This window comes from Stenella coeruleoalba, assembly GCF_951394435.1.
Source record: "Stenella coeruleoalba genome assembly, chromosome: 19".
In the NCBI taxonomy this organism is placed as follows: Eukaryota; Metazoa; Chordata; class Mammalia; order Artiodactyla; family Delphinidae; genus Stenella; species Stenella coeruleoalba.
The window spans coordinates 37,400,263-37,453,563 of record NC_137165.1 but is presented as its reverse complement, the minus strand read 5'-3'; the positions used below and the strand labels follow the sequence as shown (position 1 = coordinate 37,453,563).

The 53,301-nt window shown below is 47.4% G+C and overlaps 1 protein-coding gene across 3 annotated transcripts; it reads right to left on the bottom strand.

Moving 5' to 3' along the window:
* Positions 1–417: 417 nt before the first annotated feature.
* FAM117A (family with sequence similarity 117 member A) lies at positions 418–43,655 on the bottom strand. Of its 3 annotated transcripts, XM_079903968.1 has the most exons (8): positions 43,368–43,655; positions 17,840–18,009; positions 9,312–9,407; positions 7,919–8,029; positions 7,364–7,498; positions 5,986–6,187; positions 4,460–4,610; positions 418–1,649 (listed from the first exon to the last, which is right to left on the bottom strand). In XM_079903968.1, exons 1-8 carry the CDS (start codon positions 43,561–43,563, stop codon positions 1,349–1,351), a joined length of 1,362 nt encoding a protein of 453 aa, XP_079760094.1. In that variant the 5' UTR covers positions 43,564–43,655; the 3' UTR covers positions 418–1,348. The 3 variants fall into 3 exon arrangements, with proteins under 3 accessions (XP_079760094.1, XP_079760095.1, XP_079760096.1); XM_079903969.1 differs by lacking the exon at positions 9,312–9,407; XM_079903970.1 differs by lacking the exons at positions 17,840–18,009; positions 43,368–43,655 and adding an exon at positions 9,974–10,010.
* Positions 43,656–53,301: the final 9,646 nt, after the last annotated feature.

Sequence of the window (53,301 nt, the reverse complement as noted above, 5' to 3'; positions counted from 1 at the left end):
GAGATTCGATCTGAATGCCATTCCCTCATCTTGTTTTCCTTGCTGATGCAAGGAGCACCCACAATGTCAAACTGTCTCCCCTTGGTCACCCTTATGTCCCTGCTAAAATCCACTCTCCCTTAGGGTGTTTTTCCAGACTCACCCAAGAAAGGATGACTTCCCCACTGACTCCTTCACCCCACCTCCACCACACTCTTCATTCTGGACAGACTCTCCCTGGCCCTACTGTTTCTATGTCCAAGTAGAGAATGCAAGCCTGCTGTCCTGAGGACACAGACTCTGGATCCATCCCCCCAACATTATGTATTAAGTAAAGGCTCCTCTTAAAGACGAGGATGAAGTGATTAATATGATACCCTCAATCTCCATCCCGCTCCCTCCCCCCAAAAATATTTAACAGAACCTCAAGCTGCTGGGAATACTTATTTATTTGGTCTATTAACACCAAGATCTGCAAAAAACAAACAAAAAAACACAACTTCTAAACACAGGATAATAAAACTTGAACATTAACATTCTTCTTCGATTTTGTGTAAGCTCTGCAGTATGGAAAATATACAAACTTCAAACAGCTGCAAAAATAGTGTCTTTGGGAGAAAATAGAGTTTCTACATCGATACAAGAAAAATAGGCATTTTTCTAATCCAACCCAGTCCTGGGGCAGGTGGAGGGTGGAGAGTCACCACTTGCCACCCGGAGGAATGCCAGCTCTCCCTCTCCCCTACTACCCACCTGGGGCTGGGCAGGCTGGGCTGCTGCTTAAGACAATCTTAGGGTGAAAGCGAGATGAAAATGCCACTTAGGAAAACGCTTGGTTCCCCCTCTGCCAGCAGCTGGATTGGTCAAGTGTTATGGCCCTTTCGGGCTGCTTTGGTCAGCTCCTCCAATGAGAGGGAGGTAGGGGGATGGGACTGAGAGGATCGGGAATCTATTCGGGTCTCCTCGTCTGTGTCTGGGGAGGAGAGGTAAGGAAATCTGTGGTGTCCGCTCTCCTTTAATCATGGCCAGCTTGCTCCATGATAAAGACAAGGGCCCCATACACAGTCCTCCGGACTCACACCCAGGGGTGGGGGACCCAAGACCTTCTGGGTGAGTTTTCCACCAAGTGAGAGAGGTGACAAGAACACGGGTGTGACTCGTGAGCTGCCCAGCTGCTAGTGGAGGAGGCAGGTCCCCTCACATTCGAAGGGGCAGGGGTCCATCGGGAAGAGGACCCAGGGCTTTGACACAATACATGAAAGTGCTCAAAGGCCAGGAGGAAAGGGCTCCTTCATCCCCCGTCTCAGGGAGCTCGGGAGGGGCCTGCCACCAAGGCACTGGTCTCCATGGTGAAGTGGGGGTGGGGCCCTCAGACCACCAGGGAGCTCTGGAAAAGCACGGGCTCTTCTGACGGCGGGGGGCGCTGCCAAGGCTCGAATGGCAGCGAGGAGGCCTTGGGGGCCTCTGGATCCTTCCGAGGCGGTGGCCTGGGGCTGGCCGGGGGAAGGGGGGACCCTGGGCTTGAGGGGCAGTTACGGAAGATGAAGCCCATGCTGGGGAAGAGGGGCTTCATCAAGCTGACGGGGCAGAAAGCCGAGCCGGTTGGGTTGAAATGGACTTTGTTCTTGTCAGGACAGGAAGTCAGGAAGGCCAGGTCAGGACCTGGGGACCTGGAGGATGGAGAGAGAAACACAGACATACATGTGTGCGTGCACACGAACAGCTGGTGAGAAGGGGCGAGAGGTGTCCCAGCGTCAGGGGAGCAAGGGAGCTAGGGCTCTGTTCAAACATGGTGGTGACTTGACCAAAACAACGACAGGCTGCTGAGCAACCGCCAGCGCTCAGCAGGCCCCTCAGCTCTCCATGTTCTAGAAATATGGCTAAGCAACAGGAAATCTACTTGAGCTAAAAACAGGAGGGATTAAAGCTAGACGGGAAGGAGAACTTCCTGACAGTGTGATTCTAGAAGAGGAGACCGAGAGATCTTTTAATTTGAGAGATTTCATCACTGAACAGTGTTTTAGGGGCAGACCACTTGCCTGAAAGCAGAGATCCAAGCAGAGTGACTTAGACTTTTTATAGCCTAAAGCAGGGTTTCTCATCCTCAGCACTACTGGCATTTGGGCCTGGATAATGCTTGGTTGTGGGGGCTATCGTGTGCATCATAGGATGTTTAACAGCATCCCTGGCCCCTACCCACCATACGCCAGTAGCACCCCACTCCAAATTGTGACAACCATTGCCAGATGTCCCCTGGGGGGAAAAGTATCCCCCATTGAAATCTACTGACCTCAAGAATCTAATTCTTGAGCAGATTTGAAAGGTGTGATTTTCAAAACCCTTGCTGGGAGGAAAGGACAGCAGCTAGACCTTCTCAGGAGATCTAGGTTCTAATTCACCATGTGCTCCTGGCCTAACCTGCCTCACCTCTAACATGGCAAGAATCCCTATCCTTCTGCTCATGTAGGGGAAATGAAAGGATTAAAAGAGGTCAGGTCAGACAGTTCTAGAGTAAGGAATCCTTATGATAAAAAAGGAAGAAGAATGTCTGGCCATGCTTCAAGGGTGAAGAGCCCTGAGAAGCTGCTGGTTATGAGGATTCCGGGCAAGGAGACAAAATTGTGGGAAGACAGTCAAGCTCTGCACCAATGCTTCCCATCGCCTAACTTTTCCTTGAAGTGTAATGTATACATACAGAAGAATGCACTTAGTGTACAGCTTGACAAATTGATTACTATTTTAATTGTAGAATTCTAATCATTCCAAACCCAGGAAGAAGAGCGAGGCACGCAGAGGAGGGCGGATGTTGGCCCGGCGTGAGTGATGGGAGGAGAGGTAGAGGGAAGCTAAGGCCTGTGTGCAGGGTGTGTTTGGAAGCCTGGGGTCCCAGAGGACTCCTCAGCAGCAAGGTGCCCCCTGACTGAGAAGGGCTTAAAAGAATCCCACTTTAGGAAGAGGTGGGGGATGGGCAGGAGAGGGAATGCTCTCAGTGTGTGCATGCATGCACGAGGAGGGTGACCCAGGGGAGACCAAGTAACACTCGAAGGACGTGAGGGCAACCAGCGTGACCCTGAATGGCTTGATTTCCTCCCTGGGAATCTCACACGATGGGCAGCCAGGAAGAGGAAAATGTGGCAGAGGAACCACTAAACATAAGAACTTCCCAGTAGGAAAGTTCATACGATAAAGAGACACCAATGAGCTGCGAATTTCTATCCCCGGATATCTAAGAAAGTAACTGATGGATCGCCACCTCTCTCAAAGGGTTAACATAGGGGCAGGAAGCTGGATGAGATGACGTTAAACCTCTTCTGTCCTTATGAGCCTACAAAAGAATAAAGACAAGCAGCAGCCTAATGGCCACAAGCAATTCCAGGTTGTAATTACTCAGCTATACTGTGGACTGGGGAAGGGTACACGAGCCCAGAGGCTGCTTGAGCTACGAGATCTGGCCTCTTCCCCACACACGACCCCAGAGGATCGAGGGTTCTTGGAGGGATGCCAGGCAACAGTGATGATGGGAGCAAACCCTCAGTGCCCCTGGTTTTCTCCATAATTCCCCCTCTGGGTTATATAAGTGCCTCCTGCTGCTACCATGGGCTGTCCTCTCCCTTATCTGAGATACAGACGGAGCCATCAAGGCCCCACACCCTGTCCGAGCTAAATCTCCACTCACACACCATAACTAAACTTCCTCACTGCCATCGAATCCACAGCTTCCAATGTGAATCGGCCCCGATGAATATTACAGCGGCAGTGGGAATATGGTGAACTCTCTTCTTAGCTCCTGCTAAGGGGGACCGTGGGACATTTGGAAAGTTCTGGCTCTTGATTCTCTCTGCTAACGGGAGGGAACTGTACTAAAGAAATCAACTTAAGAATGACTTCTGAATTGTCCAGTCTGGTTTGGGAATATTCCATAGTCCTTACTTGCAAGGACTGGAAATTTCTGTCTGGGAGTTCATGACACTTGAACCACTGCAGCTGCAGGGTGAAGAAGCAATCAGAAAGCTTTTTAGGCTCCCCCTGCCACACCGGTGGGCATGAGGCGCTTCTAAGCTCTGCCTGAAGAGAATTACTAGTATGTTCTCTCTCTGATTATGGTCTAGCAAATTCTCACACCTTCCCCGGGGATGGAAAAAAATAGAAGAAGCAAAGGATTTAGGTTTCAGATCTCTTTCCTTTCCAGCTCCTGCTGCGCTTGTGGCTGGCATGTGGGCAGAGAGCAGGTTTCTATGGAGATCATGATAAGCAAAGACTTAGGTGCTCAGAGGAGGTAACGTCAACAAGTTTGGTCATGGAAAGACTGCAATACTGATCATCTACAGCTGACAATGTCTCCAGGACAATAGGGAGTCAGACTAAAGAGAGGCCTATCAGGTGGGATGCCACAGGGCTCAGCCCGCATCCCTGTCCCTCCCTCGCACATCCTGACCCCCACCGACTGGCTGAGGAACTCACGACCGGCTGAGGTACTCACGTGGCCTCTTCAAACACCCGCACTCTCTCACAGCCTTCCGGGGGTTCCCGTTTGAAGACGTAGCTGTGATTGGGCCGAGGGGAGGAGGCAAAGGCAAGGACTGGAGATGGGCTGCCCTCTTCAAGGAAGGCTGGGTGGCCTGGAGGGGAAGCTGCAAACAGAGTAAGGCTGAGTCCCATGGTGCTAAAGGAAGGTCTCCGCTTTCCCGGACTCAGACCTTGGTGTAAAGGGGCAGGACTGGGAGATATGGTACGGTGGCTGGCAGTGGTTATGTTAATCCAGGTTGTTTGCCTACACTCTACCTTAAAACATCTTTGAGGCAGCCTTACAAGAATACAAACCTTGTATATGTGTGGCTGATTCACTTTGCTGTACAGCAGAAACTAACACAACATTGTAAAGCAATTATACTCCAATTAAAAAAAATTAAATACCATAAAAAGAGGCCCAATAAAATAATGATGATAAATAAAATTAAAAAAAAAAGAAAATAAAACCAGAATTGTAAGGGGGAAAAAAAATACAGACCTTGTTATACAGGATAAAAAATCACAGTTGAACTGAGGGAAAAGTTGGGTCTAATACCAATTCCATATTCCCCGGAGGTAGACTGTGACTGGAACTCCAAGTCTCAGACTTGAAAGAATCCTAACATCTCTATCTCTGCCTTCTTCCAAGACTGCACCGCCCTGCCTGCCAACATACCACAGCTTCTTCCCTTCCATGTCTTGAATATCTATCCCTTCTTCCAGGAAGAGCTCTTGTACTGACTCAGACAAGCAAACTTTACTCAACCCAACTTGTGGGATAAGATTCCTCTCACTTTCCACACAGCAAATGTACTTTGCCGAGGTTGCAAATATTGACTTTATCTATCTCACATTTATTCTTTATTTTCTATGCTCTGTTTACCTCGGTATTGTTAGATCATGCCTTTGACCAGCCTACCTCATGGGGTTGCTGTGAGGATCAAGTTAGGTGATGCAGGCAACAGTGCTTTAGAATGTCAGGATCATTATGACAGGGAGGAGGGACTCTTATCTTGTCCTCTCAGTGACGCAGCCACGGCAGAATAGAAAGTGGAGATTTGGAGTCAGAAAGCTTGGGTTTCGATCTGGGTCAAACTGTGTGACCCTGGGCAAAAGACCACATTCTTTTATTTACAGCGTTCACACCCGCCTTGAGGTGTATTGCTGGTGACGGGTCCAGTGGACACCTGAACGGGCTCATGGGCTCTCCACAACGGCATGCTGAACCTCAGCCAAACATGGGGGTGGGAGGGATTGCTTCTTTGGATTACAGTGAGGATTAAACAAAACTGTAAGTGCAGAACCTTCATATAAATTATAAATTAGAATCTGTATCAAGGACCACTATAACGTATGGAATATAGATGACTCCCAAAGATATTCTAGTTGGTTAGTAAGTAAAAAATGCGTGGCCAGAAATTGATGAGAATTGGAAAAAGGCATGGAGATGACCCCATACCCCATGTGGGCCCCGCAGCCTGGGCCTCCCCAGCTCACCTTTGTCACTGGGGATGGACGTCAGCTCCTCAGCTGCACCCTGGTGTTCCTCACGGCTAGTCTGGCCAGAAGGCTGGGGGGATGCCAGGGGCATGGAGGGAGAGCTGGCAAGGTTTCCAGGCTCCAGGAGGAGGAGGGGATGATCACAGCTGCCACTCTGGGGGGGAGCTGGGGCACGGTGCCCGTCAGGGATTTCAAGGATCTGCCGAGGAAGAGTGGGGGTCAGGCCTGTCTCTGCAGGCTGGCAGGGCTGCGGTAACCCTTAGGGTCATCCCCTTGCCATTGTCCTTGTCCTCGACTCACAACACACAGTGACAGCAGGACACCATTTCCTCATGTCACTGACTTTCCCAACAGCCCCCAATCTAAGAGACACCTCCTCCTGCTTCTCCCAGAGTGCTTCATTCTTTCCCCTCATAGATAGAACTTTATGACTACATATTTATTTTATGGTTTCATCAAGGTGTTGCCCCACAAGGCTGTAAGCCTCACGAGGGCAGGGGCCTCCTGTGTGTCAGGCTCTGGGAACACAAAGGTGAATAACACATGGGGGCACAAGAGGGGGCAAACCACCAGGACACTGTAACAGCTATAGGCCGTTGCAGGACAAATGTGCAGATTACTTCCATGTATTAAATACACCCCCCTCGTTTTTTTTAACATTCAATGGTACTTGTGTCCACAGATCACCAGTCTGTGTGCATGTGTAAAATCCTACATATATGCACATTAAAAATCAACCAGCAAGTAAATCATAAACTGAGGAGTGTGCCCATTAGAATTATATTAATGTTGCCCAACTGGCATTCCGCAATTGTCCTGTGTCAGTATAAAAATGTGCCTGAGACTGCAGAAAAGGGAGCAAATAATTCTGCCTGGGAGTGGAGCGGGGGAGAAGGCTGCACAAAGGCAACTGGGCATGAAGGATGAACGCATGTCACCAGGTAGAGATGGAGGGAAGGGAAGCATAACTCTAGTACTGGGGCCACTTGAACTGAGGCACAGCTGGGTGACGCTGACAGTGACAGTGATGAGTATGCCAGGAACACTGAGCTGGTGCTTTGGCTGAAGAGTGATGCCTAGTCCCTTCCTCCCAGCCAGGTGCCTTCCTCCCTGCTGACCCCTGGCCCCTTCTCTTTCCATTCAATGCCCCAATGTCTTCCCCAACTTCACCCACCCGGCTCTGCTGTTCTTGTGGTCAAGTCCATCTGAGTCTAATAAACTCAATTTGTGTTCCTCCCATGGGGTGGTTTGGGCATGTTTCTCTGTTGACATGTGCACAGCCTGTGAGCCCCCAGACAGCACGAGTCCCAACTCCCTGTGTCCAGACTCAGCAAGATGCTGCCTATGTGTGCATCCGGGTGCGGCCCCCACTCACCCGCAGCAGCTCCTCCTCACCCTGCTCTTTCACAAACACCTCCTCCAGCTCTTGGTTGAGCCCTTCCAGGCTCCGGTGCAGGCAGGGGCTCAGTCGCAGGACAGCGGACCCTGAGGGGAAGCTGGGAGGGGACGCCTGAGGAGGAGGTAAATGAAGCCATCACTGAACCCCACCAAGCCCCGTGCAGTTATCAGTTCTGACCAGGGGGTAACAGTCATGCCTACACAGCAGAACCAAGTGAGTAGAGGAGAATTCAGGGACAGTTACCAATTGCAATAGGTCCATTCAGTGGGGTTTTCTCCAGAAGGCAGAGCTTTGAGGGGTCCAGAGTGTGCTTTTAGAGTCTGCATCATGGCCTCAATTGTGCGGGGGGTGGGGATGGAGGACAGAGACATGCAGCACAGAAAGAAACCCTTTCCAAAGTTGCACCAAAACTTCACCCGGCACCCACGTGGCCACAGGCCCTGCAGTGCAGGAGGGCTCACAGGACCCGCCCACCCCACGGGGCCCACCACAGAGGATGACAGAGGGGTGAAGGCTGGGGAAGAGACGTACCCTCAGTGTTCCCCGCACAGCATGGTCCCCTTGGAGGGGGGAGCCCCGCTCCTTCTCTTTCCCACTGCGGCTAAGCTTTGTCCTCTGCAGCTGTTGCTTCAACTTGGTAATCTGGCGGCAGGGAGAGGGGGAGAGGACAGGCAGGTGAAGCAAAGCAAAAGTGCACTGGGTCCTCCCTCCCAGGCGTGGCTCTTGCCAGAAGCCCGTGAAAATACGTAAAAGGAAGATGGAAGTTAATCTTCCTTTTACGTATTCCATCTCAAAATACCTCAGTGGTGTTCAAAACTGTGATGATAGGCTCATCAGGCAAGCTGGACACCATAGTAACCAGATTATCGAATTTTTTGAATTACCATGTATTCCACAGATGGCTCACGTTCCGAAAAATTAAAAATATACAACACTGAAACCATTTTTGTCTTTCACAGATTCCAAAGGCATGCAATACTACTCTATTAATAGAAATGGAAAATGATGTTTTTGAATTCACTCCTCAAAATACATTCACAGCTATCTCAAAGGCCCTGGGACCAAGAAGGATGGAAGGATTTCCCCCCATTTTAAAGTAGACTGCACCGAGCAAGGAGCAGCCTCTCCAGAAGGAATATCAGCTTCTGTCCCAACTTCACATCCTGTAACAATTATGGAGTATCATCAACAATTTTAAATATTGTCCCAGTCGCATTTGTAATTCTGGACCTACTGGTCCTTAGTGTAAATACTCTGATAATTACAAATTGTAAATACTTTGTATTTCCCACTAGCCTTAAATACTTCATAGTCTCTCTCTGTTCTTACAACCGAGAGGGCAGAAGCTACTGCCCTGTAAAGGGTGACCCCTGGTGAGTTGGCCCTCCTGGGGGCTCCCCACAGCATGCCAGGCGGAACTGGGTTGGGAGCCCTGGAATCCAGTCTATGGCATTCTCTTCTCACCCTCAACCCCTGTGGCCCTCATGAGAGGGAGGGAGGGCCAGGAAGAAGTGTTTGAGGACACATCATTATTTATCTCTTCTTTTAAAAATAAGGCTGGATGAGTAGTTAAGTAGTAAATGAGGTTGGGGGCTTCCAACTCCCAGAAACTCGCTCTCTTTCTCCAGTCTCTGAAACGCTTATCTGGATCCAACCTCAAAGTGAAGTGAGAACAATGGCCACCCCCACCCTGAGCTAGGCTGCTGGAGGGCCAAGCCCCTGCCTGCAGGAGGGTCTGGGCTCATGAAGCCAGGCCACCAGGAGGCTGGGAGGCAGCTATGAAGGCGCCATCTCATTAGGAAAAGGCTACGTCGAGGCAGATGAGACTGGAAATGTGGGTCCACTTTGGAGCGGATGTGTCCATGGTGCTGGGGGGTAGACGAGAGGCAGCTTCCCGGGCCAGGGAGCCAAAGGGGGCAGTTACCTCTTTTCGGTGGTCTGTGCTGCCCCAGGACGCTGAGCGCTTGTGTGTACACGAGCTGGCCCGCTCACCTTCAAGCTCTTGCCAGGACAGGGGGGTCTGCAGGGAGAGAAACCCAGCGAGACAGAGCAGCTTCTCAGGCTGGCTCTGGGGAGACAGACACACCATTTCCCAGACAGAGGTGCTGGCTCTTTGAAGTCTTCTCTCATCTGCTCATCAACCTCCTGGACCCTGCCAGCCCCTTTTATTCTTTCAGGCTTCTCCACCTGCACTGCCTCTTTCCCAGTCCACATCCTCCAGGAAACCTTCCCTGATGAGCCAATAAGGCCAACCTGCTCTTTACTCTCTCCTGACTTTTACACATGGATTATAGCCCCAGCTACTCCAAGCGCTTCTCGCCAGCAGTGAGGGCCAGAGTGGCCCCTCCCTCTCCCAACCAGTTCCCAAGAGCACATTTTGGAGGCTCAGGGCAGCACTGGCATCCTCGATTCCCTCCCCATCTATGTGCCCAGCACGGGCCCAGGTTCCTGGGAGCCTGACGAAGACAAGTTACCAGACGGGACTCCATTAAGGAATCATTAATTGGTAAGACAGGAAAAAGCTCAACAGAGATGCCCCATGTTCTATCCTGAACCGAAGCAGAAGATTTCTGTGCAGTGCAGTACCTCAAGCTTGTTCTGTGATTTTTCCCGGTCCACAGAGGGTTAGGGTCCCCAAAGTCCTCCTGAATACACAGGGAGGGGAGATTTTCGCAAAGGAGGGAGCCAGAATTCTGAACTCAGCCCTGACTCCTGACTCCTCTTGGCTTTATCACAGCTCCTTCTCCTGGGCCCTGCTCTGCCCCTGTGAGAACTTGACTCTCAGTCCGCCATCCTCCCTCCCCCACTGCACAGAAGACAGAGGACCCATGATGGAGGCAGGGGGAGTTGTAGACCCACTTCCTGAGCCCCTAACAGAGGGAGGAAGTGGTTGGCTCTAAGCACGAGGCAGAGAAGGACACAGTCCCCCCCCCACCAGCATCCCTACTTCCATTCCAAGGGAGGGGCCCAAGGGGAAAGGCTCTGGTGGAACCAGTTCCTCTCTAACTTCTTTGCACAAGCTGCCAAAACCATGAGGGCCTGGGAACTGTCTCCTCCAACAGATCCGCTGACCTCCCCCGAGAGGTTGTTACAAACAGAAAAGGGGGAGGATAAGAGGGAAAAAGCCCAACAACTCACCACCCAACAGCTGTTAAGAAGAGCTCGGTGATGGCAGTCTGAGCGGGGCTGTGGGAGTAGGCTGCCCTGCACAACAGCTGCAGAGGAGAGGGTCCACGGGGGTGCCGAGGCTTCCTGCCTCTTCCTTCTCCCAGCTGCCCACCAATCAGGGCCTTTACCCAGCCGTGCGACACAGTCAGGGTGAGACAACTGCTGGACTCCCTTCCCTGAGGCCAGCACCGCAAGGGAGACCCTCCAGAGATGCGGCCCCACTATTTCTTCTTTAGAAAAAGGGCAGAGAGCATCTCCTCAGGCCTATACCCCAAAGCCTCAAGGTGGAGCTGGCTCTGACAGTAGAAACCAAGCAGCTGGTCTACTTCCAAATGCCTATCAGGGTGTTGGCAGACAGAGCCTCAGAAAAGGCTGCTGCAGATACTGAAAAGAGAGGAGAAGCCCACAGCCCCCTGAACGGAGCAGATGCACGAACGCTCCTCCCCTCCCAGGGCTCCAAGCCAAACCTATAGATAACTAGGTCTGCTCATCAAAGCTGAGTTCCACACAAGCTTGTTGTCCCTGGAAAGGTGGCAGAGACTACAGAGGAAGGGTGACAAAGGCTAAGGTGTTGATGCCTGTTTCTCTTCCTCCGGGAAGATACTGAACTCACAGGTGGGTGGTGAGAAGGAGGTAAAAGCAGCCACATTCAGGTCGCCACCGGTTCTACTAATATCTCTTGCAAACTCCTCAACTGCCTCTTTCTTCTGAGATACGTGAGGGGGTGGAAGGAGAAGTGTAGGCTATCGCTGGAGGCTGGAATGCATGTGAAAACTCATGGCAGCTGGGATCGTCTCCTCTCTCAGTCCATCTCACCTCAATCTGCTCGGCAGCATCTCCCAGCAACTATTGCCTACTCTGTAAACTGCGCTACTAAGGCCTTCGCTTTGCCTCAACACCCACCCGGGCCATAGACACCACCATCTTGCCCTCCATCCGTGGGCTCTCTGTCCCACAGGCAAATGTAGCTCCACCTCCTTTTTTTTCCTTATCCCTTGACCTCTAAGCCTGGTCTAACCACCTAAGATGGCCCGCCGTACCAGCTCTTCCCAGCGTTCCCTGAGCCCTTCCTAGCCGTCCACCTCATGAGGCCTGCTGCCTCACTCTGCAGCTTCTCTGATCAGATGGGTTCAGGGTACACATCACTCATGTACTCAACAAAGAGTTACTGAATGCAAACTGTGTGTCAGGCGCTGTTTCAGCTGCCGGGGACATAACAAGGCACAAAATGACAAAAATCCTTGTCCGCTTTGAGTTTACGTTCTAGCTGGAGGCACAGTTTAAACAGTGATGAGTACTAAGAGAGAAATACAGCAAAGAAAGGGAATAGGAATGCTGGGCTGGGGAACATGATTTTAAATGTCAGGGAAGTCCTCAGTGAAAAGGGAACATCTGCTGAAAACATAAAGGAGATGAGGAGTGAGACATGCAGATATCAGAGGTGAGAGTGACCCAGATGGAGGACATAGGAAGTGCCAAGGCCCCCAAGCAGGAGCCAGTCTGGTGGCTTTGGGAATGATAAGGAGGCCAGCGTGGCTGGGGCAGAGTGGGTGAGGAGATGAGGAGACGAGGTCTGTAGGTGTGACAGGTTGAAAATGGCCCCCCAAAGAAATCAGGTCCTAGTCTCTGGAACCTGTAAATGTTACCTCACATGGTAAAGTTTTTGCAGATGTGATTAAGTGAAGGATCTTGAGATGCAAAGATTATCCTGGTGGGCCCTAATGCCATTAAAAGTGTCCTTATGAGAGAGAGACAGAGGGAGATTAGACACTCACAGAAGAAGGTAAGGCAATGTGACCATGGAGGCAGAGACTGGAGTGACGTGGCCACAAGCCAAGGAATGCTGGCAACCACCAGAAGCTGGAAGATGCAAGGAATGGGTCTCTCAGAGAGCCTCCAGAGAGAGTATAGCCCTGCCAACACCTTGATCTTGGCCTAGCGAGCGGAATGAATTCAGACTTCTGGCCTCCAGAATTATGAGAGAATAACTTTCCATTGTTTTAAGCCACTAAGTTTGAGGTAATTTGTTACATCAGCCTCAGGAACCTAATACAGTAGGTTATCCTGTGTTTGAAGCTGTTTACATGCTGGCCTTGAGTATTCTTCAGGCAGGCACATGCACAGGTATGGGCTTTGGCCCCTCCAAGGTGACCTAGGAGCATCAAGAAAGGGACCATGCCCACCCCTTATTTCCAGTGCCCCTGGGTGGACAGGCCCTTCCCTCCTGGGTCTCACCACAGACATCTGGGCCAAGGTCTCCTTGGAGCACAGAAGAGTCACAGCTAAGGAAGGTTACCCTTCAAAGAGTGACCCTTCATGGCACAATGGGGGTCAAGCCAGGCTGTGACAGCACCGTATGTAGTTGTTCCAGACAGTCCTCTGGAAGCAGGATAAAGCTTGAGCTCAGCAGGCCCGTCATGTTGGTCAAAGGGACTCACACACTGGAACAGATTTCTTTTAACACCCTGGCCCAGGGGGAGCAGCTAAGGGAGAAGCAGGGCTACTTACTGGCCATAGTGGCGTCAGCCAACTATGCAGATGATGCTCGGATTATGCAAAACTGGATGTGGGTTAGACCATGGAAGCTTTGCCTGGGATTCTGAAGTCCCAGAGCAACATGTGGGATAACTGCGTGAGGGCGAGGACAGCTTTATAACAAGAAGGCAGGGGTGAGATGGAGCCCAAACCCTCCAAAGTGGAACCCCTTTCTCTGCCCCCCACTCAACTAAGCCTCTACCCAGATTCTGAGACAGGAGAGTCCTGGTCCTTGCTGTCTCCAGTGACCTTGGCTGGGCCCTGGGAACATAACCCAGTGTACCTATGCGGATGTGTAGAGCAGCGTGGTGCCTGGCCTAACATATATGCTCAGTAACTACTTGCTGAACTGAAATTCAGCAGGGAATCAGCCGCTTGGGACTCTGGCCAGAAAAAGAGGCAGGAAAGGCTCTGAGGGTGGTCTGCCGGCCAGCGCTGAGAACTCTAGCAGCAGGTGGCCAAGGCCACCATCTGTGGCCCTACGGTGACTGTGCAACCCTCAGACTTTCCATCATGGACCCATTTTCAAATATTCTATGCTGATGTCAAACCATATACTGAACAACTGGTCCTGCTCACCGGTTTGGGAAATAGGCACTGTGCCCAGGCCCTCACACCCTCAAAGAAAGGCCCATCATAAGCAGACTGAATCGTGTGTCACCACCAAATGCTGAGGCACTGGATTGGGAAAAAGAGGAGGACAGCACACAGGTAGGGAAAGTCACAGAAAGGGAAGTCTTCCCAAACAAAGCATGCCACCTCTGCCTCTGCCCCTCAGGACACTCCATGAAGTTTGTCAAGGACTTAAGCTAATTTTTTTTCCCGAAGGGTAACTCAGGCCTAAAACAAAAAGGTCTCTCATAAGGGCATCCCTACCTCACCTGGAGCCTGCAGAGGAAATGGGGCTGGGGATGAGCAGAACGGGGGGCCAGGCGGAGCAGGCACCCAGGGTCCCATCTGTCTCCAGGATGAGAACACCAGCGGGGGAACTTGGCTCCAACAGTCATTCCAGCTGTGGTGAGACCACTTCCTCCCTCCAGAAGAGTGCGAGAAGACTCCCAGCAAGAAGGGAGGGGGTAACTGCAACCACCAGCATGTGCTGCCGTCTCCCGTCCCGGCTCCGGGCCCAGTGCCAGGAGTGGCCAGCCCACAGCACTTGATGGCCAGCTCTGAGTGACCAGCTGACCTGGGGGAGGGCAGTCAGGAGAGGGGGAAACAGGTTCAGATTTACCTGGACGATCCTGACAAAGTCCTCCGAGACACAAAGAAACCTCCAGATGATGGTGACACCACACAAGAGCCTTCCTAGTCCTCGCTGACTGGCCCCTCTGCACCCAGCACCCACTGTACCCAAGCTGTTCCTTACACCCACCAAGCTGACCTCTGGGAGACCTGGTCATCCCGCTCCCATCACCCATCCTGGCTCAGAACATGTAGCCGCTCCAAAGCCCTCCTTCCCCGATGACCACATTCACACCTCCTTAGGAGAACCAATTTCCCAAATAAGATCCATCCACCTCTCTTCCTCACTTGCCCCAAATATTTGGGTAAGCCCGCTCTCCATGTCAGACTGCAAGTTGCTTGGGAACCACCCGTGCTATCCTTTGCGCCTGCCTAAGGGCTTAAAACACAGCTAAGCCCAGGGAGGGAATACTGGGACTGTTGGCAGCCTGCTGCAATTCGAGAACCGAGAGCTTTTAACCCATCTTCTGCCTTGGGAGAAGCCTTGAGGACGCAGTGTGCTGGGCTATCTAAATGGCAGGTGTTCTGATATGAAACGTGCAGGGCTCTTGCCTGCTCTAGGGGGTTCAGAGAGGGGAGCCGAGCTGCTCGGCCTACACCATGACTATGGCTGCTGTCCTTACTGCAAGTCCTGCCCCTGGGAGTGCCAGGCTGATGAGGTCTCCAAACACACACTCTGGCGGCTGGCTGGGGTGTGTGTGGGGCTGGGTCGGGGGCACAGATAAGAGAGCAGAAGTGAGGGCCTGCCAGGTGCAGTGGAGGTACTTCACTGGTGTGGCTAGAAGAGAAAGCGCAGAAGGTGGGGGTAGGGGTGGGAACGGCCCCCCTCGAGCTCAAAGGAATTAAGGAAATGTACTGGCATCATCTATTTTTAGTGACTTAACAGCTTTCAAGGACTTTGGTAGATCCTGCCTCCTACCTTCCCTCCACTCTTCTCTGCACCCCCTTGTGTCTCCCCCATAAAACCTCTCCCTCATCTCCAGTCCCTTCTGGGTGACGTAGCCATGCTCAGTAGGGAAGGAGCACCAATTTCTTTGGGAGATGTTGAAGAAGGCAGCTTGTGCCAGACCAGGGTGCTCAAGCAAGAATTTGAATGGAGCCCAAAACCTAGAAGCAGAAAATTCCCAGAAGGCCAGGAATGAAAGATGGGCAGAGCACATACTGGGGTTTGGATGCCCACGTTGATCAGAATTCTCCCACCTCCTGACTGCAGCCACAATATTGACAGGTTGCTAAGGGTTCCTCGAGGGCTGGAGCCCAGCCCAGGGAAAGAGGAAAGCTGCACAGCTCGGCCTTGCCAGACCCGCGGAGGCGCATCGCTGGCCTCTGTCTTGCTGTGGCAAGAAGCCCGGACTTGTTATATAAAAGATCTGGCCTGCAGCTGGAGCCTGAGCAAAACACACAGCCTAGAGCCCATGCCTCTAAATCCGGCCAGGGAACATCTGAGGCCAACCCTGCCTTGAGTTGACAAAGAGAACGCCATCTGAGGAGTGGGATGGAGGCTTCCTAGAAGGCTGGTAGCAGGAAATGACAGTGACGGGGATATGGGGATAGGTAGGTGGGCTGCATGGAAGCCTGCCATCTGACGAAGGGGGATGTAATCATGAACTTACACAACCAAAGCAACCTCAAGTCCTGCTCCTCCAGGAAGCCCTCCATGACTAGACGCATTATTTGGACTAAACACGCTCTCAAAAGAGAAAGGGGTGGTGCTTCAGGCACATGAAGGGGAAGTATAACCTATCCTACTTGCCCTTTTCAGGGGACACAGGGAACAACAGTGTCTGGGGCTTCTGGGAAGTCGGTGTGCTACCCGGAGCGTACTCTCCCTTCACAGTCTGTTCCTAGATCTAAAGAATGCCATTGGACTTCCCTGGTGGCGCAGTGGTTAAGAATCCACCTGCCAATGCAGGGGACACGGGTTCGAGCCCTGGTCAGGGAAGATCCCACATGCCGCAGAGCAGCTAAACCTGTGTGCCACAACTACTGAGCCTGTGCTCTAGAGCCTGTGAGCCACAACTACTGAGCCCACGTGCCACAACTACTGAAACCCACACACCTACAGCCTGTGCTCCACAACAAGAGAAGCCACCGCAATGAGAAGCCCATGCACTGCAATGAAGAGTAGCCCCCGCTCACCGCAACTAGAGAAAGCACACACGGAGCAAAGAAGACCCAACGCAGCCAAAAATAAATAAATAAATAAGTAAATTAATTAATTAAAAAAAAGAGTGCCATTAATTTTAACTGCAGCAACTCTTGTTGGTCCAAGGTGGCATATTCCTATGAGAATTCCCCTCCTGTAAACTGTGCCAGACATTTGGCCCCATCTCATCCTTTGGCTCCCTGTTCACTGGCCTTCATGGAACTGGCATCCAGACACACCAAGGTCAAATCTTGTTCTCATTTCCTTGTTCTCCACTCTGACATGCCAAGAACAGTACTGGGCATTCAAACATTCACTAATAACATTTGAAAATGGATCTCATTTAAAAAATAAATAAAAGGGACTGGGAGATGTGCTCGGCAGAGGAGGACAAGGGAAGCGAGCGCACAAAACCCTTTCCCATTTGGCCGGCACCCCACCTCCAATCAGGCGGGGCGGGCACACTCCAGCGACATGCAAAGGAAGAGTGACTGGCCCAGCACCCCCCAGGACATGGGCTGCCTCTCCTCTGAGCCTGTGTTCTCCCCACCCTGTTTCCTCTTCCCTGAGAACAACTCATTTGTTCTGAAGTTGAACAGGAATGGGCTTAAACTGCATCAAAAGGGAGAAGATCTGACTCTTAAAAACTTAACTGCTGAAAATGTTGAAGTCCTAAGTCAGATGAAGAGATATCTTTGTAAAATTTCACACATGAGATGACTTCTTGCTCAGGCTAACACTACCTTACTCAAAAGCTGACCAATGGACTGGATGATTACAGAGATCCCTTCTAAGTTTAGGATTCTTAATGAAGAGAAAAACCCTGAAGAGGGGACCTGGGCTCCATCAGACTCAAATGGGTCTACCGAAATCCCAGGAGGGCTGCTGATTAGGGATCAACTCTCCATTATCTGAGAACTTTCCACTCCTGTTACTCTAGTGGGATCTATCCTGGCTCAACACACTTTCGGGCCACCTCTTCCAGTTGTCTGGGGAATGCATACTCAGTTGAATGTTGGTCTGTTTTAGCAACGTAAATCTCATTTATTAAAACCCAGGATAAATTCCAAAATCAACTCTTGTATACCCACACATGAATACTCAAAGCCAAACTGATAAACCCAGATTGCCTTCTCTCTCCCACCAGTCAGGTGGAATGCAAACTCATTTTCAGGTAAATTTACGAAGAGAACCAAGTTGGTTAACATGAGATGATGAAAAGCTACATGGTGCGTATGTACAGCCAAAACCCAGGACAAGTCACATCAATGACTGAGTATTGGTAAGTCGACCCAAGGCCTCCTCGGCCAGCCCACCACCCCACCTTTATCCCTTATCCCATTAGCAGAGAGCTTCATTACCTGGGTGGCCTTGTCATTGGTACAGCAGGTGAAGGCCCCATCAGCATCTCGTGGCCACTGGCCCAGAAGGTAGGAGCTGAGGATGGTGTCCAGGGAGAACGTACGCCGGACCTGGGGTGGCTGAGGCCTACACACTGGCTTTTCTGGGGCCACGGAACACGGGACGCTGGCTGGAAGAGAGCACAGCCCGCACACCTGGACGTCAGCATGGAGGCAGCAGACACAGTAACCAACCTTCCCTCTTTTAGGAAGCCTCACCAGACTGCTGCATCTTCACTTATATTTACCTCCCTCCTACAGAATTTGAAGCAGCCCATAAAAGCACATACAGCGTGATGAAAGCTCTCCTGACTTATCCAGCTGGTCTTTGTCACTGGAAACAATTTACACCATTTCACACTGGACGAGGGGTTACTTTACACATGTCTTCTTTCTCCTGTTCCTAATGGACTACAGACTGTGAACTCCCAGGTCTCCGCACTGAGTTTCCTGAGAGCAGGACTGTTTCCCATCATTAAAGAAGTAACTGGAAGTGGACAAAAACCAAGTTTTCCTCCATCTTTTATCCTGCCTTTTATTTCCTTTTATCTCCTGCCTTCTTCCAGCACTGATTGCAAGGCTCCTATGTACAAATTCAACCCAGTTAACTGAAGGACTCTTCCTATTTCCTTCAAGACCATTAGCTCCAGGGAACCTAGGTGACTGAGACAAAGAGAACGACATAACTACTTTCAACTATCCAGGATCCAGGAGAATATCCAAGTCTTTTGGTTCTCTCCTCTGTCTCTGACTTCTGGCTAAATAGAACAAAAATAAACCAGTTACAAACCCACTTATTTTTCTTTTTACCTTGATTAAAGCTTTCTGGGGGAAGGTAAAAGTTGAAACTGTTGCTAAAGTCTAAGCATTCTGGAATCATCTGTAAGTTTCAGTCATCTGGGTTGACCGTGTTTTCCGCAGCCACATTCAAAACACACTACTATCTTAAGGTCTGTAAGGCTCTTTCCTTTAAGCAGAGCAAAATGCTTTCACATCTGTACTAATCTCTTGATAATTCATGTGTGCATTAAGCACAGCAAAAGAACTGGGGACTGTAGATATAAATAAACTTGAAGAGCTTTATATTAAAAAGACACTAACAGGTTGGCAGGTTCCTCAAAAAGTTAAATATAGAATTACCATACCATCCAGCAATTCCGCTTCTAGGTATATATACAAAAGAATTGAAAAGAGGGTCTCAAAGAGATATCTGTATACCCATGTTCATAGCAGCACTATTCACAATAGCCAAGAGGTAGAAACAACCCAAGTGTTCACTGACAGATGAATGGATCAACAAAATGTGTTCTATACATACAATGGAGTCTCAAAAAGGGATGAAGTTCTGAAACATGTTATACCATGGATGAAACTTCAAAACATTATGCTACATGAAATAAAACCAACACAAAAGGACAAATATTGTATGATTCCACTTATATGAGGTACCTAGAATAGGCAAATTCATAGGGACAGAAAGTAGAACAGAGGTTACCAGGGGCTTAGGGGGAGAAGGGAATGGGGCATTATTATTCAATGGGCACAGAGTTTCTGCTTGGGGTGATGAAAATATTCTGGAAATGGACAGTGGTGATGGTTACACAACATTGTAAGTGTACTTAATGTCACAGAATCATAAACTTATAACGGTTAAATGGTAAATTTTATGTTATGTGTGTTTTACCACAATAAAAAAAAAGGAGAGAAACACTAATAATACTATCTTCTCCAAATCCATTTAAATATTTACACACATTTTGACATAGTATAATCAATACGAAATGTATTACATGATATTCTGCTTTGTTCTACCCATTTCCAAGTATCAACAATCTACATATCTGTCATTTTTAAAGACTACATAATATTCCACCAAGTTGATACACAGTAGTTTGCTTAGCCCCTCCCATATTATTGGAGGTTTGAGAGGTTTCCCCCACCCCAATTTGAATATCATAAATGTTATTGCATGGATAACTTTTAGTCTCAGGTTTTATCTAATTCCTTACATATTTCTAGGTCATTTTCCTCAGCCATCATATAGTATGTGCTCATTTAAAACAAACTAAAGGGACTTCCCTGGTGGTGCAGTGGTTAAGAATCCTCCTGCCAACGCAGGGGACACGGGTTCGATCCCTGGTCCGGGAAGATCCCACATGCCGCAGAGCAACTAAGCCCGTGCACCACAACTACTGAAGCCCACGCGCCTAGAGCCTGTGCTCTGCAACGAGAAGCCACGGCAATGAGAAGCCTGTGCACTGCAATGAAGAGTGGCCCCTGCTCGCCACAACAAAGCCCATGCACAATGAAGACCCAACACAGTCAATAAATAAATAAAAATAAATTTATTTAAAAAAATAAATAAATTTTAAAAAATAAATAAATAAAAAAAAAACAAATTAAAAATGACTTATAAAAGTAGTGGGGGGGGCTTCCCTGGTGGCGCAGTGGCTGAGAGTCCGCCTGCCGATGCAGGGTATGCAGGTTCATGCCCCAGTCCAGGAGGATCCCACATGCCACGGAGCGGCTGGGTCCGTGAGACATGGCCGCTGAGCCTGCGCGTCCGGAGCCTGTGCTCCGCAACGGGAGAGGCCACAACAGTGAGATGGGTACACGGGTACCGCGCAAAAAAAAAAAAAAGTAGTGTGGGGAATTCCCTGGCAGTCCAGTGGTTAGGACTCCTCACTTTCACTATTGTGGGCCCAGTTTTGATCCCTGGTCAGGGAACTAAGATCCTGCAAGCCATGTGTTGTGGCCAAAAAAAAAGTACTGTGAATTGTGGAAAATTCAAGAAATATGCAAACAAACAGAAAAAACTGCAAATCTCAACACCCAGAGATAATCACGGATAATACTATGAGATATATATCCTCGGGGGCCTTGCCTTCTATGTACGTGCATGTATGTGTGTGCGTGTGTGTGTATGCTTTAAAATGAAAAATGGGATTATACTGTACATATTATTTTGCAATGAGTTTTTACCTTATATCATAAACACCTTTCCAAATCAATATATACTGACCTACAACACACCCTTTTAAATGACCTTAACACTCTTTAAACTCTTCAAAGGCTTTCTTTCAAAGACAGTACTCATAGGCCTTGTGTTCTGGTCCCACTTACCTTTCCTTTACACGTCACTCCTCTTCAAGATCTCTATGTCCTGGACAAACTACACTATGCACCATTTCCCACCCATGTCTTGGGCCTGCCCTCCTCTGAGGTTTTGCACATGTGCTCAGGGCTGAAATGTGATCCATCCATCAGGGCCAGCCTAAACATCTCCACCTCCACGGAGCTTCCTGAGTCCCCTGGAAGGAATGTCTCAGGATTTTCTGATTTTCCCCAGTACTTTGTACTCTTCTAGTACTTCCCAGTCTCTATTGGATTACAAGTATTTGTAAATCCCAGCTAATAAACAGCCTGTGGCCAAGGCCTGTCTAATTTATCTTTGAACCCCACACAGCATCTAGAGCATAGGGTTGGAGATTGGCAGATGCCTAAGTATTCTCATAAAATCAAAAACCTGTTACTATCAGGGAGAGCCTGCTCTAATTACACCTGGTTTCTAAGTTTGTGTGCCTTGTACATCCATGCTCACCCTGCTCCCTGTGAGTAGATACCCCTGAGCTGCTTGCCCCCTTTCCTCTCTCTGAGGCTCAGGGAGGCCCAACCTCTTTCCTCCCCTCCCTGCACCTGTCACCCAGAAAGTTAGTGACAGGCACGCTGGGTTCAAGCCCCAACTGCATCCCCTACACCGGCATTTCAACCACTCGTTTTTCTATCGTGGGCTTAAGATCAAAAGGTGGCAATATGGATACTTCTGGGAGATCCTGACCCATGCCGGCAGCCTGGCCAGACACCAAAATGCTGTCCTGTGGTTCTCCCAAACTGTCTCTAAGAGCCCACTGTTGAGGCAGGGGCCCTTGAAGGCAAGTTTACAAGATTACATGACAGAGAAGCAATGAGGCAGGTGGGAAGCAGATGAGCCAGAGACTGGCAGAGAGGCCAGAACACCATGATTCTAACAGCTCCTTCACTGCTGTCGGAAGAAAGAGGGCTGGGACTCCAGGGCTGAGAAGAAAGCACTGGGGAGAAAGATTTCTTGGGGCCACCTCTCTCAGCCCCTCAGCAGAAATTGCTGCAAAAACCTCCTTTAGAAATGTTTCCATCCTGAGGCCCTACGTATGCTCTTCTAAGTTTGTGTGCCTTGCACCCTAAGTATGTATAATACTTTCAAGTTTTGCCCCCTCCTCACAAAGTACTTGTGTGTGTACAGTCTTTTGTTCTCCTAAAGGGGCTCGAGAAAGACTGATAAGGAGACCAAGGCACAGAGAAGTCCAGTCTCAGATTGGACTTGGTCGCCCAGAAAGTCAGGAGGCAGTCCTACATCCAAATCCAAGCCTCCTTCTTCCTACATCAGTCCACAGGGCTCTTGGCCCTTTTGCATCAGGAACACCTCCAAGGGTGCAGGACACCTGCCTACATACCTGAAGGAAGAAATGCCTGGCAGCTCCTTCAGGGAAGGGAGTAAGGAAGGAGACCACATAGCAATTTTTTGTTTGGGGTGTTGGTTGGTCGGTGTTTTGGAGAAGCCTTTGAAGCCTAGTGGGAAGGATTCTAGTAAACCATATGCCCATTTTACATCTTCCCATGGATACCCTTCACAGCCCACCTCATTCGCGAGTTACAGGAGGAGTCCAATTTCAAGGGCAGTAATCAGAGATGACATTTTACTCCCCAGCACCCCCGGGGTTGGGGAGGACCCAGGATCCTGGAATTTGGTATAAGAATCCAACCACCCATTTTGATCAACTCTACATCCAAATTTGACCTAAGTTATTCATAAAGACTCTGAGCGCTTTGTCGGTTCTGACTTGCTCCTCCGTATACAAAAACAAAACAAAACAAAAACACGAATACAAAAAAAAAAGAAAAAGGGGAAGGAAGGGCGAATGGGGAGAAACCAAGTACCCCAATAGAGAACCAGCTGCCTCTGACCCAGCCCCCTCCTCTCTGCTAGGCCTGCAAGGATGTTGCTGCATCTAAGACAAACTGGAGGACTCGCCTCAGTTTCTTTTCCTTAAATGAGACCGCTGGGCCTCAGACTTATTTCTACAGTGACTACATCCTAGCACAGGGTGCCGGCCCAGCTCCTGACCAGCCGCAAGGTGATGGAATTCCCTTCTGTCTCAAAGCGCTCAGCAAAGCCCCAGCTCCCCTCCCAAACCCCCACGTTCTTAGACCCTTTGAGGTGATGAAAGTGCATGTTTCCTTCACGCCCAGAAACTAAGGGAGGGGGCACTTCAAAAAGATGAGATTTTGGGCTTCCCTGGTGGCGCAGTGGTTGAGAGTCCGCCTGCTGATGCAGGGGACACAGGTTCGTGCCCCGGTCCGGGAAGATCCCACGTGCTGCGGAGCGGCTGGGCCCATGAGCCATGGCCGCTGAGCCTGCGCATCCGGAGCCTGTGCTCCACAACGGGAGAGGCCACAACAGTGAGAGGCCCGCGTAACGCAAAAAAAAAATAAAAAAAAAAAAAAATAAAAAGATGAGATTTTGACAGGAAAACTAATCTACCACTTATTAAAAAAGCCCCACCCCGGGCTTCCCTGGTGGCGCAGTGGTTGAGAGTCCGCCTGCTGATGCAGGGGACGCGGGTTCGTGCCCCGGTCCGGGAAGATCCCACATGCCGCAGAGCGGCTGGGCCCGTGAGCCATGGCCGCTGAGCCTGCGCGTCCGGAGCCTGTGCTCCGCAACAGGAGAGGCCACAACAGTGAGAGGCCCGCGTACCACAAAAAAAAAAAAAAAAAAAAAAACCCCACCCCAAATGGTTTGGTGATGACCTGCTAATTTGGGCACCAGAACTGATTAAGGGCGAAACCAAGGTTCCCTCCAAACGCAACACAAACTGAAGCCAAAGCCAGACATTGACATGTTCTGTGCCATTCTCGAAGGGGCCACAGGCTGGAGCAGTGTGGCCCCCGAATATCTGGGAGGGGCTCAGGTGTGAGGGATCTGGTTCTGACTGCAGCTCTACCCTCACTGTGGCGTGACTGCAGCCCACACCTCATGCCCTCCCCCCTCACCAGGCCTGCTCTCCCATCGGGCAGGCAGGAGCACAGTCCCAGCCTCAGTTACCTCTCAGGGACGCTGTAAACAACGAAAGATGAGATGCAAAAAGGCTTTAAAGTCTTCATTAGATAGATCATGTCAAACCAATTACCAATTACCAATCAGTCAGCCCCTCCCCACACCACAATCTTTTAGGACTGAAGGTGTGGGTGGGGAAGGAAGAGGAGACATGCAGGGTGAGTTCCAGCCACCACTGTCCCCTGGGAAGGCCCACAGCTTCAGTCAGAGCCCTTTCCTTTCCTAGTGTTGGTCTAACCCAGCCAGGAGAGCACCCAGAGTGAATGATGCAGGCGAAAGAGAGCCGCTGGGAGGCGTGGGCATCAGCAGCGCTGTCAGCACCGAGACCTCCCTCAGTCGGGAACATCCTCTAAGAAATCCCACAAGTGAGTGCAGTTGAAATAGGGGCTCCTGCGCTTATCCCTCCCTCATGGGTGCACCCACCGGAAAGATCTGGGGATGGGGTTCTGCCCTGCAATTGTGTGATTATGGTTAAAGGAGAAGTGTTGAGAAGTCACAACGGTTGCTTGTGGTCGGAAGATGAACTGGTTTCATTTCTGGAAAGTACCCCTCTCAGATTTGGGAAACAGGACAATTGGCTGCCCTGTCTGAGAAGAGACGCTCCTATCATGACAGGCCAAGACAAAGCAGCAAGTTGCGGGGCCCTGGCTGGGTGGCTGCGGGAGGGTGGGGTGTCCTGTTTACAGCGCTGTGGGGTATTATCGGCCCATCGCATGCAGCAGCCTCCACAGCCCAACCACCTGGCGAAGCTCCCTGGCACAGGGCCAGGCCATTTCACCATACAGCTGAGCAGTGGAGGATGCTTTGGTTCTTGGGCAACAGCAAATGGAAAACACAAAACAAAACAGCACACACCAGAGATAAGAAGCCTTAGGTGCTATCTTCCGGAGCCACTTGGCCCTGTCTCCCAATTGCTACATTTGTATGGCTTTGGGGAGAGCAGGCTCTGAGTGGAGTGGACCAGCGGTCAAGTGTCTGCTGCACCTTGGGGGACAGTGAATAGGGCAGAAACACACAAACAGCTGACGAGGGGCCTGGCACACCACAGTAGACTGACTGATTCCTTCAGTAGCAGGTTCTGGGTGCCCACCACAAACCAGCCCTGTGATAGGCACTGCAGACACAGGAGGAGCAGGACAAGAAGCTGCTGACCAAGCTGAAGTGGGGCAGGCCGATACGAGCCCCAAGGGCCAGGCTGCCAGCTCAACCTCCGGGGGATTCCTCCAGCCACTGACTCTTCAGAAGGATCACCATTTGGTCTCTGCTGTTCCCTCATATTCCTGGCTGGAAATCAGCTCAGGCCTGACCACACCAGCAAACCCCCACTGCGGGAACCCGGGAAGGAGGAGGGCGACAGCTCTTAGGAGGGGTCAGGGAAAGGAGGAAGGCAGCAGACGACACAGGAAGTGAGGCATCTGTGGCTGCCCTTCTCAACTTGGCCAGAGATAGACTGTGGGGTGGAGGCTTAGCAGCTTACAAGGAGAGACCAGCCGCTGACCAGAGGGTCCTGGCTGGGAATCTAGGGGGGCTACTTCACTTACTTTACTATCTTTGGGGCAATGCAGTAGAGAGAAACCTGGGAAACCAGACAAGGCTACTCTCCACCCATCCTCCATTAGCTTGAGGCTGAGTGACCACAAAATACCCAAGAAGGACTACAGAAGGAAGAAGAGAGACAGCCAATGAGATTTCACAGGTGGCAAAAACTCAGCAACTGGCAGGCTCAGCAAACAAGTTACCAGTCACTTTCTCATGTCACTGGGCTTTGAGCCATTATTAGCACTAATCTTCTTGCCTTCCCTCTTTAAAATAACTCTCATTATAACAGAAGCTGTACATAGACAGGAGGAAGTTAAAGGAAAATTTAAAAATGCAGATTAGCAAAAACTGAAAAATAAAAACGATGCATGCCACCACTCAGAAATCACCATTCTGCACATCCTTCCTGATCTCTCCCTGTGCACCTATGTGTGCATATGTATTTTTAATAAAATGAGATCTTATTACACGTTTTTCTAACAATATGCTTTTTTCAGCCACTGATCTTCACTTCAGGAGAAGTAGGCAGGGAAAGGGCCACCCAGGAGGCTGAGGCAGGGCAGACGGTTAGACACTGAGGGAGCAGGCCCTGTCCTGTCCCGTCTCCTAGCTGTGATGCAGCACTTTTGTTGGGGGTGGGGGAGGCGGGGGGGAATGATAACCTGGAGGGGAGCAAAGTAAAACAGGGATGCAGAATTTCTAAATATTCCCCAATACCAGATTTGCAGTAAGTAGGGGAAGTTCCTCCTCACAGCTTCACAGGGATTACTTTTCCATTTCAGTATGTGTGCTGGGATTAAACAGTGCAGGCAGTCTTCTGAGCTGCTTGCGGTCCTGCGCCGCTTAACTGCTTAACTCAGGGACATGTGGGTTTTGGAGGGAAGCTGTGGTCAAACCGAAATCCTCAATATGACTGTACAAGAGTTAGAAGCCCTCCTTGGAAAGCCCAAGGAGACCCCATCCATCCCAGCTGGGAAAATTAAACCTGGGGCTTTAAACACTTCTTTCAAACCCAAGCAATAGCTCATTTCAATCATAACAGGGAGAAGAAACTAAAGAAGTGAGATTAAAAAGAAGGAAGAAAAAAGGAGTAACAGCACATGTCCCTTACCAAGAAGGCTTACCTAAAGAGAAAAAAAAAAGTGATATTTGTATACACATGAAAAACTTCTCAGCCAGGACCTTAATACTAACTCCATATTTAATACTAACTCCATATTTAATACTAACTCCATATTTAATACTAACTCCATATTTAATACTAACTCCATATTTAATATTAACTCTGTATTTAATACTGTCTCCATATTTAAGTGTGTAGCTCAGGTGAAACCTTTTCTTGCTGTGTGTCTGACTCCCCAGGATGCAGACCACATCCATGGGCAGCTGGAGAGAAGGGTCAGGAGAAACCCATTTGGAGGGGTCACTATGGGGAAAAAATGAGGAACACCCTAACTCTTCTTATCAGCAAGGAGGGAAAGGGTGATCCCAAAGCGTACGTGTGTGTGTGTGTGCGTGCGCGCGTATGAAGAGTAGACAGCAGTTACTTAGACATTTGTTCAATTCTCAAGAAGCTGCAGTTCGAAAGAAAGGAAGTGGTGTGAACTTTTCACCTTTTATCTGAATTCTATGAAGAGGAGTTCTGAAGGATTTCAACATTCTTAAAACAGGACAAGATACTAGCAGTCACTGATTGGAGCATGCTTTCCTTTGGGATCTATTTGGCCTTTGTTAAGAACAGCATAAGTAGCCATAGCCTAGCCTTCTCCATCTAACAGCAATCCTCACTGCCTGGCTACCTGGGAGGGATGAATTTCTGGGTGGCTATAAACTCAGAGGACAGGCATAAACCCTTCAGTATCTTCACTTTAGACGACAATCTGATTCTTATCAAGTAGAGGAGAAATCATGATGTCCACTTAGCTCTTTAAAGATAAAAGAGGTGAAGGAAGAACCAGAGATTGGGGAGGTTCATCTACAGTAAATCCTGTGAGAGGACAACTATGATTGAAACCCTACTCTGATTTTTGTTCTGAATGTGTGCGCCCCACACACTCTCAGGGATTCTCTGGGTGGGAGCCCAGGAACACCCTCGTGTAGACAGGTGAACTGATTTCTCCAACGCCACAGAGCAACTTGAGACACAGGCCTTTCTTCCCCCACAGAAGACTTTCAAAGTGCATTTCCCCCCTTGTGTTTCATTGTCAGACTCAACTGTCATGACTGTCTGGCTGCCTTGGTTCAGGAACTTCCCCACGGACTGGAAGAGTTCTATTATTTTCCCTACTGGGAACCAGCACAATCAGACCTGGGTCTCGGGGACACTGTTTTACCCACTGGGCATGTAGGGCAAGTGGAGGAAGACAATTAAAAAGGAGGGATCCCTTTTCTAGTGAGGACAGTGGAAATCGAGTGAAAGAAAAAAAGGAAATAAGAATAGAATTATAGATCATGTTCAAATAGTCAAAATAATTTCTGCTTTGTGAACAAACCATGACTTATTTTTAGCTTCATCCAGCCTGCCTTCTCCCTGACCTCACGTAAACTGCCAGACAGCAACATATGTGTGAATACCTAGAGTTTGACAGAATTTGATGGCCTCATTTTGTTGCCTTCCCGCCAATGATTCTAAAAGCCCAAAGAAAATTTTTTTACTCCTCTTTAGAACTCACATCAATACTCATGTCCTTCAGTGTTAGTTTAGAACTGGCTTTATGCAGCTCCCAAAGTAACAGCTCAGTCAGGAGGAGTCAGCAATGGATGCCAAAACAACTGGGAGAAACACTGTGGGGAACAGAACACTTACATAATGTACCACATATAAGAGAATAATGTACTTTTACAAAGGGAAATCTGGTTGTCACCACCTCAAATGATCAAACTTAGCATTACTAGTGATGGACATTCTGACACTGTGTACCTCCTGAAGCAATGTATTATGAAGTACACAGCTTCACCCACGAAATGTTCATGCCCAAGATGTTTTACCTGAATCGAATTGGGCCCCAGACTTAACTTCCCACTTGCAGGAAATACAGGAGATGGAGGAACAAGTCAAGTGCCATTGAAAGGGAACAGTCACAAAACTCCAGAATGTGGGACAGCTAGAAGGCTGTCCACACTTTCAATAAGTCAGTAATCAAAAAACCTGAAAACAAAAAGACAGGGATGGGAGGGGAATTTTAAACAGATTTTTTTAAAGACATAACCAAATGAGAACGTTGACTGGACCCTGGATCAAAAATAAAAACAAAAAAGCCACAAAGAGGAAATCTGAAAATGAACTGGATATTAGATAATATGGAATTATAGTTTCCTTATGTGTAATAATGATATTATCATTATGTAGAAGAATGGTCTTATTCTCAGGAGATGCCCTTGAAGTAACGGGCAAAGTGTCAAGATATTCACAACTTGTTTTCAAACAGTTCACCAGAAAAAGTGCCTATGGATGCACATATGTGTATGTCGAGACACACATATACATAATACACACAAGAAGGGAAGAGAGATTAGACAATTGTGGCCAAAAGTTATCAATGAGTCTAAGGTGAAAGATAAATGGATGTGTACTGGGCTTACAACTTTTCTGCAGGTTTAAAACTTTCCAAGATAAAGCTGTGAGGGAAAAAAAAAAGAACTGGCTTAATTTGGAATTTGGGAAGACAGAATTAACTTTACTCCTTAGCAAGGATCTAAGCTGTTTAGCAGTTCAATCTTGGCAGGTTTTAGTCAAATTCAATTGGTTCACTGTTCTGGTCTTCTAATTTGGGGAAAGAGAAGGTGGGCAAGAAGAAATGAAACAGTCAATGAGGCTTACTAGGAGGCAAGGAATTGAAGGATGTAAATCAGTACAAGGTAGAATAAAGATACTAAGGGAAAGAGACTTTAAATTAAGAAGTGGCCAAAAAAAAAAAAAAAAAAGAAAAAGAAGTGGCATGTCGGGCTTCCCTGGTGGCACAGTGGTTAAGAATCTGCCTGCCAATGCAGGGGTCACGGGTTCGAGCCCTGGTCCAGAAAGATCCCACAAGCCGCGGAGCAACTAAGCCCGTGCGCCACAACTACTGAGCCTGTGCTCTAGAGCCCGTGAGCCACAACTACTGAGCCCACGTGCCACAACTACTGAAGCCTGCGTACCTAGAGCCCAGGCTCTGCAGCAACATAGGTCATTGCAATGAGATGCCCGCGCACTGCAATGAAGAGTAGCCCCCACTCGGCACAACTAGAGAAAGGCTGCACGCGGCAACTAAGACCCAATGCAGCCAAAAATATTAAAAGAAAAAAAAAAAGTGGTATGTCATCCCAGGAGAAAGACCCAGATTGTGCACAGAATTAAAGAGTTCCTATGATCCAGAAACACAGTTGGAGTTGGATATAACCTCAGATATGCCCCACCAAGTTACCCTGGGCATCCATTTGCTCATTCATTACAAGAACGTAGAAACCAGTGAGATCCCAGGGAAGATGGGTAAAAATAGCTAAAGCGAAGGTAGCTAGATCCCAAGAGGAAGATGAAGTGAATTAGAATTTATGTCTTCTTCTGCATGAGTGTAAAAAGGAAGGGCAGAAGAGACTTAATTAGAATAGGAGAGATTCCAGCTAGATAAAAGGAAGAACTTCCTGCTCATCAGAATGAATGAGGGAGATTGTAGAGTCTGCCCCTGAACAGCTCCAGGGAGAGATCATTACATGCCCCCAGAGGTCTCAATATTCACCCACCAGAAGGCAGAAGGTTGTACCTAGAGAGTTTGAGCCTCCTCTAGTTCTAGAATTCTCCAACTATTAAAGGTAAATAAGAGATGGCTACTGACCGATTCAGCTAAATTGAAAGCCCCAGAGCCCATGCTGTTACCCGGGGCAAAATTAGTTAAGGGGGAAAAAAAGGCACCAAGTCAAAAGGAGATATGCCTTACCTAGGCTGATCAGACAGCTGTGTTGTGCGCTCCCAGACCATCTCTCAAACTTCCTCACCCAAGCAGGAGAGTATAAATAGTGCTCAATTTACCTGTGGCTCGCCACAGGCAGAAGGGCTGGTCACGTGGTAACTGCCGAGTAGACATCAGAGCTCAGAGGGCAGGTTTGCTCACTTGCTACACCTCAGTAGGTCTGTCAGGACCTCTGCTCTGGTTCATTTTGCTCTGGGCTGGGGGGTGGGGAGGGGGGCTTAAAGGAGCAGTTACACAGTTATGTCCCTCAGGGCCATGAATGTATAGTCACAGAACTTGCCTTGCCTTCAGGGTCTAAAATCTTATTAGGGTTAACTCTGCACAACCCTCAAAGCTTTGAAAACCTGCGTGGATCATTTTGTCCCACTTGCAAAATCTTCTCTGGTTATGTCCATCTCTTAACTTCTACTGCGTCCCCAGTTTCAAAAAGGAAATACCTGAGAGACCACTACATCCCACTTAGTGATTCCCTACCTGGCCCCTGGCATTCTGGAACTGATCCACCCTGACCCCAAATCCCAGGCAAATTCCCAGGCTGGGCCTGGTGGAAAAACCCCAGTGTGTGCTGGGCAACATTCCAGGGCAGCCCCTGCTCTAAAGCCCTGGTCTTGCTGGTTGCTCAGATCTCCTAAGGGAGGCTCAAAGGCTATATAGTGCCTCCAGGGTAAACCTTGTCTGAAACATAAATTAGATGGTCCCTCTAGAAAGAGCCTTGAAAGGTATGACCTTGGGAAGATTTTTCCTACCCTCAATGTCTGCCTGAGACCAATGATAACTTCATAACAGAAGGATGCTTGTCAGGTCACCTCTCCACATGTACTTCCAGGCACAAAGGAGGACATGGCAACACATACCACTGGATGGTGAGTTACACCATCTTCCCCTTTTACAATGGGCTTTGTATCTGCTCTTAAATCAAAAGCTGCTTAATAGTAATGACACCTTCTTTTATAAGTCAGGTAAAGAAAAGGCTTATCCTCCTGAAGCAAGAGGAGAATATGATCCAGGGAAACAGTCTGGGGTGTTAATTACCAAGACACCCCATCCATGCCTCTAAGAACTGGAAGGGAAAGCGCAGTGGTCCCAGTCCCCTCCAAACAGACAGCTCTGGCCATTTGCACGGCAGCTCTAACACAGACCTCTACACTGCAGACAACCCAGTAAGACTTGGGGGCAGCCTTTTCTCATCCTCCTGCAACCTGTCCGGATTCCGGATGCCATCCACCGGGCGCTGATTTTGGAGTGGGACAGAGCCAAGAGCATACTGGAGACAGCCTATATAGCTTGATAACTGCTTAAGGACAAACAATCTAACTGTATAAACTGGTGTAATAATATAGTAAATGCTCATGGGTCTATTTCACAGAACTGGCTGGAATCCATGAAAAAATCCTTTGATGCTAACTTAACCACAGTCTCACATTCTAGGGCGGCTGCAGGGAGGCACTTTAGATAAAGGACACAGAGTAAAGATTCTCCAAAAACTGTTTTTTCTATGTTAAGGAGTAGAGTCAGACTCATTCACTTACCCCAATCCTGGAAGCTGGTGGGAAATGTCAGTAAGCAAAAATGTCACGAATAATTCTAGTGCCTTCAAGGAGCACAGATAGATGCAGAGCATGCGGTTTGGAGGGAGAGAATAGGGGCTGGGAACAAACAGTAGTGTCTGAACCTCTAACTCTGCTTAGCGGTGATTACCAGATCCACCCCTTCTGGGGCCCTGCGGTTAGTGGAAAGTTTTCATTGACAAAGAGTGAAGCCCTCCCTTTGTGTATGAAGTTGTAACTCCGCAGGCTCCTGTACATTCACAAGGCGGTGGGCACAACAGACCGACTGGTACATAGGCAAAAAAGCTGTCTGGCCTGGCCCATAACCTGACATTGCTTTCTAGACAAAACTCGACTCCTTTTCCCCTTGGATCTCTACCATAAAAATGCGAAGTAGTATTACTCTATGGCTCTGGCACATGAGAGTCTTCCGATTTCATGTATTTTAAGAAAATGAAGAGAGTTGAGTGAAGAGCAGAGTGAGAGTTTTTCTCAGAATGAGGAAGCAGGTTTCCCTAGAAGGTACCTGGACATCCTGAACATGCTCAGTGTGGATCAGCAGCCTGCTGCAACCCTGCTAACCCCGCTGCTGGGTCAATGTGGGGCACGGACTGGGCTCAGACACACGGCCGCAGGTGCCCAATGGTTCTCAGAACCTGATGCCAACCTTGTCCAGCTCGAGCAGCAGGGACAAGCTGCAGTCTCCTACTATAACAGTCAATACCTGGGCCCAAATCCTGCCTCCGCCTCAGTGTGCTACATGAACTCAAGACGAGTCACTTAACTTCTCTGGGCTTCGGTTGTTCTTTCTGTTAAATGGGGAGAATAAGAGATGTTATAAGGATGATAGAAGAAACTTTAAAGAACTCCTGGTACAGTCAAATTAGTCTAGCATATATTCATTTTTTAAAACTTTTTATTTGGAAATAATTTCAAACATATAGATGTAAGAATAAGACCAGTACCCAGAACACCCATATGCCCTCTACCCAGATTTGCCTATTCTTAAACATTTGACCCGTTTGCTTTATCATTTGCTTTCTTTCACATGCACTTTTCCTCACATACACACTCATACACATGCTCTCCCCTACATTCACACCCAGCACCCACACATTCACACTCAAGACACACACACAGACGCTCACATCCAGATACATACACACACTGTCCTTTGTTGGGGTTTGTGTGGTGGTCTGTCTGTAAACGATCAGGAGGGACAGGAGGGTGGGAGGTTCGAGGCGAAAAGAAAGTAAGGGGGCCGCGCTACTTGGTGATGGTCCACAGCCCTGCTCCCTGCTCCCTGCCTCCAATGCAAACAGCAAGCCCTCGAGTGTTCTGATTTAGAGATGAACGAGTACACGGACAGGGACCAGGAAAAGTACTTGTTACATAAGGTAGTTGGTCACTCTTTTCCTCTGAACGAGAAAAACCACAAAAAACAACAATAAAAGCATTTAGATGAAGCATGGAAATAGCTTTATTATGTAGAATCATTTTTATAATATTTGTTATAATGGGGCTTTACCTCATGCAGTTGGGAAATAACTGGGAAAGGAAGGTTCCACATAAGCATATGGTTATTAGAATATTCAAGAATTCTACACGAAATCTGGTTTTGTAAGAGAAATAAGGAGGTAAAAGCTGCCCATGACCCTCTCTATGAAGCAGGTCAGGCACTTCTCCATGACACCACGTCCCTAGTTGGAACTTTCTCCTGAGTTCAAGTCCCTTCTGGTCCCCTTAGTGGGCACACACTTGTCTCATAAAGGCACTATCACGTATCACAACGACTCTACTCCCAGTTAACCTAAAGCTAGGAGAGGGAGACACGCCCAGGCAGAGTATGGCAGGGGTGGGGGAGGTCTGGACCAGCCGTCCGCTACATGGAGGACTAAAGTGTCACCTATGACACAATGCCACCTGCACCTAGCCCCCCCCACCACAGAAATGCACCACCCACATTTACTCCTGAGTGCTTTTGGGGGGTTCCACATAGTCACACAGAAGAAAAACACCCTTTCCTGTAAGCTCCATCTTAAGAGTATCTCCCTGACATGGCCCCAAGCTCAGTAACCATGACCATGACCCCACCGAGGCAGGAAAACCCTGCCTCCTGGGCCCTAGCTGTCCCTGGTTAGCTTCTCATTCCACGTGGAAATTGCATATCTACAACCAGTTGGAAACACTCAAAAGCTGTCACCACATCACACATCTAATGTAATAACCATCACCCTCCAATCAGCTGAACCAAGTGGATAGTTACTTATGGGGTGCTGAAGGAACAAACAGACTTCTCTGCAGCCCATTTTCCTCTCCAATTCTCTTCTGGTCAGTTAAACAAATGAAGTTTTGCTCCTGGAATACAGGTATATAAGCAGAAGGGAAATAGGCCGGGTGTGTGCTGGGCAGGCAGCAGAGGATGCCAGCCTGAGGAGAAATTCCCCACAGACTCTGCACACATATGTGGGAAGAGCCCTGGATCAGGAGCAAAAGGGCGTTATTAGTCACATGGTCTTGGGCAAGTCACTTCCTCTCGGGCCTCAGTTTCCTTATCTGCAAAAACAAGCAAATGCCACCTGCACCTGCAGGACTGTGGCAAGGTTGAATGAGAAACGTTCCAGGGTACCGACTGCGAGCAACAAAGAGCTAAACACGCAGAACGCGTTGTCAAAACTAACACTATCCACACTCTCAGCTTCCCTGAAAAATGCAGATGAATTTTGGGGCCTTCCAGGGTTGGGATCCACAGACTCTTCCTTTCCACAGAAGCAGCTGCTTTAGACTTCTCCTGTGAACACAAAACTCCCCAGGATTACGGTTCTAATGAGAAAGAGCCCAGGGGCTGCCTTCAGCATTAAGATGTGCACATACCACATGGATGGCCTCACGTGGGCCTCCTCTCCCCAACTTCGAAATCCAGACGACATGATATTGTGAAAGCTCTCTGGTTGCATCCCCTCTGTCATGCCAAATGCTATCCACTCCACCCTCAACTCCAATTTGTGTGTCATATCTGATGGGCATGAGTTACAAAGACAATCCCCAAATAGGGGCTGGGCGTCAGGTTCTCAGCCAGCTTGCAGGTGTAGGGCAGGGAGCGCATGTGTTATCAGCCGCAGCTCTCTCAAAGCCGTGTGGGCGATCAAACACGCATAGAGCACAGAAAACTCTTAAAGGGAAGGCAGTGTGGCAGGTTGGGGAGAGAAGGGGGGAGGAGGGAAGAGAAGCTGTCTTTCTTTCCTTGCAATCACATTTTCATTCTGTTCAAAGTTACCCACAACTGAGCAGGTTTATAAAACCATTTTGACTAAGCCACCAGGCCCGTGGTTGGCAGGGGAACACAGGCTCCATGGATGACAGTGTAGGTATCAGGGCCTGGGGAATGACAGTGAGCATCTCTTGCCAGCATTTCTCCCATTTGGTGGGGAAAAGAGAAGAGGAATCAGCAGTGCTTCATATAAAGGATGGTGCCTGCCTTGGGAAGGGGGGCTTCCTGCCTGATCATACCTCTAAAACCACCCTAAAGCCAATAGGCAATTCTGCACCCTGGTCTAGAAAAGCTGCTAATTCAGATTTTGTTTTCCTGCTTTCCTTTGCTATACATTATAGCACTACTAGGAATTTGGTGCAAATCTACCTGGAGTGAAAGAACATCCCGCATTCATCTGTCTCCTTGGCCTCTCACCCATATCCACATATAAGCCTAAAGCCAGGTCTTCTGGCTCTTTTACAAAATCACAACAAAATCCTAAACATTGGCTGTTTCCATGGATCAACCTGGTAACTAACGGCCCAAGCTCACCCTCTGGCTTTAAGTGTGCGGCGAACAGAACCTACAGGCCTAGCGAAGACATCCATGGAAATGCCACGTCTTCGCCACCAGCTGGGCTTCGAGCCCAATGACCAGGATGAATGGGAGACCAGTGATTTGAAGAGAGAACAGTAACACTTCGGGCAGGGTGGGGGGGCCTTGTAAGTAGCTAAAGAGGGGTATTATAAAGGGGGCACAGAGTGTGGGGGCCAGAAGTGGAAAAAACCATTTCAAATGAGCCTGGGGAAGTGTGGTTCACTCTCCCCACCCCTGCTGCCTTTCCAGCAACTCCATCCAACAAGCATTTATTGAGCACAACAATCCCCATCTGCCCTGGCCCTCCCTCTGCAAAAACACTCAAATCTGTTCAAGCTGCAGGGTGAGTTCCATTGCACTTGAACTTGAAACATGAGGTGCCTACCTTTTAAAAAGGCAGGCACACAATTTCCAGCATGGGGCAGAAGGGACTAAAGAGATCTGAGAAAGTTAAAGTACACAGCTGACTAAACAAGGACACACCAGTGCCACTTTCAAAAGGGAAGGGAGAGAGTAAAAATTTAATTTAATGGTAGGGAGAATAATATACTGGCCAATTAAAAAAAAAAGCCTACTAGAGACATCTCAGTAATTGTCTAATTAACCCTAACTAACACTGAATATTCCTTCACTCTATACCTCCTCCAGCTTGAATTTATCTTTTATTCACTGGTGCACATGTTAGTAATTTGCTTTTAGAGTTGTATGTTTAATCCTACCTTTGCCTCTTGAGGAGGTTAGACCTCCATGCTCTCCTGCATGTTTTCATTTAGGATCAGATGATGAGGGATGCAAGCGGCAGAGCAGGTGGTAATCTAGACCTACGCTCATTAACAAAGCTCCCCCCGGAAAAGCCACCCACCATTTGCAAGATAGGGAGTACAGGGTCAGAGAAGAGGCACCCCAAACTTATCACTCTGCCTGCCAAATACTGCCCAACTCTAAGAAGCCACATTCAGGCAGGCTCTGAGAGAAAACTCCCTCACCCCTGAAGCCTGCCGCTTCAGGTCGACCAAAGCCCCCGGAGGAGTCTTCCCAGGCCTCCCCCAACCTCCCCCCTTTTAGAATGTGCAGGCAGAGCTGAGCCCAAGGCACTCGCCACCCCTGGTGTCAGCTGTCTGGGGCTCAAGAGCAGGGCAGGTTAAGTGTCTGCACACAGTCCAGACTTCAGTTCCAGGTTCCCCAGGGGCTGGAGTTGTAAGTTTTTCTATTATGAAATACTTTGATAGCATTCTTTTAAGTTCGTTGAAGCCACCCTTGATTGGCTGTGGTGCTCCCACACAGTAAAATTCGATTGAGGCGTACTCAGGGCCTAAGAATAAACATTTAAATGACTCCAAGCTGGGCATTCAGCTTTGTAGCGACCCTGAGGAAAAGTGTGGAGGAGAAAACAAAGTGCCAGGAAGAGTTTTCAAAACCAGGAGGTTCACTGAGGACCATGAGCTTGAATCCTGGGTGAGAGCAGCCAGCTGTGCAGAGCTTCCCACCAGACAGCTGTTCCCAAGAACAAGAGCCCCTTCACAAGCTCCACACAACTGGAGAGGAACTGGAAACAGATAATTTACAGCTTCAAATATAATCCAAAACGCTTTTCTCTCTGAGATCAGGATTTGTTTTGGACCCAACAATGTGACTAGATTTGGCTAATGTTTGGTTAATTCATAAACCAGCAAACCAAATAATGGAGCCCTCTGTGAAGACTCAACTCAGGCAGAGGTGGAAAGTTGACCAGATTCCCCACTCAACTTTGCTTTGCTTCCACACTTCCCTGCTCCCTCTTCTATCCATCTCAGAGGGGGATAAAACTTACTAACTCATGAAGAGACAGTCCAGTCTCACTAAACTAACTTGCTGGTGGTCACCCACCTTCACTCTGAAACGGGAAGGAAACACAAGGTTTTCCCTTCCAGCCTTTTCAAAGGGCTCCAAGCTGCCTGTGGAATAAGAGTAAGCCCAGGTAAGTCTAGTAAAGCATTTGACCTACTGTCATATAGCATTTGATATATATGATAGTGTCAATAAGAACTCAAAAACCAGGCCTGCCCCCAGAATATGTCACACCCTAAAGTCTGAATCCTTTGGCACCAAGGCTCTATGTGAGAGCGGTAAGAATCCAGAGGATGATGCTCCATTAAGATTCCCTGGTGGCGCAGTGGTTAAGAATCCACCTGCCAATGCAGGGGACACGGGTTCGAGCCCTGGCCCGGGAAGATCCACATGCCACGGAGCAACTAAGCCCGTGTGCCACAACTACTGAGCCTGTGCTCTAGAGCTCATGAGCCACAACTACTGAGCCCGTGTGCCACAACTACTGAAGCCCGTATGCTTAGAGCCCATGCTCCACAACGAGAAGCCACCGCAATGAAAAGCCCACGCACTGCAACCAAGAGTAGCTCGCCACAACTAGAGAAAAGCCTGTGCGCAGCAACGAAGACCCAACACAGCCAAAACTAAAACAAATAAAATAAATAGATTAAAAAAAAAAAAGAGCCAAGGAATAGTGTGGCCTTGGTGCCCATCACGTCATTCATTATAAACTAGCAGAAAATGAAGGTAAAGTGTTCTCTGGCTATTAAAGCCCACCAACCACTTTGGCAACGCTCATATTGCCACCACAACTATGAAAATTTTGCAATCAATCCCGCCTCAAATTTTCTAGAGGACAATCTATATCTAGAACCAGAGAGAACAATGCCCTCTTACAGCCACACCCCACTGTTGTTCTCAGCCCTTCTCCATTTGACCTCAAATGGTTTAAAAAATCCTCGCTCTATGTGACCTGTGGAGAGCTTCCGTATGTATAATCCCTTACTGTCCAAAATACTGAAGAACACATGGACGCACTCTCCTTTGGGTACCAAAAAGATAAAGTAGTTAGGCACCTTAGCCCCCAGTTTCAAGATGCCATCATTGGTGATAACATTTAAGAGTCAGATATTTCAGCAGGGCATTTTGCTGACCATGTGCCTAGTGCTAGCAAAGCTGTCAAAAGCAAGCTAGCAGTGTCGGGCTGGGAAGTGCCTGGTGTTTGATGCCTCCCAAACAGAAGCTGCCTCAATCACAGGTTTTCAAAGCACAATTGTAGCTCTTAAAGGATTTTAACTGCAGCCCAAGCTTCATTATAGCAAGATGGCTCCGTGGCATAGAAAAATTACACTCTATTCTAATCTCCAGGCTGTTTCAAACCAAGGACCATGGTTTGATGAGGGCTTCGTCTCAGAGCTTCGAATAAGCAACCTCCTTTATGTGGTTCCATACCTCTCTAAACACCCATCCCCTAAGGACTAAGTTTACAAGAGCACTGCAAGGAAAGGAGTTTAATAATTACGAATAGCATTTAATAACAATGCTGCCTTACATTCATTGAGACAACCATCCTGGAGAACCTAATGGACATTTGAAATAAACCCTTCCTATGTCCCTGTGAGGAAGTCAGTACTTGAGGGCAGCCATGACTACCACCAGCTCTCAATGATCTGTTCAGAAAAATAAAAGGTAAGGAGAAAAATCCAAAACAGGAGATAAGCCTAAAGTAATTTCCAACTGATTTTGAAATATGTTCACTGCAGTTGTGGGTTGTTAGATTTGGAAGGAGGGTAAGAGGGGAGGAGATGCAAATTTGCCTAACAGTTAAGCTTTTATGTAAATCTAAACTAGTTTATATCTACCGAACACATGTCACCTGACAAGGGTGGGGGTGGGCAGCATGGATTCACATGTGCTGATCTTCTATAAAGATTGAGAACTGACTGGAAGCTGATGATCCCCCTTTCTTTTTCCCTAAAATATGAGTGGGGATACAGGCTTCTTAGTTTTCTTTACCCCCTTAGGATTTTCTGCAGAGGTGTAACTACACACATTTGAAACTCATCTTTTTAATAGGAGTATTGGTCAGGAACATCGTTGAAGACAACGAGTAGGCCAATTTTTTTCTGCAAAGTGTCATGTAGTAAGTATTTTAGGTTTTGTGGGCTATTCCGTCTCTATCACAACTGCTCAACTCTGTCATTGTGCGCAACTACTCAAATTCTGTCAGTGTGCAAAAGCAGCCACAGTCAATACCTAAATGAAGGAGCAGGGCTCCGTGCGTTCCAATAAACCTCTATTTACGAAAACAGGCAGAGGCTTGCATTTGGTCTGCAGGCCATAGTGCCAAACCCCGGTTTAAGAAGAGTCTGGTGGGCAGAGGAGGCACTGGACTCCCCCAGCACCCAGCTGGCCAGCGGGGCTGGTCCACTAGAGAAGAACTTGCAAAGCTGTATTGAACATTAGCTTCTGGACATGGATATGGAGACACTGAACAGAATAGGTAAGACTGGAACCCAGAACAATTCACCTCCTAGCCCCGTTTTGTCCATCATCAGTGGTCCTGGAAGAATATAAAAGTCAGCAGCCTCCAAGTGACTAAAGACATAAACGAGAATTTAATTAAAGGGGAAATTGAAGTAAGAAATTTATCCTGGATTTCTGTTACCCACTAGTAGCTCTTAGCATCTTAGAGTTGACCTTCATTTTTCTCTCCACTCTCTTCTACCTTCCACACCCCTCGCCCAGGCTTGTAAAAATGAAGCCATTCCTCACTTTATGAAGACATCCCTTACAGATAAATGGCCACAGAAGGTAAATCCTGCTCTTTACATCATAACTCTTTTTTTTTAAAACAACATCTAATATATCTAGTCAAGAACACAACAGGGTGTGTGGTGGAGAGATAACTGCACAGCCCTGAGCACTACGTCACTTTGAGATGGGAAACAGAAAGTGACGACACTTAATTGTTCCTAAAACTCCGTCTCAGCTCACATGCTTTTTTAAACAGTTGGGTTTCACAGCCCTGTTTAGAAAGCTCATTTTAAAAGATGAGCAAATAAAAGTGCAAGGGGAGGCCCTGAAATTCTGAAACCTGCAGTACTGGTTTCAGACCAATATGGGTTTGCTCTTTGAAGCCTGAAAAGGCAATGGGCTCTGGCCAACAGTGCTCTCACCTTGGCTGGGTGGAGAGAATAACAACAATATAAGCAGTAGCAAACACTTCAGAGTACCTTCTACTTGCCAGGCACTGTTCTAAGCACTTTATAGTTACTGACTCATTTGATTCTTATGATGTAGATATTATTATTCACACTTTACAGATGAGAATACTGAGGCACAGAAGTTACTTAACTTCCTCCAAGCCACACAGCTAGGAAAAGGATTCGACACCCAGGTAACTGGCACGCAAAGCCATTCTCTTAAGGGTTTATGACTGCAAGGCTTTTACTTCTATCACATATATCCTATGGGCCCAAAGGAAACCACTTCTGCCACTTCTCAAGGCCGAGGAATGGAAACAATCTGAACACACATAAAGGTAAAAGTTAACATTCAGAAGACCTGATGTGCTCCCAAACCAAAGGCCAGGAACATCTCCTTAATGTCTGGCCACAAAGAACTCCACAGGCTCAGGCCACTCTTTCCTCCTCCTGTCTTTCCTCTCTCCTGCCTCACTGAGAACTATAGATAATCCCACTACAGACCAGGTAAGTGCCTTATTAGGGTCTCTGGGATACTAATAAGTGGAGAAACAATCCATCAGCCCAATCCATAAGCAAGAGATCACCCAATCTGCCTTAAATCACCCAACAAATTGTGCAGAGCTCTAGCTTCCTATGTTTTTACCAGTATCTTGGGTTCCCTGGCCCTAAAAAAGGAACAGGCCATGTGAAGAACCCAGTCATCCAAAGCTACACTCTTCTTTCCACAGTGTCCACCAGTGTTTGTCCTTTAAATATTAGTTCTATAGTAGACACAAAATAACTGCTGTTAAAATATGACCGCTAATAGATTTCCAACTAATACACAGGCAGGCTTTCTGTTGATTTCTACTGAAAGCAACTAAGGTTCAGGTGCTTGCTGTTCTACTAACTTCCCTGGACTCCAAGGAAGCTCAAACAAAACCAACAGGTTTGTAGTCTTCTGGTTTGCTTTACAGCAGTTCATGAAAGGCATGAGTTTATCTGGGCATTGCCCTGCTCTACAGATTCTAGGTATACTTTTACTAGTTGGTTACCATCTTGCTACCAGATTTGACCAAGTTTCTGCGTTCCAAGATGCAATGCTAACATTTACAATGAAGTCCAGACAGACTTGGATTTTCTACTTCAGAGACCCTCTTAATCCCATTCCTACCTAGGAAGGCACCGTAGCAGCTATACTTTCAGGAGGGGGTGTGCTGAAACTAAGTTTAGTAATCACAAAAAGCTCAAGAAACTCTGCTTTAGAGAATGTCATTAACCATCAGATGGCAGGGACCATGACTTTTGTGCGTTTGGTAGACCCTGAGGCTTTGGAAGTGTGCAGTGATCTTTTCACATTTGGTGTGAATCAAATGCAAGTCTCACTTTCAACTTCTTGCCAACCTCCTCATGCAAGTAGGTTCCTTTTCCCATTCCTAACTGCCTGCATTTGCAGGGGATCCATTACAACTTTGAGTGTGAAAGCAAGATTAAGCTTGCTCTCCCCTAGTTTCCCCATATCGACCACATTATTAAGCTGCTATCAAGACATCTTTCTGGTGCTGTTCAGAAAGTGTGGGTATTTGCCACAATGTACTTGAATGTAGCCCTCACCCCACTGCCACGTTGACTGACATGCCCAAGACAAAACAGCCTTGATGGGGGGAGGAGGGAAAGGCAGGGGGCAAACTACTCAGGTTCTACACACACACACACACACACACACACACACACACGCAATGGTTGGAAGCCATATTAAGCAGGTCAGTGATCTGGGAACATACAACTTCTGGGCCAACCAAAAGGAATGTAGGGAATAGGAGCGGAGCGTTTGTACGGTAGTAAAAGCCGTTAAACTAAGTTATTCCAACGGCTCAGAAGAAATCAGCTCCAGGAGGTGGCAGAAAGGGAAGCCCACGTGAAGTGGTGGGAAAAGGAACTCTAGAGCTGCAGAACGGGATGCTGGTGCCAAACTCAAGTTGGAGAACTAACACATAGCTCCACGGGGCTCTCCTCCATGCCCCTCCCCCTTCCCGTGCAGACATCCAGCGCCCACCGGCTCCTCGCTCCAGCTCAAACCCTACACAGGGCGCCCCCATCACGCGCAACTCACTCCTTCCTCACACCTCGCTGCCACCCCTGCATCTTCCACTCACCCCCACACGACACCTCTGCCCACTTTTCGGTTACGCCCCCAAAGCCAGCCTCCATCTGCCAGGTTCCTTCCCTCACCTCTCGGCCCCGACTCCTTGCACACTCTGTCCCGGCGGTGCACTCCGCGTTCACGACTCCTTGCTTTTGCTCCTTCCGTCCTCGCAGACTTTGCGCGACCCCCTTGCTCTTCCTTCGCCCCATCCACTTCCCCCTCACACTTCTCCCCATACCCCTCCCCCCAGTCACGCGCCCCCCCTCCCCCAACGGCTCCCCTCACCCCCCCCGCACCCACTCCAGGCCCGACTCACCTGCGCGGCCACCCCCGTCCCGGCGCTGGTGCGGCTGCTGCAGCTGGAAGGGGACGGTGGCCCTGAGCGGCTGCAGCCCAGCCCGGGGGGAGCCGGCGGGGGCTGGGGGAGAGCAGCCCCGCCGGAGCCCCCCTGCCCCTCCGCGCCCCGGCCCCCAGGCACCTCCGCCTCTGCCGCCCACTGCGGCCCCCGCCATCGCCCGCCCGCCTGACTGCCGGCCTGCCTCGGCCCCACAGTGAGCCCCACACAGCCCCCCAACCCCCGCTGCTGCTGCTTATCTGCCCTAGGAGGTGGAGACCGGCCCCCCTCAGCCCAGAGCCCTCATTGGCCTACGGATCCCCAGACCCCTCCTCCCAACCAATCCTCGGCTTGATCTTCCCACACCAGAGGACGATTGGTCGATATGCCTAGCGATCCAACCTAAGACCCCACCTCCACCCCACCCCTGCCTGCTGTCCCACGTCCGAGGGTCCGCTGATTGGTCCGTCCGGAAGAGGGCTGGTTTTCCGGCGCCGCCAATGAGAAGACGCAGAAAAGGGGAGCGTTACACCCAGTCCCAGGTAGTATGCAAATACAATATCACGTGACGTCAGGCTAAGCGGGGGCGGGACCGGGTGTAAAATGGAATCAAGCCGTAGTGAAATCATTATGGGGGGCAGGGAGGAGTGTCAAACTTTCAGCAGTTGAGTCCTGGCAAGTATGGAGAAACCAATAACTTCAAAAAGCCTTACTTTTGGTTTAACCTAAAAACATTAGTTTTGAATCCTCATAGGATCTCAACGCTGCTTGCAAGCTCCAAAGTAAGTTTCTACAAATTAATGCCAAGTTTTCATAACATTTGCATGCGATTTGCATTATATCCGTGAACTTAATGGCTACTGTGCCTCAAGTGACACCACATTTGTCTTTCTTCACATTTCCAAGTCCTTACTTGGTGTTGGTCCAACCTAAAAAAAAGCAGCTGCTAGCCTGTAAATTAAATTGAGACTGAAAAGGAGCAGAGTCGTCCCTTCCAACTCTAGCTCAGCAGAGTGGAAGGAACAAAGTGACTGAGAAAGTTGACCAAATTTGCACAGTGACTCCATAAGCAAGTCCTGGTCTTCCCAGTTCAATGCTCTCTGACCTACAAGTCAAAATGAGACTGGACGGTCCCCAAAAAGAATGCACGCAGTTGTGAAAATCATATACTATAATATACATGATGAGATTTGGGGAAGAAAAGAGGGTTTAAGTTACTATTTAAAATTATTACTCTTCAAAAGAAAAAATTGTTACTCGTGGTATTCATTAACCATTTTGTTCTCTTATATGGAAAAAGTGAAAGGCAATCAACCCTGGATTGTCTGTGATAAGGGACCATCCAAATAATTAGATAATTCCCTCCAGGTTTATATTTAGCCATGATATCTATTTTTGATCTTGCTACAGATTTATCTTTCTATTTCTGTTTTTGCCCGGCTTAACGTTAAAATGAAGGTATTCCCTGAAGCCATACTAACTAATCAGAGAAAAGGAGGTAATCTGGGAGCGTGCTGCAAGGCAAGGAGAGGTCATTCTTGGGATTAAATATTGAAAGCAGAAAATACCCAAAGTGGAAATTCATGAACTGGATGAATATTAAAATCAGCCTATGTACAGAGAACAAATTGAGGCAATGGAACGTCCTAAAGAAAGGTTTTCTTTGCAAAGAGTATATCCTTGCAGATTTGAAAAATTTACTTCAAGGTCTGACATTTGAAATCTTTTTTACTGACAGGGAGATGCTGTACTCCTTTTCCATGAAGAGGACAACTTTACCAAAGGTAGGTAGGAATGAACAAAAGTTGATGAACTGATGAAAATTCAGTCTTTATAAACTTAACTCAGTTTTTAAAAAATATCTTGCAATTTATAACATTCCTCAATTCCAATTAGTTCAAAGTCTTCATATACTTTTTTTTTTTTAAATCCCCATGACAATCTGGAAAAAGAAAACCATGGATTCTTATTATGGTGCAAGTAGAGAAACTAAGGCCCCAAAAGGTAAATCTTTTTGATTCCTAGCACAGATCTCTATCAGATCTTATTGCACCACCCTGCCTCACATCTTCATTAATAAAATCAGTAATAGTAGCTGATAACATTCAGTGAGTTCCTTTCTCCATGCCAGGTATATATTAAGCATCCTGCGTACATTATCTCATTTGATTCTCATCATGATACCTATGAGATGGGTATTATCTCCTCTTCATTGAGTCTTCAGACTGAAGCAAGATTACTTATTGCCCAAGGTTACTCAGGCAGCCTGACTCCAGAGATGAAATACTAATCTCTATTCTTTTAAAACTTTCTTATGAACATAGAAGGATTACTATGTACATTTTACATAAAGAGTCTCCAAAGATGCATTTGGCTGAGATGTTAAAATTAACTCTTGTCTAGTACTTCACAGCTTTCACCTACATCATCTCATTTAATTTTCACAATAGGCATGTAATAGGTAGAATATTACCAGACAAAGATACTACAAAAAAAGAAAATTACAGACCAATATCACTGATGAATATAAATGCAAAAATCCTCAACAAAATACTAGCAAACAGAATCCAACAACACATTAAAAGGATCATACACCTTGATCAAGTGGGATTTATCCCAGGGATTCAAGGATTCTTCAATACGCAAATCAATCAATGTGATAACCCATATTAACAAATTGAAGAAGAAAAACCATATGATCATCTCAACAGATGCAAAAAAAGCTTTTGACAAAATTCAACACCCATTTATGATAAAAACGCTCCAGAAAGTGGGCATAGAGGGAAACTACCTCAATATCATAAAGGCCATATACGACAAACCCACAGCAAACATCATTCTCAATGGTGAAAAACTGAAAGCATTTCCTCTAAGATCAGGAACAAGACAAGGATGCCCACTCTCACTGCTATTATTCAACATACTTTTGGAAGTCCTAGCCACGGCAGTCAGAGAAGAAAAAGAAATAAAAGGAATACAAATTGGAAAGGAAGAAGTAAAACTGTCACTGTTTGCAGATGACATGATACTATACATAGAGAATCCTAAAGATGCCACTAGAAAACTACTAGAGCTAATCAATGAATTTGGTAAAGTTGCAGGATACAAAATTAATGCACAGAAATCTCTTGCATTCCTATACACTAATGATGAAAAATCTGAAAGAGAAATTAAGGAAATACTCCCATTTACCACTGCAACAAAAAGAATAAAATACCTAGGAATAAACCTACCTAGGGAGACAAAAGACCTGTATGCAGAAAACTATAAGACACTGATGAAAGAAATTAAAGATGATACCAACAGATGGAGAGATATACCATGTTCTTGGATTGGAAGAATCAATATTGTGAAAATGACTATACTACCCAAAGCAATCTACAGATTCAATGCAATCCCTATCAAATTAACAATGGCATTTTTTACGAAACTAGAACAAAAAATCTTAAAATTTGTATGGAGACACAAAAGACCCTGAATAGCCAAAGCTGTCTTGAGGGAAAAAAACGGAGCTGGAGGAATCAGACTCCCTGACTTCAGACTATACTACAAAGCTACAGTAATCAAGACAATGTGGTACTGGCACAAAAACAGAAACATAGATCAATGGAACAGAATAGAAAGACCAGAGGTAAACCCACGCACCCATGGTCAACTAATCTATAACAAAGGAGGCAATGAGATACAATGGAGAAAAGACAGTCTCTTCAATAAGTGGTGCTGGGAAAACTGGACAGCTACATGTAAAAGAATGAAATTAGAACACTCCCTAACACCATACACAAAAATAAACTCAAAATGGATTAGAGACCTAAATGTAAGACCAGACACTATAAAACTCTTAGAGGAAAACATAGGAAGAACACTCTGTGACATAAGTCACAGCAAGATCTTTTTTGATCCACCTCCTAGAGTAATGGATATAAAAACAAAAATAAACAAATGGGACCTAATGAGACTTCAAAGCTTTTGCACAGCAAAGGAAACCATAAACAAGACGAAAAGACAATCCTCAGAATGGGAGAAAATATTTGCAAACGAATCAACAGACACAGGATCAATCTCCAAAATATATAAATAGCTCATGCAGCTCAATATTAAGAAAATAAACAATCCAATCCAAAAATGGGAAGGAGACCTAAATAGACATTTCTCCAAAGAAGAATACAGATGGCCAAGAAGCACATGAAAAGCTGCTCAACATCACTAATTATTAGAGAAATGCAAATCAAAACTACAATGAGGTATCACCTCACACCAGTTAGAATGGGCTTCATCAGAAGATCTACAAACAACAAATGCTGGAGAGCGTGTGGAGAAAGGGAACCCTCTTGCACTGTTGGTGGGAATATAAACTGATACAGCCACTATGGAGAACAGTATGGAGGTTCCTTAAAAAACTAAAAATAGAATTACCATATGATCCACCAATCCCACTACTGGGCATATACCCAAAGAAAACCACAATTCAAAAAGACACATGCACCCCAATGTTCATTGCAGCACTATTTACAATAGCCAGGTCATGGAAGCAACCTAAATGCCCATCGACAGACAAATGGATAAAGAAGATGTGGTACATATATACAATGGAATATTACTCAGCCATAAAAAGGAATGAAACTGGGTCATTTGTTGAGACATGGATGGATCTAGAGACTGTCATACAAAGTGAAGTAAGTCAGAAAGAGAAAAACAAATATCATATATTGACGCATATATGTGGAACCTAGAAAAATGGTACAGATGAACTGGTTTGCAGGGCAGAAATGGAGACACAGATGTAGAGAACAAACGTATGGACACCAAGGGGGGAAAGCCGCGGGGGTGTGAGGGTGGTGCTGTGATGAATTGGGCAATTGGGATTGACATGTATACACTGATGTGTATAAAATTGATGACTAATAAGAACCTGCTGTATAAAAAAATAAATAAAATTCAAAAAAATAGGTAGAATATTACATGTACAATAGGTAGAAAATGCAGATATTATGTAGAAAATGCAGATATCATTGTCCTTATTTTACAGAAGGCTAAGTCACAGAGGCTAGATGACTTGCCCAAGATTTTCCACTTAGTAAAAGGCAGACCCAGGACTAACATCCTAGGTCTTTTGACTTCAGATTCAAGTGTTTTCCCAACAAACACTCAACTTCTAGACCACCAACCTGCCTGAGAGCCAAAGTGTGAGCCAGCTAGTCTCTTGAAATCTGTTCTTACCTGACAACTTTGTGCATTTTAGGACCCAACATGTAAATTCTCAGGCAGTCTTAGAAGATGATGTGTGATTTTTATTGGTTGGGCCATACAGTGTGTGTTAGAGGTAAAAGCCCTGGAGTGAGGAATCTTGAAATACTTTGGACAAATGGCTTCCTTTCTCTATGGCAGAATCAACTGTGCTTCATCAACCTCACAGAGCTGTTCTGAAGATAAAATGGCGGGACTTCCCTGGTGGCACAGTGATTAAGAATCCGCCTGCAGGGCTTCCCTGGTGGTGCAGTGGTTAAGAATCCGCCTGCCAATGCAGGGGACATGGGTTCGAGCCCTGGTCCAGGAAGATCCCACATGCCGCGGAGCAACTAAGCCTGTGTGCCACAACTACTGAGCCCCTGAGCCACAACTACTGAAGCCCACACGCCTAGAGCCCGTGCTCCGCAACAAGAGAAGCCACTACAATGAGAAGCCCACGCACTGCAACAAAGAGTAGCCCCCACTCACCACAACTAGAGAAAGCCCGCAGGCAGCAACAAAGACCCAACTCAGCCAAAAATAAATAAATAAATAAATAAATAATAAGTTAAAAAAAAAAACAGTCCGCCTGCCAACTCACGGGACATGGGTTCAAGCCCCGGTCCGGCAAGATCGCACATGCCACGGAGCAACTAAGCCCGTGCACCACAACTACTGAGCCTGTGCTCTAGCGCCCACGAGCCACGACTACTGAGCCTGTGTGCTGCAACTATTGATGCCAACGCGCCTAGAACCCATGCTCCACAAGAGAAGCCACCGCAATGAAAAGCCCGCACACTGCAATAAAAAGTAGCCCCTGCTCTCCGCAAATAGAAAAAGTCCACGTGCAGCAACGAAGACCCAATGCAGCCAAATATAAATTAATTTTTTAAAAAAGATAAAATGGCATATTATTGGATAGAGGCATTCTTCCCTTGGAGAGAAGGGTAATGTGGGTAGTCTCAAGGATATGGAGTTTAAATTTTATTCTAAAGCCGAAGTACCAGGAGTAGAGAGCCTGGACAGTGGAAGAAGAGTTGGTGGAGGTGGCACAGCTGAAGAATTGGATCTTCTGAATCCAGAGAGTCGTGGTCCTTCTTGATAAGCTGGCAAAAGACACTAAGTTGACCTAGCCGGAGGAATGCAAAGGCAGGCATGTAGAGGAGATCCCTGTCCTCTCCTTACCCAGGTATCATGCCCAACCAGCTGTCTCTTATTCCCTTCTCTATCACTGATAGCTTCTCCTGGCATGGGCATGATGGGAGGATAAAGTCCTCATCTGAAGATTAACCCCTGTCTGTTTCCTCCAATTAAAAAGGCCATGGCTTTGAGAAGGCTGCATGCTGCTAAGGGGAGATGTCTTGCCTTACAAAGCATCTTCTAGCTTGCAAGAAAACCTTTGTCACTGTCCCCCTATCATCTTTATCAACATAATTGTCACTAATTAATTCACTTGTCACAAATTTAAATGACCACAACGTGCCAGACATAGAGCTAGGCACTAAGGAATGACAATAATGTTCAGATACATACTTCCTATTCTGGAGTTCACAGCCCAGCAGGCCTTGAAGCCTGTAAGCAGAAGTGGTCTAGATGCTGTTCTGATTGAGACATGAGCTGGGTCCTGCTTTCAGGGAGGTCAGAGGCAGGCACTCAAAAACATCAAAAGTGGAGGATTACCTACACCAAGTATATCGATAAATTGTTTTTCATCTATGGGAGAATTACTTGCCTTAGAGGGTTCCAACAGCAAATGCTTAGTCCCTTGATTCCAGCCTGATCTTGGGATGTCCACAGGTGTCACAAATAAATGAAGACTCAAGGAATTGGAGTTATTTTTCCTACAAGTGTGAGTCAGAGATACAGCCCCTCCACAAACAGTCCCTATAAGGCCTGGGGTCTTCAAAGCTGCAGAAGTCTGAGGGACTACCAAGGATGAAAGGCTGTGGAGAATTCTGGAAGATCAGAGGATCCACAGGGAGGCCTTATCCTGCTGGCTACTGAATTAAGAGAAGGCTGGGGTTGTCACAGCCAAGAGCAGCTTTCCAGTTCCAAAGGCGCTGTCCGGCCCTACTTCCAGGGCACCTTGGCCCTCACCCTGTGCATTTACGCCATAATAACCAACAAGAATGGAAATTCTGAATCACCATTTCTACCCTTCAGAATCTGATACTCAGTAGCACTTGTTCAGCAGGGACTAGAGAAGTCTTGACATTCCTTGGTACCTGGGGGACTATCTCTGAACTTCCTGGTAAATGTCTGAGTACTTACGTCTTTGGCCCCTGGGTTCCAAAATGATAAAAATGAAAAATAAAATGACACAGACACACAGTGTCTCTTTCTGACCTACCTCCTTCCCTCAGCCTCTGTCTGAAATGTCAGGCCCAGTTCCTCAGGGAATGAGATCCTGAGGAAATGGGGTCAGAGCTAAAGGAGCAGAGCAGCCTGAGAGGGAATGGGAAGGAGTATTGAGGGAACGAATGAGGTTATGGGAACAGAGTAGGGAGGGGGGCCTAGCCCTCAACCTCTCTCCCACTCTGGTGGCCTCCCTCTCCCTGCATCCCTGCCCCATTACTCCGGAGGTAACCGTGGCCTGGATTTTGACCTTCGGTACTCTGACACACTTTGTCCCTTGTTGCATCCCACTACTTTCTATCCTCTGCTTAGTTATCTCACTTGTTCATTCTCCTTCTTTCAGACTGGGTGATGTTCACTCCTTAACTCTTCTTTTCCTCTCGGTGGGAATCAAATTTTCCTGTTAAGCTGCAGCCTTTTAAAACTGAAACTTCCTCATCTTTAACAATAAAGGATTTGTTGGATGTTTTAAAATAGGTAAAGGGTAAATGTGGGATCAGAGACATCAAAATTTTGGAATACAGGACCTAGTGGCGCTCCATGAAAAATACAAAGTAGATCTTTTTGGAAGAACTGGAAGAGACATTAGAGACTGTATATGATCCAGTCCCTTCATCTTACAAATGGAGAAGTGGGCGCCGAGACAAGGGAATGAATTGCCAGAGGCCACTTGGCAAATCAGAGGCAGGACAGGAGACCAGGGCTCCTGCATCCTGGTCAGTGTTGCCTCAAAACATAAATAAATAACTTCCAAAAGATTTATATGGCATACTATTCAGCAATAAAAAGGAATAAACTACTGATATATGCTACAATGTGGATGGACCTTAAAAAACATTATGCTAAGTAAAAGAAGCTAGATGCAAAAGACTACATATCGTATGATCCCATTTATATGAACTATCCAGAAAAGGCAAATTTATAGACAGAAAGCAGATCAGTGGCTGCCTAGGGCTAGGAGCAGAAGCAGGGATGACCTGCAAATGGGCACAATGGAACCTAGGGCTAGGAGCAGAAGCAGGGATGACCTGCAAACAGGCACAATGAAACTTTTTGGGGTGATGGAAATGATCTAAAACTGGAATGTGGTGATGGTTGCACAACTCTATAAATTTAATAAAAATCATAGAATTATACATGTATAATAAGTGAATTTTATGGTATATAATTTATGCCTCAATCAAGCTGTTTAAAAAAAAAGGATTTAGATATGTTTATGGATGAGAGATTTATGATGTATGTCAGACCCTGCTAATCTTTTAAGGGAACATCTAATGAAAAAGATATACCTACCCCCATGATATCCATAAAAGTTCACTGTGAAAGACATAAGATTTGGTTCTTTGACCTATGAAATACCCAGGTTAGCATTCTTCATTTTTAAAAGGGTCCTCCTCACTAAAATATGTAAGTTTCCTGAGGAGAACAGGCGTGTCTTTGTCCTCAGGCTAATTACTACACCTAGCACTGTGACCAGCATGCAGATGGTGCTTCACAAAAAATGAATTAAAATAAACTAGTTCTGCTGTGTCATGTGATTATGGGTACCTTGAGGGACCATCTGGTTTCTAGAGCAGTACCTCGGTGGGAAGAGTCTGCATCCCCTACACACTCCCAGGCCCCTCAGAGAGTAAAGTCTCTGGAGAGGAGATGCTGGTTGCATACATTCTCAGGAGACTGTATATAAACCAAAAGGCCTATTCGTTTCACCCCCTTTAGACCTCTCTCCTCTGCTATTGTCCCCATTTACCTTCTCCAGGTCAGCCTCAAAAATACAATGACCCGGGCTTCCCTGGTGGTGCAGTGGTTGAGAGTCCACCTGCCGATGCAGGGGACACGGGTTCGTGCCCCGGTCCGGGAAGATTCCACATGCCGCGGAGTGGCTGGGCCCGTGAGCCATGGCCGCTGAGCCTGCGCATTCAGAGCCTGTGTTCCTCAACGGGAGAGGCCACAACAGTGAGAGGCCCGCGTACTTAAAAAAAAAAAAAAAAAAAAAAAATACAATGACCTCTGGAGCAAATAAGCTACAATACCCTAAACATTCTTCATCTAATTCCACACCTAATCCTTTTCCCTTCCCCTCACACCATGCACCAAATCAGGAATCAAGTACCATGAAATCCAGTCCAAATATATTATAAATATAACAGAAGGGACAAGTGATGTGAAAGTTGGTCTCTAGTTTAATTTCCTTCAGTCCTAGGGCATAGGCTCAGAATTTGTTTTCAGAGCCAAGAATATTATCTAAAGGGCTTTTGTAATAGACAACTGTAAAATATCACCACAGATGCATCCTCAGTTTTATCTTCTGAAACTTGGATATGATATTCCC

Excerpts from the sequence above, each read along its gene's own strand:
- FAM117A (XM_079903968.1), bottom strand. The coding sequence starts at position 43,563 with ATGGCGGGGGCCGCAGTGGGCGGCAGAGGCGGAGGTGCCTGGGGGCCG. Across the intron at positions 8,030-9,311 it reads GCACAGACCACCGAAAAGAG|ATTACCAAGTTGAAGCAACA; the intron begins GTAACTGCCCCC and ends CCCTGCCGCCAG. Across the intron at positions 4,611-5,985 it reads GTCCATCCCCAGTGACAAAG|CTTCCCCTCCAGGCCACCCA; the intron begins GTGAGCTGGGGA and ends CTCTGTTTGCAG.